We start from the raw sequence: 72,089 nt of genomic DNA, 5'->3' as shown, positions 1-72,089 counted from the left end.
CAAAATTGGAGAAAGAATTACAACAAAAACAAACGCAGGAAGACCAACTCAACATTATCATCGAACAAAACAACCAAAAGGACGATAGGATCAGCGAACTTCTGGAAATAATCCGAGATAGAGACACGAGAATAGCAAAACTCGAAGCACAGCACAAGAACATGCGGAAATTCATCGAAAGCGCGCAAAACAGGGTACGAACGGAGTCACAAACCAGTGAACCAGAACCACAAGGAAGCAAGAAAAAAACAAAACGAGGAACCAACCAGTCCTACACTCAACAGCAACAACCTTCAGGCATGTCAAGACAAGAATATTTCGAATCACCTAATCCACCACCTGATGGACCATCACAACCACAATAATCCCATGTCACAGCCCAAACCCAACATCAGCACCTACACCGATAATCACCATAACATCAAAAATCCCCGGTTTGAGGAATGGGAAAGTGTAGTACCACCCTCACTTCCAAGGGAAGCGCAGCAGGAGGGTACATCTATCCGGGACGTCTTACCCCAACCCGTTGACAGTGACCCCTTCTCTGCGGCCGGCCGACGTACGTCGCAATACAGATCACAACCTAAATTATCTAATCTAGATCGTTTTCCTTCCATGTTCCTCACAACACCAATTGAACCTACGCAATCCTCTAACAACCCAAATCCTAACACTAGTAAACAACAGTCAACAGCTGAAAATTATAACCCAACGAAGGCACTCACTATCCCAACGTCTAAGTCCACCCAAGTGCCTGCCACAGGCGAGGAAGATTTCTCTACGGACGAAATACTTCCGCTGCAGCCTTGTCAAGAACCGTTCATACTCAGAGAAGCACCCACAGCCAACCACCAATTAAGTGAAAACTCGACCAGCACTCTCCGCAACATCGGAATGGGGTCCGTAAACCCCATGCAAGCTCCTGCACTGGCCCCGACCATAAACGTTCCCATTCCTATGGCGGCTGCTGGTGCGGGGAACTTGCAATCCCAGGCAAGTAACCAAATGTTGTTAATAGAACAAACAATGTACGCATCGTCGTCCTCTCCTACAGTGTGCAATCAGCCGGTGGATCCAACCCGCTCAGATTAGATGTCCATACTCTCCATCGATAACAACAACGAAACATTCGTACTTCAATGGAATGTGCGCAGCGTATGGCGAAATTACAACGAGTTCCGCAGCATCGTCGATGAGAGGCATCCTATAGCAATCTGCCTTCAAGAGATGATGACCAGTAAAACGGAGAATCTTCTGAAGAATAATTACCAGTGGGTCACCTGCAGTCGGCCCGAAAGCTTGGGTAATGGTATAACCAGCCTTGGCATTCGTAAAGATGTTGCTTTCCATCTTCTTCCAAACAACTCTGGCTTGCACGCCTGCATTGCTAGAGTCGGAAAGCCATGGAATATCACAGTTATCTCCATCTACGTACCACACACTCTTAATAGTCAGGAGCTTGTCGGTAAGTAACACGATCTCTTACTAACTCTCGACCCACCGATATCTACTCTGTGGTGACTTCAACGCATCCCACGAAGCCTGGGGTAGCAGTAAATATAACTTTCGGGGTCGACTACTACTCGAATGGGCAATCGAAAATAATCTCCTTGCATTGAACGATGGATCACCTACTCATTACTATCGCACCTCGGGCTCGTTCACTGCAATCGACGTTTCTTTCATCTCCAGTTCTCTTGCATCCAAGTTCAATTGGTACTGCGAAGAAGACTTGCATGGTAGCGATCACTTTCCAATACACATTAGAACTTACAACCCACTCTCTGCTACCCTCTCAAAAAAAAAAGATGGTTATACAAGGATGCCGATTGGACCAAATTCGAAAATGTTGTCGCACAGAAAATTCCGGCAGACTCTGATGCCAATATCCAAGATATCACTCGTAGTATATTTGAAGCAGCATCAGTGTCTATCCCGAGAAGTAACGGTGTGCCTGGAAAGAAGAAGCAGATATGGTGGAACGAAGAAGTAGGTGAATTGATACGGAAACGAAGAAAAGCTCTGCGGAAGCTAAGGAAGATGAGCGATGACAACCCAAGCAAGAGTGAGGCAAAGCAGCAGTTCAACGCATCAAAAGCAGAAGCTAGGAAAGCTGTGGAGGAAGCGAAAAGAAAATCTTGGGCTGAGTTTCAACAAATATTCACAAGCAGTACACCCACGTCCGAACTATGGCAACGCTTTAATAGACTGAATGGAAAGAAGAGTGCTAGGGGAATCGGACTTATCATCGACGGAGAACATGTAAACGACCCTACAGCAATCGCCGATCACTTTGCTGATTTTTTTGCAGCCTCTTCCGCCACAGAAAGTTATCCAGAAGCGTTTCTGCGATGTAAACAGCAAAGGGAAGATATCGAACTTGAGCTTGACACAGATGAAGATACTGTGTTGAATAGAAACTTTTCGATTCAAGAGCTCTTTCGAGCACTAGAAAGCGCAGCAGGAACATCAGTTGGACCGGATGAAATAGGCTATCCTATGCTAAAACGACTTCCTTTCCATTGTAAGGCTAACCTCCTAAAACCCTTCAATCGAATCTGGTCCAGTGGAGATCTCCCTACTGAATGGAAAGAAACTATAATCATCCCGATCCCCAAAGGTGTAGGAAACAGCAACGAAGCTGGTAACTTCCGCCCAATCTCTCTAACGAGTTGTGTGGCCAAAACCATGGAACAAATGGTGAACCATCGGCTCATGGGCACTTAGAGGAAACTGGTAATTTGCACCACAGGCAATATGCATTAGAGTGATGCAAATTTTGAAATTTTTGCTCCACAATACTTAAACGATTCCAAATCGGATCCTGACTAACCTCTCAAAATTTGAACCCATTTGGTGAGAAACTGAGATGGCACAAACCATTTGAAGTTTGTATGGGAATTACTATGGTAAAACCAAGATTTTTGTTCATGTCTATCTAATAATTCACCATATTAGTCTGCTTCAAAAATTTTCAACTGTACTTGTAGGAAATTTTCCCAGCTTCAACTTTGCTGAAGACCACATTTCGATTAAATGCAAGGATCGAAAGTTATCAATGGTTCAATGCGCTGATGTCTTATGATCATGCTCAATCAACTGCTCAGCAGGCAACATTGGTGTTTCTGGGGCGTTGAATAGGACACAAAAATCATGGCTACTATGTCACACTGCAAAATACAGTATTGCCTACAGAGCAGCTGCTTGATCATGTCATAAGTTTACCAACCTCTTAAATAATTAATAACTTTTTCCTGTCTCGTTTTACATAGAAACGATCTTGAGCAAAGTTGTAGCTGAGAAAATTGTTTATAAGAATGGCTATCGAACTGTTTCGTAGCTCAATATGGAAAAAGACTAGAAGGCAATGAACACAAAGTTGAGATTTCCCATAGTAATTTACATGTAAACTTCAAATGGCTTGTGCGAAGTCTGTTTCTAACCAAATGAGTTGTAACTTTGGGAGGCTAATCAGGACCCGCTTTGAAACCATTTAAGCACTGTGGAGTGAAAAAGTCTAATTTTGCATCAGTCTAATATGCATTCCGGAAGGGAAAGGGATCAACCTGTTACCTGGCAGAATTTGATGACGTTATTTCAGAGGCTGCGAGAAAAGGAGAACACTGTGAGATCGTAACCCTGGATATTAAAAAAGCATACGACAGAGTCTGGCATCGAAACATTATGGAAGCGGTAGTGAAAAATCATCTGGGAATTAAAATGAACAACTTCATTTCCAACTTCTTGCAGCAGCGTTCAGCTAAAGTCAGTTTTGCTGGACACTTGTCCAAAAGTACCCATCAAGAAAATGGAGTCCCTCAAGGCTCGGTTCTTTCAGTATCTCTTTTTCTCCTTGCTATAAACTCTATATTCAAAATCATACCAAAAAATGTCCAGGTCTTCCTATACGCTGATGACATCATTATCATCGCCACCGGTAAACGAGTAGGATTCCTTCGTCGTAGACTTCAAAAAGCAGTTACAGCAATCGAAAATTGGGGTACTAGCATTGGCTTCGAGATGTTTCATACAAAGTCTTCAACCATGCACTGTTGCAAGGTTATCCGTCATACAAACTGGCATTTAGAAGGGGCTAAGATATTGTTGGGGGACTCCGTTATCCCTAAGACCAAGTCTACAAGAATCTTGGGCGTTCTTTTTGACAGGAAATGTAAATTTAATATACATACGAAGCAACTTAAAGAGGATTGCAAAAGCCGTCTGAATTTGTTAAGAGCTATTTCGAAAAAAGCAGACCGTAAGACCCTTCCCAAGTAACAATTCTGCAATCATTTGGCATCCACTCTGATTTATGATGGTTTTATAATGGCAATGAATAATCCATTTAGTTTAAATCCAGCATTTCGCAGTGTAACACGTTCCTGCTTAGTAGTTCACCTTTTCGCTGTTTTAAAAACCTTTTACAGTCTGTCGAGAAGTCAAAAACTGTCTTGTTTTAAAATTAAATTTAAAGTTGTTCTCAATCTCACCATAAAACTGTTCTATAAATCAATCATAAACTTCATTAGCAATTTTTTATTAATGTCTTGATAAAATACTCTATAAACCTGTTCTATCATTATAAAAGCAATCATATAACCATTAAGTTTTAAATGAGAGCAAATAGTATATATTGTTGCCTTTTAGGCTTTTAAAAGTGTATCATAAAATCTCCTCTGTTAACAAATTGAATTTTAAGGATGGATCCTCACAGTGAATAAAAACCAAATTTATGATAAGGATGTATCGAAGGATAAACGAAGTTGGAAGAAAAATTCAAGCGATGCTAACGACCGAAGTAAAATTTAGTTCTTTAGAAGAACCAGCACGTCCGGCGGAACGGTTACAATCAACGACTGAGCATCTGGTGGAGAAGAGAGAAGTGAGCGTGTTCCTCAAATTCATAAAACATTGTCAAAACAGCCTGAAAACAAACCAGCCTTCTCCAGACCTTGCGAATTGATGAAGATCGGAATAACTTGTGTCAGTACCGACAGCAAACCACTGAAACTGTCAGTTAGCGGACACTAGTTGGTTTCCGATCCATAGCTGCGATTTTATTCGGTGAAAGGGTCATCACTTGGAAAAAAAATAATTCAACTGTACATTTCTGCATCGTTTGATGGTGCACTTCCAGAACCATCCGGAAGAAGGGGATCTTTTCGGGAATTATCGAGGTTACAGCTGTGCGAAATGCGAAATATTGTGAACACTTTCTTAGTAACTGCTTCCAAGCCATCGGGAGATAATCGCCTGGAAGAACGCTGAATCTCACAGCGCAACTATCGAAAGATAAACAAACTTTGACGTTTAACTTTTGCAAGCAACTTTGCCTCCATAAATGCTGCCATAAATCTGAACGGGTTAAGATCAAGCAAAATGGCTTTAGATAAATACAATTCAGCCTGCAAGTTTTCTTCATAAGAGCCATTTTACAACATAAGGATTTTGTTATGGATTTCTTAAAAGCAAAACAACTTTTTCACATATGTCCCATGACAATCAACTTTTATGCCACCGCCATGTTATGATTAGTTTGCTTGGTTTTGTACAATCTTCGATTTTCAATCAATATTTCCTTAGATATAACTATATTTTGGAAAATTTAGCAATAAGCAAACATTTAAATGCGAAAATAATAAAAAAAAATCTCGGCCAAGCTCGATCTGAAGAATATATTTTTTTTTTCAATGTTAAATAATTAGTTAAATCGACGTTTTACGACAGTGGACTTAATTTTTTCGATGTTTTCACGTACATTTCACATTAAAGTTAATATGGCACTTAAAACTAGGCCACTTAATGAGAAATATTGTAATAAATTTGGATATTCAACAAGATTTTTATACCATCAGTTTCTATTTTACTAATTTTGATAAGATCGGATTCATAAATCCTTTTCTATCTTGATTGATGCTTTCCTAGTGGATTCAGCATGCGGCTAGGGGAAATGGCTCGGAAAGGGTTTTTATTGTTGCTAAATAGCTTTTATTGTAGCTTTCAAATTGTTCTCAATGCGTTCGTCATACAACCTTTTGCAGCAAATCAATCTTGAAGAGCTTCGAGAATACACCCTTCAGAACTTTCTCCAGGGTGGGCCAACTAGACATATTCTAGTCTAAATGAGGTTTTGGCGGATGCATTAATGGCAAAATAGCCTTGACCAGGGTTTTATGAGTGTTGTTTTATAGTTGCTTTGTAGTATTTCATAAAACTTAAAATGTTACTTGGTTTCTTTACATAGGAAATGCAACAATAACATCAAAACTTTTCTATGGTATGGAAATTCTCAGGAAAGAGAATCTCAAAAACCTTGCCCCGATCTACAACCAAATTCTAAGAATCGCTTCAGGTGCCCTTCGTATCAGCCCTATCTTGCCTCTGGCCGTGGAATCGGGATGTTTACCTTTCCAGTACAAGGTTACCCTCTCACTAATTAGAAAATCATGTTCCGTGCTAGAAAAACTACCTAACGAGTGCAACGGTTTATGGAAAAAAGCCAACACTGCCTTCCAACACCTTACGGGAAAATCGCTTCCGCCATTGAAAAAACTCATAACTATTCAGCATACACCTTGGCACAAACGGAAACCACCAATCGATTGGACAATCAAAGCGAAAGTCAAAGCAGGACAGACGCCTCAGCTAGCAAGGGAAGCTTTCCGTGAGTTAGTAGATCACAAATACCAAGAGCACAACCGATGGTTTACAGACGGATCTTTGGCTGATGGTAAAGTTGGTTTCGGTGTAATTGGTCCTACAACTAGAATTGAAGCTAGTCTTCCTGAACAATGCTCAGTTTTCACTGATGAAGCTGCAGCTTTGTGATGGGCAACTCGTGAAGCAAATGGCAAGTCCGTTATATTTAGCGACTCTGCTAGTTGCCTACAAGCACTAGAAGCAGGAAAGTCCAAGAACCCGTACGTTCATGCTATTGAGAGGGAAGCAGAAGATAAGGATATTTGCTACTGCTGGATTCCCGGTCACTCGAAAATAACCGGAAATGAAGAGGCTGACAGAGCAGCAAATAAAGGTCGACAGCGAGAGAAAGCTACAAACAATGTTCCAGCACACGATATTATCGAATGGAGTAAAAGTGAAATATGGAAAATACATCAGTCAACTTGGGATGGATCAGCAAGGAATATAACAAGAATTGTTAAACCAACAGTTTTTGGATGGATGGACCAGAAGGACAGAAGAGACCCAATAGTTCTTACGAGGCTTCGACTCGGACACACCTGGCTAACAAAACACCATTTGTTCGAAAGGAAACCGCAAGAAGTTTGCAATACCTGTAACAGGAACCAAACTGTTCATCATATCCTCATCGGCTGTCAGCAGTTCAACTCACAGCGTCACGAAGTGGGTTTTCCCGAAGACGTAGAATTTGTATTAAGAAACAATAAGGATGCGGAAGTGAAAGTAATAAGTTTTTTGAAAAAAATTGGAATGTATAAGAAAATTTGAAATGTATATATTTTGTGAATACTAATTATTAAATTTTCAGAGACGAATGACCTTGAAGGTTAAAGGCTCTATAAACAAAAAAAAAAAAACTAATCATAATTTCAAGGAGGAGGGATAAAGGGACTTTGTATATATTAAAGGAACATTAAAGAGATTTTCTGCCCCTCGGGTTTTGTTGTGTAGCAAATGCCACCTTCGCCAACTGTAGAGTACGGTTTGGCTCAATAAAGTGCAAATGTTTTACAACGTACCATATAAGCTAGATAATACACTATTTGAAACCACGTCATCAACGTCGGGGCGGACGCATCGTTATTTAAGGCAGATTTATATTTTAAGAGCACAGGTCAATATTGGGTGCGACTACTTAGCTCAAATTTTGGGAACACAGCATTGTTACTAACACCATAATAATACAGAAGTTATACAGATTCTTTAACAGATTTTTTTCAGCCAGATACAGATTAACAGAATTTTTTGTGATGAAAATACATATTGAAATTCGAAAAATTGTGGCATCACTGGTTTATCCTTCATTCCTTTTACTGCTGTCAGTTCCGACTCTTGTAGCTGAGGATGACTATTTGGTTTCTATTCTGCTCGCACGAGTGAATGAATTTTGCCATGATTGGTGTAATCAACTTTCTGAATAGTTCATGCATAATAAACATGAAATTAAACACAGAGAACATTGTTTTAAAAGGATCCACGTTTACGCATATACAACGTATGGGTATTATTGGACACCATTTTTTCCAATAAATTTCCCAATAGTCATCTGTTGACTATGAAAACATTATTGATTACTTCTACTAGAATTTACTGAATGAATAGATTATTAAACGCGTTTAAATTAAAATATTTAATATACGGGAGCATGGGGAAAAATAATCCCCAAACCCGTATTTACCGTAGCGTGCGCAAGGGATTCGATTTCTAGGGCTTTTTTGGGATGGGACGGATCAAACATTCTCTTGAATAAGTAAAGATGTTCTTGCGAGCCATTAACATTACTCAACCAGTTAGTCACACTCCACTATAATTTCCCGAATCCAAACAACCAACATAAAATTCACAAGCCCGGATCAACTGGTATTATGTTCTCTCTCTCTCTCTCTCTCTCTCTCTCTCTCTCTCTCTCTCTCTCAGCCATAAATCATCGCTCATGTTGAGCCCGTTGTGTTATTGATTGTATATGGGTGGTTAAAATCAATCAGTGCGCTTTAGCGCCATCACGCTGCTCACTATTTTAATTCGAGGCAGGACTTACGACAGCGGAACACGGTGGAGAGGTAAGCCTAAATAATCACCGAGATAAAAAAAAAAATCTCGTGCTGCTGAACTCAAATCAATTCACACAACGCAATAATTCAATTAACTTTAAAACGGCTATTTGCCAATATCTGCCAACATTTTAATGCTCAATGATCGAAAACATAATCTGGCCGTCAACATCCAAATGAAGCTCAATTAACTTATTATCAACCAGCTGTTCAAACTAAAAACCGTGGGTAGAAGCAGCTTATAACGTAAAGTTTTTTTTTCCTTGATTTGTTTTCCGTCGATCTTGTTTTCCGTGCTGAGCACCAATGCTACCGACGCCAGGGATGCAGCTCCTTCAACACCTGGACCATACCTAACGACCCATCAGACTCATGAACCGAGGATCAACGGCTTTACTTCCCTTACCATTGCACCACCGGCGCCGCTATTAACGCAAAGTTGATCATAAATATGATATTGATTGAAATATGATTAAAACGGGAAATGACGTCTTCATCTGCAGCTGTGCCTATTATTGTCTACGAGAGCTAACTGTTTGTACAGTGATTTCCCGATTTTGTCAGCTCTTTTTCCCCTGCATATTTTGCTAAACTTTTCGGTTTTTAAGCATGAATTCTCAATCATTTCGCTCCAAATGATGCTTATCTGTTTTGTCACACCATTATACACGAATCCCCTGATTTACGCGGTGGTGGTTCACTGGCCACCCACCGCAATTTATCAGCTGTGCTTTATCCGATTAAACGGATTTTTTGTTTGAGATTAGGGTCAACCATTGTCACACCCGAAGCAGCTCAATCGGATGAAGCACAGCTGAAAATTGCGGTAAGTGGCTGGCGATAATCTTGGGATAACTGCAACATTATAAATCAAGGAGAGGGTTATAAGAGGGAGGTGGTGGAGGTTAAGGAACTAGCTAAAAAAGGGGAGAGGGGTCTTAAGTTGTTTAAAAATGCTACGTTATTTAAGTCTGCTCCCTTAGTGTTTTGTTTGAAATATGAATTGATGTTTTGGATTGCTATCTGCTGGAAAGGCTTTTATATCGCTTGGACTTGTTTTCTTAACTGTTGTAATAAAAGAACATTGTTATATTTTTATCAACATGATAATGTATTCTTTGAAAAGAAATATTAAGGCGCAGTAACAAATCGTAAAAAAAAATACATCAATTTTGGTTAGACCTCAGTTTCCAATTCTCGAATACGACGCAGATAGATGATGTCATCAATTTTTGTTTTCCTTGGTTTGCTTTCCGTCGATCTTGTTTTCCGTGCTGAGCATCAATGCACACCAGGAAGGCAGCTCCCACACCTGGACCCTACCTATCGACCCATCAACTCATGAACCGGGGACCAACGGCTTTACTTCCCTTGATGATCAGAGATGTTATGCCTCAGAACATCCCGGCGGCGCTGACTGGGATTGAACCCAGGCCTGCTGGGGTGAGAGATAATCACGCTTACCACTACACCACCGGCGCCGCTATTTTGATGTCATCAATTGAAATGGCTAATGCTTCAGCCCAATCAATTTTTTTTTTTTTTTTTTTTTTTTCCGTCGATCTTGTTTTCCGTGCTGAGCACCAATGCTACCGACGTGCCAGGAAGGCAGCTCCCACACCTGGACCCTACCTATCGACCCATCAACTCATGAACCGGGGACCAACGGCTTTACTTCCCATCCGAAGGAAGGCGTGATCAGAGATGTTATGCCTCAGAACATCCCGGCGGCGCCGGCTGGGATTGAACCCAGGCCTGCTGGGGTGAGAGGTAATCACGCTTACCACTACACCACCGGCGCCGTTATGCAGCCCAATCAATGGTTTTATCAAACATTTGTATTGCTTTCGCATTACTGGTAGCTCCCGTATGGTTCACCCAGTTCGGGAAGCTGAGATTCACTTTGATCTGATTCTTCAAGCTGCTCTGATTCGTCGTTGATCGCTGACGGGTCATGGTCATCTAGCACAAGTTTAACGATATCTTCATCCGTGTATGCTTTGCTAGCATACCGTTCTTCCATATTGTGGGCAATCATGGTGTCGTTACGATCATTATCCCTGCCCATTAGTTGCACTAACGGAATATCATCTTCGTGTATGAATTTTCCAACAATTGCTTGTCCGATTTTCAAATAACAACGTCATGTAATTCAGCCCAGGCTTCGTGTATCCAAAAACATACTTCCTTGAACGACATCTGCTTCAAACATTCTTCTGTATTGTCTTCGTTGTCGCGGACCATCACATGAAGCAGGAGCTTCTCTCGATATCGCAGCTTGATATTCTGTATCACGTTTTGGTCCATCGGCTGGATGATTGCAGTCACGTTGGCAGACAGAAAGTATAATGTGATTAACCCGTCATCACTCTGAAGTTCATTCTTCATATGATGGGCTGAACGGTTATCCAAAAGCAACGTGGCCTTAGGTGGTAACATTTTTTTTCAGCTGCAAACTGTCGTACTCCATGAGTCCATTAGTCATTAAAAAACCAAGTTTGTAATAAAACACGCGTCACCCAGGCATTTTTGGACGCAAGATACGTAACGGGAATATTGACATTCTTAAGTGCTCGGGGGTTACGTGATTTCCCAATAACCACCATGCTTAATTTGTGATCTGCCGTAGCATTGGATAAACGTAATCCGCTGCTGAATAATTTTACGCCCTGGAGCGTTTTTCTCGACTTTTCACAACTAGTGATTCCGAAGGCAACATTTTGAAAATTAATCCCGGTTCGTCTGCATTGTAAACCATCAACACTTCCAGTGTCACTGGACAATACCTCTCCACATATTTTGAGCTTTCTTATACCATACCGCACCTTGAACATATGTGCCCAATGTTGAGAAAACTTAAATGTTTCAAGAACATTGCAACTTTCAGCGAATGATTGGCCTTTCATAGTTAGCATTGTCGTGGATACTGTTTTGTTCAGGCATCTTTGATTCAGAAACCAGAGAAATAAAGCATCTTCAAGGTTTTTATACGTACCTGTTGAAACGTACTTGAAAGTTTTGCTCCGTCGACGATTCTTGTTTGATGTAGCACGAAGTATACACTCAGCATTTCTTTGAATTTTTCTGACGGTTGTAGGATCAATGTTATACTGCTTCGCGATATCTTCCCATGAAACATAGGGTCGGAAATGAGTGCTAAGTGAGTTATTCAACATTTTATGTTTTTTTGTATTGCCAAATTTGGTTAGCTATATTTTTTTAATCTTAATGTGGTTTTCTGATTTCAACATACCAAATGAAAGATTAAAGTCTTAGCAATCAATGTTTTTAGAAGAGAACTCGATTAAAGTTAATTATCTTAAATTAAAATTGAAAAGTATGTTGAAAGTACCAAAAAAACTGGTGAAATTTCATACATTTTAGTGTTTTTAAGTTGAAAATTTTGATTACTGTTAATTTAGTTGTTCTACAAAATATTTTCCAAGCAGTTCCCTAGATTTGTGCCTTTGATAGTAACCATGTAGGCTGTATGGTTTTTCGTAATTATTGATTTAAAACAGCCATAAAAACCTGTGACGTTTACTTAAAATGCGCTATGGTCACCCTTTTTTAGTCGATCGATCGTCAATCGGTTTAGACGCGTTTTTTAATCGTTCCTAGCCACGTGCGCTCTGTGCTTTTTTTTGCGTACGTTTTGTTCTCGCTGTAGTAATTTCGCGCGATAGCTGTTGGTTCCGCTCGTTTCAATATGAATTGTGAAATTTGTTCATTTGACTCTTCCGTTGATTCGCTGATGTGGAAATGCACTGGCTGCATACGCACATTTCATGCAGCCTGCGTAGGAGTGACCGTGCAGAGGAATTCACTACGCAGGAAGGACAATAAATAAGGAAAAGGGGATTTTAATTCTTATCTTCTACCATGCTGCGACTCGTGTCAAGAGTATCTGCAAGCAAAGTTAGAATCAAATCAATTAGCGGCTCAACAAAAACTTCTAACGGAGCAACTGCATGCCAACACAGAAGTGACGCATCGTTTCGCGATGCAGCAAGAAAATCCTCGAATTGTTCACGAAGCTGTCGAAGGCCTGGAGGTACTGCTGGTAGGCATAAAAAATGAACTGTCTGCAATTAACAGAAACAGCACCTTAGCTGGCAGTGTCGTTGCCCTCAAAAATCACACTACATCGCTTTTCGATACAGCTATGATGGCAACAAAAGACAGTGTGTCTACGTCATTGAGAACTGTGACGTCAGATATATCAACCGAGCTCCGAAATATCAGTAATGAAATAAATCAACTGAACCAGCTGTCGCTCGACATTGCGGCAAGTTGTACCATGAGTTCTGACTCTGTGCTGGAACTCGATATTCTTGACGAGCTGAAGTCACTGTCAGCAAATATAGCCTCAACACGGAGCGCTGCACCTTTGCAATCGCCATCTGACTCGTGCCCCAGCTTGGAGGTGGAATTAAATAACAACAACGATGACTCAAGGTGGCGTCTACTTGGTACCAGGAAGGTATGGAAGGCAGACTGGACCGAGTACGATGCCCGAAAATCACGCCTTTTGATACAGCAAAAAATAGCTGGAAAGGCTAGAAGGCGAAGGAAACAAAACTTGCTCAACAACAACAACAAAAACAACAATAACAACAACCACAACAACAACAACAACAACAACCACAACAACAACAACAACAGCAAAAATAACAACAACCACAACAACAACAATAACATATCTAACAATCATCGAAACAACAACACTAACCGTAACAGTTTCCGCAGCAGTGTTAGTCAGAATAGAAACAACCTACTGCCACCTGATCGAGAGCTTCTTGCGGCAGCGAAAGATCGGTTTTCCAGACCGCCGCAGGCTAACTATCGACCCACGATGCAATTCCAACGAGGGGAAATCTTAAACCCCTACCCGGCGTGCGATGTATACCCACGTACCGTTCCAGCGCACTTGCATAACGGGATGGCTGCAACTGCATCATGCGAGGCGTGTGTATGCAGGAATTCGTGTTTTGTACGAAATTGACGCACCCCTTGGAGGAAGACAATGATCCGGTAGACCCCAACATTATCCAGGACTTGACGACTTCTCTACATCAAGGAGAGGCACTCGTGTTTTCTACAAAACTGACACGCTCCATAGAGGAAGAAAATAACGAAGATCACGACACTTTACAGAACGAAACAAATTCGGAACATGGATCAGGAGTAAATAATTTTGATAATAGTTTTATGAATGACAGGTTACCATCAACTTCTTCACCTAATCTTCAGACCACTACAGAAATTTTGGTATATTGCCAAAATGTTAACCGCATGAGAACGGTAAAATGAATGAAATTAACAAAAATATATTAAGTTCTACTTACTCTGTCATAATGGCTAATGAAATAAGTTGGGATGATAGTGTGAGAAGTGAAGAAGTTTTTGGTAACAATTATAACGTTTATAGAGACGACCGCAATTTTCAATGATCTTGAAAAAAATCGGGTGGTGGAGTATTAATAGCGATTTCGATCCAATTGAATTCAGAAATCATTATGGCTACTAAATTTAAAGAATTCGAACATGTATGGGTAAAAGCGCAAGTAGCAGATGAAACTCATGTCTTTGCTTCGGTATACTTTCCTCCGAACAATGCTCATAAGGACACGTATGATAAGTTTTTTGGAAAAGCGGAAGAAATTTTGTCTAGTTTACCCCGTGAAGTAAAAGTATATATATATGGGGACTTTAACCAACGCAATGTTAACTTTATTTCTGATATGGACAATGAAAGCATCTTTCTTCCAGTCGTTGGGGAAAAAGAAACACTCCATTTCATTTTTGACAAAATTGCAAATTTAGGACTTAATCAAATTGACCATGTGAAAAATCAACAACATTGTTATTTAGACCTTTTATTAACAAATACTTATGAAGATTTCTGTGTGACTGAATCGTTAAGTCCCATATGGAGAAATGAAATGTTTCACACAGCAATAGAATATTCTCTATTCGTTCACGTAAATGAAAGAACCAACGACTGCGAATTTGATGAAATCTTTGATTACAATTCAGCAAATTAAAGGGTGATACGGTCAAAATTTGGTCAATATCAACTTGACGTATTTCTTTCAATTTTGCATTTAAAAAACCCGAACACCCCTCATTTTGAAGGTGTGTGTGTGTAGAATGTTGCTCCTATTTTGATTTTGGAATTCACTCTTCAGTTGTCAAAATGCCGTCCAAGCAAGAAGAGCAGCGTATCAAAATTTTGCTCGCGCATCGCGAAAATCCGAGCTACTCGCACGCAAAGTTGGCAAAATCGCTAAAAGTTGCCAAATCAACCGTTACAAATGTAATTAAAGTGTTTAGGGAACGTTTGTCGACAGCCAGGAAGTCTGGATCGGAGGGAAATCGAAAACCGGAAGCCGCTGAGACGACAAAGAGAATTGCCGGTAGTTTCAAGCGAAACCCTAACCTCTCTCTCCGAGATGCCGCAAATAAGCTGGGTGTATCGTCTACAACCGTGCATCGAGCCAAAAAACGAGCCGGACTATCGACTTACAAGAAGGTAGTGACTCCAAATCGCGATGATAAACAAAATACGACGGCCAAAGCGCGATCCCGGAGGCTGTACACGACGATGCTGACGAAGTTTGACTGCGTGGTAATGGACGACGAAACCTACGTCAAAGCCGACTACAAGCAGCTTCCGGGACAGGAGTTTTATACGGCAAAAGGAAGGGGAAAGGTAGCAGATGTTTTCAAGCACATGAAACTGTCAAAGTTCGCAAAGAAATATCTGGTTTGGCAAGCCATCTGTACCTGTGGCTTGAAAAGCAGCATTTTCATAGCTTCCGGGACTGTCAACCAAGAAATTTACGTGAAAGAGTGTTTGAATAAACGTCTGCTGCCTTTCCTGAAGAAACACGGTTGTTCCGTACTGTTTTGGCCGGATTTGGCATCTTGCCATTACGGTAAAAAGGCCATGGAGTGGTACGCCGCCAACAACGTGCAGGTGGTTCCCAAGGACAAGAACCCTCCCAACACGCCAGAGCTCCGCCCAATTGAGAAATACTGAGCTATTGTCAAGCGGAACCTAAAGAAGACCAAAAAAACTGCTAAGGGCGAGCAGCAGTTCAAGGCAAACTGGCTTTCTGCGGCGAAGAAGGTGGACAAGGTGGCTGTACAAAATCTGATGGCAGGGGTCAAGCGTAAGGCCCGGCAATTCGGATTTGGAAAAGCGGAAGCCTAACTGAATATTTTTCCTGAATTTTATACTAATTGAACTTGAAAAAGAAATTTAATTTGATTTTTTAAATAAACGATTTCACCGATTTACACGCGTTTTCCCTTGACCAAATTTTGACCGTATCACCCTTTATGATAACATTAGAAATAGATTGAACATTGTCGATTGGCAAGCAATATTAAGAACTGCAGGAAATGTTGAATGTGCAGTTGACGTATTCTACAATGTGTTGCTTGAAATAATACTTGAAGAAGTGCCAACTAAAAGAAGAAGACGTCAGAGTTATGCAAAACATCCAGTTTGGTACAACAGGGAACTGAAAAATTTAAAAAATCGAAAACAAAAAGCGCACAAATTTTATAAAAAATATAATAGTGAAGAAACTTTGGCATACTATTAAGACATTTGCGATCAGTTAATTTGGCCGTGAATATGGCATTTGAGGAGTATAATTTAAAAACTGAACTTGAAATAAAATCTTGTCGTAGGAACTTCTTCAATTATGTGAAAACCAAATTAAAATCTGATAATTTTCCCTCAAAGATGCATTTGGACGATAGGATAGGTGAGAACTCGGATGATATATGCAATTTGTTTGCAAATTTCTTCCAAGAAATATATACTACGTTTTCAGAAGAGGACCGTGACCGTGAATATTTTGAATCTCATCCAGAATTTTCAAGTGACATCAGCGTAAGTCAAATCAAGGTTCATGATATCTTAAAGGGTTTAAACAATTTAGATGCATCTAAAGGTCCTGGCCCTTACGGTGTTCCGGCAGTTTTTATGAAAACTTTAGCAATTGAACTTACTGCTCCATTATTTTGGATTTTCAATATGTCACTGGAATCCGGAAACATCCCTAAAATATGGAAAAACTCGTTTTTAGTGCCTATCTTTAAATCGGGCAAAAAATCCGACATACGTAATTATCGTGGTATAGCTATTATCTCTTGCATTCCGAAACTTTTCGAGGCGATTGTGAATGAAAAACTCTTTCTTTAAATTAAAAACAGAATAACTACTATGCAACATGGCTTCTTTAAAAGCCGTTCAACAACTACGAATTTGCTCGAATTAATTTATTATTCCTTGAATGCAATGGATAACGGAAACCATGTAGAAGTGTTGTATACAGATTTCAGCAAAGCGTTTGATCGAATTGACATACCCATGCTTCTTTTTAAACTTCAAAAAATGGGAATTCATTACGCACTCCTCAAGTGGCTTAAATCATATTTAACTGGCCGCCATCAAATAGTAAAATACAAAGGAAAGATATCAAATCCCGTTGTTGTCACTTCAGGAGTTCCTCAAGGCTCCCATTTAGGACCACTTTTATTTATTCTCTTCGTCAATGACATATCTCTCATTATTAAAAAATTGAAAGTTTTAATATATGCTGGCGACATTAAACTTTTTTTGGTAATAAAAGATGCCAAAGACATCATCACATTCAAAGAGGAAATTCAGATATTCCATACTTGGTGTCAAAAAAGCCTGCTACAATTAAATATAAAAAAATGTAACTCAATTACCATTAGTAGAAAACAAATCCTACCCGATATAACAATCACTGTAGGAAACCAGATCGTAGAAAAGTGTGATAGAGTCAGAGATCTAGGTGTTATATTGGACTCAAAACTTACTTTCACCGATCATTATAACACAATTATTAACAGAGTTAACAACATGCTTGGTTTCATAAAACGTTTCTGCTATAACTTTCACGATCCGTATACGATAAAAACATTGTACATTGCTTATGTAAGGTCGATATTAAAATATTGCAGCATAGCTTGGTCGCCTTTTTCAATCACACACGAAGAAAGAATAGAGTCCGTTCAGAAGCAGTTTCTATTGTATGCACTCCGCAAGTTAGGTTAGACTGTATTTCCTCTGCCATCTTACACAGCTCGGTGTAAGCTCATAAATATCCAAACATTAAACGAACGTCGTGAATTTGCTATGATTTCTTTCGTAAACGATATCGTATCACATCGAATTGATTCAATAGAACTATTGTCATCCTTAAATTTATATACACCATCTAGGCATTTACGAAATAGAAATATATTTGCTACAAATCGTCATCGTACGAATTATGCCAAATTTGGACCCTTGAACCAAATAATGGATACATATAATAAGCACTGCGATAACATTGACTTTACAATGACAAAAACCAAATTAAAGCAATATTTTAATTCCTCGCATTACGTCAACTAAAAATAATGTTTGAACTTGTTCTTAAGACATATTATAAAAAAATATAAACAAAGACAAAATTGAAAAAATAGCACTTAAGACAGCAATTGTAAAACGGTCTACACTGATTGACGACAAATAAATAAATAAATAAATAAATAAATAAATAAATAAATAAATAAATAAATAAATAAATAAATAAATAAATAAATAAATAAATAAATAAATAAATAAATAAATAAATAAATAAATAAATAAATAAATAAATAAATAAATAAATAAATAAATAAATAAATAAATAAATAAATTTATAAATAAATTAATAAATAAATTAATAAATAAATAAATATTCGTTCGTACGTTCAGCTGTTGCAGTGGACTACGCACATGAAAATTTGGTAGAATGTTATTGTAAATGCTGAGCAACATTCTAAACTTTTGATTACCGCACATCTCCTGCGCCAAAATATAACATAACTGTGGAGATGTTTCGCGGTATCGAATATTGCTCAGTCTCAGCAGAAAGCACAACGAGAGACACCGAATCGACGAATTCTCGCGTCATTTTTCAAAAGGTCTTAAGTAACAAATGTAAACAAATCGAGTTAAGCGATACAAACTATTGCTCTTCTATCATTGTTTGTGATTCAAAAACATCCATCCAAATTTACTTTCATTTATTTAAGATAATCATTTATCAAAAATTGTCCAATGTACAGTTTGAAATGATGGGTACATGATTGTTACTTTGGTCATGCAGACTGCCTAACATGATTGGTGCTCATTTTCCAAAGGCGGGGCCAATCTAAAGTTAGGTACTATAATCTGAAATCTGTGAAAGGGAATCTAGTAGCATGTAGACAAAACGTCCAATGTAATAGAATGTTCAGACTACAGAGTTAGAACATGTTATAGTGCTATCTTGATGGTGGTTTCTGTGTTGCAATTATTTGACAACCGTTATAACATCTTATAACTCTCCAGTCTGTACAGCGTTTAACTCTCATTGATTTTGTCATTGAGAAAAATCGTCCAATGTAACATGTCCGATGTACAACTCGACTTGTCAAAAAGTCCTAAGAGATTTTTTCTATGTTTTAGCATGAAATTCAAAGTAAAATTGTGGTTTTACCGTTTCTTCTAAATTTTCAACGTTATTGTACACTGACTACATTAAAAATAGTATTGCAAAATTTATTGTTTTTAAACAGTTAAAATAATAATATGTCAACTTCGATTTTCTCAAAATGGTGGATATGTTACACTGGTCTATTTGAAAAGTGACGCGAGAATTCTGTGAGCGGAAGGAAGGAAGAGAAGTTTGGAGGGGGGACGTGCTGTCAAATCAGCCTACTGATCATTGTTGTATGAAACTGGTTCCAAACGTAAACAAACCCTGTAGGTTTCTTATGGCTTGCTTACGTTTGGAACCAGTTATGCGAGGTAGGCGAAGATTGTTCGTATTTGACAGCCACCTCCCCCCCTTGAGAGAAGTAGGTAGTGGTAATCACCCTTATTATTGTTTTCGTTTGAATTGAAAACGTTCGAAAGTATCCTACATTCGTATTCCTGTTTTCGTTCGAACCAATTCGAACCATTAAAGTTTTCGAACATCGTTCGTTCGAACGAATTTTTCAATTCCCATTTTCGTTCGAACGTGTTTTTCTGTCAACCAGAGAAACGTCACTTGGAACTCGCGAATCGCAAAATTGAAAGTGGTTATTGGGTGTGTTTTACGTTTCAGGTAAGAAGAAAGTTTCCAAAATTTCGGTTAATGCTGCAGTCGGAATCACCAGATTTGCACCGGACTATACGAAGTAGCCTGAAAATAGTGAGAATTCAGTTACCGTCATTCGTCGTGACCATCTTCGTCGCTGCACCTGTAAAAAAGGAAAAAGCAGAGAAACTAGCTCCATTTTGTGATTCACATTCCGTGAATTTCCCTGTGCGTAACCGCAAGTTTGCAACGATGTAAGTACAAAAAATGCAATAGAAAATAGATTCATTCCCTAATTCCATTCTCAACCAAATTTCTTTTTTTTCATTTAGGGTAAAGCAGTCAAAAAGTAAAAGCACTAATAAGGAGCAGTTTAATACACTTCTTGAGCTATTGGAAGAACAACCGGATATTGCTAAAGGCTTCACCAAGTTTAATACTACACCGTTTTGGGGGGCCATGGCCTCAGAACTCAACAGTCTTGGACCACCGACTAGGGATTCAACGGCTTGGAAAAAGGTATTCACTGATTAATTTCATTAAGTATCGATACATATGAAATAGTGCTTCTTATGTTTTTACTCTAGGTTTGGTTCGATTTCAAGTCGAATACCAAGCGCAAGCTAGCTCACAACCGCCGTGAGCAGCTAGCTACAGGAGGAGGTCCTAGTAAGCTAATTCAGCTTAGTGGACTAGAGGAGCGTGTTGTCGCACTGGCGGGGCTGGTACCAGCAGTTGAGGGCATCGACGATTCTATTAGCTTTGGGCTCGGGTCTGCTTCGGAGCAGCAAAATCGGGATGCATCCTCCAACAGCAATGTCGAAAATGAAGAAAACGAAATCCCGGATGAGGATAACGACCCCAACGAAGATTCTACACCACATAAGAAACAGAAGATTTCCATTCACAGTTTGCTGGACGCGCAGGTGGACAATCAAAGAAAATTTCATGATTCTGTTACAGATGCATTGAAATCGTACAGCAAAAGGTCGGGTGATTTAGTACACTACAACCGGCAGATCTCTAAGCAATTGACTGACATTCACAAAGTATTGAGTGAAAATGTCAAAGAACAAAGAAGACACAACTTGGCCTTGGAAAAAATCACGCTGGATAAACTTAAAGTCAAACAGAGAATCCTGGAACTTGAATTAAGTCGTTTGCAGTAAGATGTATGTCCTTTGTATTTGATCAGACTCTGAAGCAATACATTAAATAAGAACCTGTTATGCCCTGAATGCTTACAGTAGTTTATCTCATACCTATTCTCATACATGTTGCAGATATCTATAAAATCTTGGGACTCCGAATTCCTGTGGAGACGCCGCTTAAAGGCCTAACCTGTTATGTGGAGTAACTCTTTAAGGTCTGAGGTCACGTGTCGGCCAGTTTTGTTGATTCATTAAAAACACCTAAAACGTTGAATTTATTCAATTCTTCATTCATTGAAAAACTAAAACGGTACTATAGTAGTACCACAGACAAACAGACATAACACATTGAATATTTATCACTGTAAAACATCGTCGCTAAAACATAATCGCCATCTGTTGAGTACACTATAGTGGGTAGTACCACAAACGAAGTGACAGACGACTAACTGGCAAAAAACAACTAAACTAATGTGGTTCTCTATAATAGAATTTTCTTAAAAGCTTATGCCATCAGCCAACAGATGGGCTAGTATTTTTGTTTGATTTGAACAAAGGTGATTTTGTGTGCAATCAAACTTTGACAGTGTGCAAAGAGTGTATCATTTTGTCATTTTGATTATGCATTTCAGTTTTGAGTAGAGTGAAAGAGATAGAACCAAAACATTCTAGTACATTTGGTAAAAATGCTAGTACAATCCAGTAGTAGTAGTACCGCTTATATGACCGGATTAAAGCTTAACACTTTTAAGCTTTAGAAATTCCGATAATGGTCTGATTTAAACTCAGATTAAAATTAACTGCATGATTAGATTAGATTAGTTTTATTCAATCAGTCATTTTTGTTTTTTAAACTCAAGCAAATGTTGTGTAGGGCACAGCAAACGTTAACTATTTCCGATGCTTTTTTAGGTTAGTAATGAAGTTGCCTGGCACCAAGAATACAACGGTACCGATTTTTCAGGACACCAATTCTCTCAACTATTCCCCTTGCCAAACTATGTTTACTGTTAAATTCACATTCAGGACTTCCTGGCTCTGGAGCTCGATAAGGCGTAATCAGCCACGGCTCAGAGGGGTAACCGGCGTCACCTGCGAAAAAAATGCGTAGATTAAGTACATCATACAAGGTCATAAACAAAATTTTGGTATTGGTATCACCGTTTCTATGCATGTCTTGCAAACGTGCTCGGGCTATGATATGCCAAATATGAGAATCATGATTAGAGCCCTGATAGCTGGCATCGATGAATCTGATACGCTCTGTATGATCACACATCTTTGTCAAGATTCCCGTTTTTAATAAATTAAACATAAATTTTCCATGTTTTTTACTTACGATCATGGCGTTAAGGCTATAAAATCCTTTTCTGTTGTAGTACAAGTTTCGGTTTAAAGTTGGGGGGATAATTCTGATATGTGTCTATCTACACACCTTATGATTCCTGGTATTTCCGATTTATCGTAAACATTTCGTTTTGCTTTCCTCATTTCTTGATCCGTCATAGCAAATGTTATCCACTTAGGGCAAATCTTTCTTTCCAGGATAACCAGCATTTCACTGAGCACTTTAGAGAATGTTGATTGAGCTATGGCTACATCGTAGTCCTTGCCATCTCCATGTTGGTAGGTCCCTTCTGCAAAAAATCTCAAGCATGCAGCAAGTTTGTCCTCTTTCGATAGTCCGCCATGCCTTTGAGCAGGAAATTCGTCTCGAATCTCCTGAATAACGTACTGAAATGCTGATTTATTTAAACGAAAGTTCTTTGTAAATCTGAAATTGAGCGTTACAAAGCAATCTCAAGCTATTTCTATGAAATAAATGTCAAAATTTACTCTGTTTCTGATAAACTCATGATATCGGTTTTCTTTCTAAGATTACTTCTTTGTATTCTTAGTGATTGACGATTGTCCGTCAATGCAATATAACCCAGCATTACGGTATCCATCTTTCGGTGTTAGAAAGGAAATCACAACCTCACTAGTCATTCTCTGAATATTTTAGAGAATGAATCGACGCTGACGCGTTTTCAAAAATAACCAACAGAAATTAACAAAACAAAACTCTAACAAACAATCTGTACACTGTAACTGGAAAGTACCCAAATCTTGTACGTCAAATCATGGGTATTTTTTACACATTAAAAAATGGGTACAAAGTACTCACTTTTAGAAACCGTCAAGCTAGGATTTTTCTTTAAGAATTTTTTTATGATTTATGGATTATGTAATAAAAGAGACACAATGAAGAATCAAGAAGACAAACTTTATTTAAATATTTTATCGAGTCTAACATGATGAAACATCACGGCTAAAAATTACGATAATAAAGAAAAAAAAAAATAAAAAAAATAACCAGTCCAAAGTACCACTTTCCGTCCTGTGGTCTTTCCATTGAGTTCTCGCAGGTATCACGACTACAAGCATGTCATTTCAGCCGTGTAAAATTGATTTATTTATTATTTTTAACCACAAACCCAGCTGTCAAGGTGTTCGGCCTGACAGTGGTTGTTTATTTTTTTTTATATTCAACCAGTAAAACGCATATACCCTATTAATATAACCGCTCACTAATAATCGAGCTAATAATAACGGTGGAAGAGAAGTCTATTCTCACATAACATTTGAAAACGGCACAACAGATTTGTAAACACAAATTGTAAGGCAGTTAACACGCGAACAGAAGTATGCCTACGCAAACCAACAACATCATTGGTTAGGAGAAATTCTCCTCTTTCCGATAGTGGTATTGGTTTGCGTAGGTATTCTTTGGTTCGCGTGGAGAGGACCTTACAACTTTAGTTTTCAAAAGCTTTTGAGCCGTTTTCAAATGTTACATCTGTATTGTTCGTGAAACAAACGGTGCTCGGCCAGCTCTAACGAACGACGCTGTGCGCAGATTGAACGTGAAAACTCTGTTGAGAAATACAAAACATCATTGTTGACACCAATTTGACAATTAGATTAACCGAGAAATGTCAAATCCGTGCTAGCTCTATGTTTCGAATTGTTCAGAAACATCTAAGTACATCTGGTAGCACCAACACTGTTTACGGTCGAAAAAGATCTCGTTCGAACAGATTCGAACGAAAATAAGAATGTCGTTTTCGAACTCGTTCGAATCGTGTCGTTCGAACGAAAGTCGGATACGGCCGTAAGCAAGAATAAGGGTGAATAAGTCGATGTCCCTTTTATTTCATAGCACTCGCAGCTCAGCCATAGAGGTAACTCTAAGACCAGAAGGTCCCGAAATAACGGGCTCAACTTTTTGGCTCAGCTCTGGTACTCTCTTCGGTCCCAAGCTAATCGATTCACCCCTCGAAACATAGGAAAAACCAATAACCCCTCATTGTATCTGTCAAACTTGCATAGCGAATCAAAACAAACATTGCGTAGTACTAGAATTTCGACTAGAATAGGGTACGTTAATCGTTTGCTTGGGACCAATAGGCTACTAAAGTGGTGAGCCAATTTAAAATCGTTAGTTTCGTATTGATTGTTGGCTCAGCTGCGGTGCTGTTTTGATGGAGGAGTATGGAGCTCCGCTGCTTCTGTATACGCACTTAGATTTTTTTTACAGGAGTCAGTATTTTTACTGGATTTTTGGATTACTGACTCGGTTAAAATTCAAATGACTGTTATTCGTAAAGATGGGCTTAAATCGACAAATTTTAAGAAGTTAGTCTGTTAATTTTCGTAACACATTTTCTCAACTTTGAATTTTTCATAGATTTTTTAAATTTTACCAAAGAGTTCCGCAATTCAAAAACTCGGTAAAAATTACTGACTCGATAAGTGTGTACTGATGTATGGTTGGTGAAGAGGCCAGCATCTGGAGGGTATTCTCGGGCATTTTTGTTTCTTTATTAATTTATTTGATAAGGCTCAATTAAATTAACTTTACAGTGCCGAGGATTTTTGTTCACTATACACAATATCGTAAAACTTTAGTCAAAAGATACAGCACAATAAACACTTTATCTTTCGCTTTAGTCTCCTCCATCCGAACGGGATCCACTCACAAACTTATTTCAAAACGGTTGGTTTGGTGGGGCCTCATAGCCTAGTCAGTAAAGGCACGGTATTACCAAGCCGGAGGCGGCAGGTTCAATTCCCGATTCGGTCGAGGGAATCTTTCGGGCTGGAAATTTTCTCGACTTCCCTGGGCATAGAGTATATCATTGTGCTTGCCACACAATATACAAATTCATGCATTGGTATTGGCATCGAAAGCTCTCATTTAATAACTATGGAAGTGCATTTAGAACACTAAAGTTGAGAGCACGCAATAAGCTAAAATGCGCTAAGCAATAAGCTTGAAATGCGAACAAGAAGAAGTAGAATGGTTTCCAAAGTCGACGATGCAACAACCAAAAGAACTGCTGATGAATACAAATTGGGAGGACCACACTATGGTTACTGCCGAGTAAACAGACGATTGCGTGACACACATCGATAGTGGCCTGCCGAGTGAACACTCCTAAAAAAAACTTACTAGCCCAAATTCAAATTGCCATATCTAAGCGATGTGATGATAGATTTTGTTTTATTATTAATTAATGTTTTGCAAAGTAGACTAAGTGGACTTACAGTTGAAACTATTGAAAAATGGGAGGATGTGTAAAAAATTTCCCAGGAAATGAGATAATTCGATGAAAGAGATTTTTATACCATGAGATCCTGATAAGGGTGCTTCATTTTGAAAAAAAAGGATAAATTTCTTACAGGCCATCAACTAGTTCAATTCAATTACCCAATATATGAGTCTATGCCAAAAACGGTAAAGATTGATGAAGCTTTAGAGGTCGCACCAATGGATTGAAGTTTCTTTGGAGATTTCGGTGAATTACTATGGGAAATTATTAAGTTTCACTTATATTGCTCTACATTTGGTTGTAGTTATCCAAACCATGAACAAATTGGATATGTGGTTGGCTTGATAATGAAATGATTAGCGTGTTATTGCTGTGGTAAAATTGCTAATGATGCCTTTCACATTTCCATCTGTTAATCGTACCCGGTTTAGTATTTATTTTCGCATTTCTATCATTCTTGATATTCTGTAAAACTGATCGCAACAACACGTTTTTTGATCATTGTCATAGCAACAATATATTCAATTTACTTAACAATTAATATTAAAAAAAGTAGGCCAATATAAGTGATTTTTCAAATTCTACCATAATAATTCCCATACAAATTTCAAATCATTGGCGTGACCTCAAAACCTTCATCAATCTTTACCATTTTTTGTACAGGCTCATATTCTGGGGTTTGTAATCGAACTCGAGGATGAGGATAAGATATTTAATACTTTTTTTAGTTGAAGATGCTTATTTCAAATAACAGCCTAAAGTGGTAATTTTTATACGATAGATGAGGAGATGGAAGTATAGAATTGATAGTTCCATTAGAGTACGGCAGTGTGAAAGTTGCATATGGAGAGTAGAAAGTGAGTAAGGAAAACTTTAGGAAAGTGCAAATCGGTTTGATCATCTCTCTTTACCAAACTCCCCCGTTGGAGAGGGACGGTGAGGGGTATTCCCCCCCGCCACCAGTGGCAAAAAGAGACGATCGCCGACTCGCTCATGTACCGACAATGTGTTTGAAACAGTTCTATCGATTTTTACCGCACTCAAGTTGTCCTTACAGTATTAAGATTGACTTATCTAGCGGTGCCGGTAGTGTAGTGGTATGCGTGATTACCTCTCACCTCAGCAGGCATGGGTTTAATCCCAATCGGCGCCGCCGGGATGTTCTGAGGATGTTGCTTTGCTTTTATATTTCTAAATTGAAAGATAGTTACGCGTTTTCCATTGAACGGCAGCTGTAATTTCCATCACATTATAAACAAGCGCAATGAACAACTTCTATCATCTATTGTCCCAGCAATCCTAGAAGCGTCACATAGATGCATCAATTGCGCAAATCCACAGCCCCAATCTCGCTTCTAATTAAAAACCAACACAAATCGCAGTCCTTATCGAATCGCTTGTATCCTATACGTCCAATTTCGGAACTAGCGTGCGAAATCTAATCCCGATACCCAATAGCGAAATCCCAACAACAACAACAACAACAATGCCCCATCACACATTAGTGGAATTGAATGCCTCCGCTCTGCCAAACAGCACAGAAGAGCAGCGCATCAGCATCTAGTCTTATATCCCACGTTGCGTAAATCGGTACAATTTAGGAGTGATTCGTTTCGCTCGTCACAAGATAATATGTAAATATTTTGAAATTCTCATCATTCTCCATCGACCAAACCGACCGTCCGACAGAATCCGACGATACCGGATCGTGGGGGAGAGGGATACCGGAATGATTCCCCAATCACGTACCAAACCGGCCAACATGCTGCAAGAGCCTCGCTCATCCCGGTTCTATACGGTTCCGTGTTTAGTTCTTTTAGACTGCCTACCAGAGCCCAGAACGCTATAACGAAGATTGAGTCTCGGTTACCTACCTACTTGCAGCGGTGCCAGTATTCCAGGTGTTCAGTCGTCTTGCCAGCTATACCGACAGAGCAGATTTTTTGGATTTTGATTTAGTATTTGATTTTGTTTAATATAATTAGTATTGATTTATTCTTAATCTCCTCTTGGAAAAATTACTGCAATGACTCGATTGTGTCAGCCCTTTTTTTTGAAATTATGTTCTAATGTTCTACGTAACGAATGCGCTTTTTCAGTGGTCTCATTACACCAAAGTATACGTTAAACATCCATCTTGAAGCTGAATGAGAATGATTTGGAATTACGTTTATGTGAAATTATTGAAAGATATAGGGTGTCCCAGAAAGTATAAGCACAGTTTATTATTGGAATAAAACAACGTTAATTTAATGAACTCAAATGGTCAATTTGATGAAAATAATCCCCAGTTTCTTTAATCGTATGCCAAGGAGCGAACTTTTGATCCGACGCTATCCATAAGCTTCAGCACAGATGCAGCCGCATCGAGAAGAAGCGACCGAAGGAGGTCTCTATTTATGACCAGGGTTGCTTCCACTCACTTGCTATAAAAAAATGTTTTTCGGAGTTTTGAAATCATTAGATGTTATAATGATACTTGGTACTTGTAAGTTACAGGAATAGGTTGTAAAGTGTGTGTTTGACACATAAGATCTGCCAAAGTTGCTTTCAGAGCGCCACAATTAGCGATTTTACGTTTCGTGAGCGCTCACTCAGAGTGAACGTAGTAAACATTGGGAATGACACTGATATAGACAGCAAATTTATGTCAAAATATGTGTACAAAATTCTACGTTGAATTCATCATGTCCATGCAAATTCATGGATTCTTTTCGCATCATTTACGATTAATTTCGATAAGGAGTACTTCCAGCAAAATGAAATGAATTTCAGACTCGTCCTTCTCCGATATAAATGAATCTTTGCATGATTCTTTGTTTTGTGTGTTATCGATTTTTGTACATCATTTGAAAGAGCTTTATTTTCGTTCCAATTTGATTCTTTAAGGTGGAAGTGACCTAGCGAGTAAATCAAAATTCCAAAAATGATTTTCTCTGAGTGATGACTATCGGATCGGATAGGAAAAAGCTTTTGTCATTTTGTACAAAATTATAAAAAGAAAATGTTTGATAAGGAACGATTTTTAAAGTTCAGAGAACACTGTATGTGTCAAATTTTCAAAAAACAAATTACATTACGTTCTTAAATTTGTCCAAAATCTGTTGTTAATTTTTGTTAATTTTACATGTTCATATTGAAAACTTCACAGAAGGTAGCATTTGTAATAAACTGCTTTATAATAAAAAATATTGCCAAATGGCGAATCTTAAAAAAAAAAATCGAGCTTCTCCGTTTTGCATGATACTTTGCAAAATTGTTTGTTGAGGGCAATTGTTCGTATTTTTGATAAAAACGGCCATTATAGAGCTGAAGAAATGTAGTCTTTAAAAACTTATCAAAATATTTTAGCATGGAAACGGCACTTCTGATCAAAATGGTGTCTGAGGAAAACTTGTAGAGCAAAATAATTGTTTTCTAAGAAAATATAAAACAGACATTTTAAATAATTTCATGAACAAATTCCAAACAAAAAAAAGTTGGGCCGAATACTCGAGGCCAGGGTTATTTCCACTCACTTGCTATAAAAAAATGTTTTTCGGAATTATGAAATCATGAAATAGTATAATGCTAATTAGTACTTGTAAGCTACAAGTAGAGGTCATTGAGTATATGTTTGACACATAAAATCTGTCAATATTGCTTTCAGTGTCAGCGAATTTACGACTCGTGAGCGCTCACTCTGAGTGAACGCTCACGAATCATAAGATCGTTGATTGTGACGCTCTGAAAGCGAAATTGACAGGTTTTATGAGTCAAACACATACTTTACACCCTCTTCTTGCTACTTACTAGTACAACATATTATTTTAACATCTAATGATTGCATAATTCCGAAAAATATTTTTTTATAGCAAGTGAGTGGAAGCAACCCTGCTCGAGGCTTACCCGAGGTTAGAAGGGTACATTGTCGTAGGATAGGATCAGGGGAGGAGCTTGGGGCATGAAGTAGTTCGCCTCCTCGTGGTGTACCCTGGAAACGTTAATTATCGAACCCAAGGGAGAGATATTGCGGCTAAACGAACTACAGCAAAGTAAGGATGCTGGAGCCCCATCCAGCTCGTCCCAGGAGGTCGATAAGCCCTGCACAAACCCTCGTTGTGCAAAGGCAGGAGTGACACCGGGTTCTTAGAGTGTAGACGACTCTGACCAAGTCGCAGCACACGCAGCTGGTAAGCGGTCACATCTGTCCTGTCCTGCCGTGGACAGTTGTCTGGCTATCACGTCTGCTCTAGAACTCAGGCGAACAATTAACAGCGAACGATAAGAGGAAGGCTCTGTACAGAAGTAGCGAGTGTCACGTCTGTGACACACCACTAGTGTGATGCGCCATAGCGCAACCGGCCCCCTCCCATGATGTAATGCTTTCGGGCGGTTCCGGGGAGGGCAAGGGCCAAGAGCACAGGGTAAGGTTTAGTGGGTCGGGAGCGCTACTTCTCCCATCCCCACACCCTGAGTTATCTTCTCAGGTGTCTGGGAGCAGATTCCTCCCTAAAAAAAAAGAAGTAGCTTGGGAGTGGGTTTTTGTTGTCACATCAGAGCATTGTTGCCAGTATGAACGGTAATACAGTTCTAGATTCGTCTGGAGTTCAACCGGCTATTGTGACCAGTGGATGACGATGAGACTCATCGAGACTGGAGGACAAGACAAACAAAAAACTAATAAAGAGAAGATACAATACGTCAATGATAGGAATATAGGGTTGTCTTCCGTGTACCTTGAGGGTATTCAAAAATTGCTATCTGGTGGCGGCATTATCCGTACCTTGCAAACTGGGAGATTGATGTCATCGTAACCGTTTCCACACCGACAGATGTTGCTTCCCACGAGATTTATTCTCGCATCTAGCGAGTAGTGGTTGGATAAAAGTCTACTAATCACGCGAATTAAGTCGCGACTTCAGTCCAAACCTTTGAACAACGCTCTAGAAGAAACATTTTGAATAATTAAATGTAAACAGCGTCCAAGATTTCGAGTGTTCCTATCGGTTTGGTAATCTGACACACTAAATGATAAAATTCGTCGTGTGAACTTTGCCTGTCATAAAATTTGAATTCCTACGCGCCCACCTTAGCGTGAGATTCCACCTTCTCATTGCCTGGGATTGAGCAATGTGAAAGGACCCATACAAAGGTAATCATATATGATCTTTCGATCAACACACCAGCTCCCTTACCTTTGAAAGGAAATAAGATGAGTGCTTACCTGGTTTCATCGACCGAATAGCCTTAATCGAACTGAGACTATCCGAAGATGAAGGAATGGGACAAACAAATGTTAAAAACCTAAATATCTCAAAATGTCTTCGCCTTAGGTTTTAATGCTTTTTTTTAAAGGCTGATGAAAACAAAAATGAAACACGAAATGGCTTTAAATAAATACAATTCAGTCAGCAAGTTCTTCATAAAAGCCATTTTAAAACCTGATGAATTTGTTAGTGATTTAATTCAAACAAATCAAATTTTTCACAAGTGGCCCATGAAAACCAACTTTTAAGCCACCGCCACATTAGAATTATTTTGTTTGATATTTAAGGCCTGTACTCGAAAAAAATGCACCAGACAAAAGTATTCGCCAAAAACTTATTTTAAGTCGGATTTTCTTGAAACTTTCAGGGAATGAACTAATACATATAGATTATGTTTCGGCATAATTACTTTATTCAATTTCCTTTCCATCGCACCTTTCCCTTAAGACCCCTTATTACATTTTGTGCAATCGTGGAGCCGACCTTTTGGTCACTTTCATCCATTCTTTCTTCAACTCCAGCTCGTTCTTAAACACCTTGGACGATTTTCGAACTTTGGCCTTCATTATGGCCCAAAATCTTTCCACCGGACGAAACTCTGGTGAGTTTGGAGGGTTGGCGATTTTTGGTACAAAAACAACGCTATTGTCTCTGTACCAATCCAACGTCGATCGCGCGTAATTGCATGATGCCAGGCCAAAATAATGTCTCGCCTCCGTGCGACCACAGGAAGGGCAACAGACGCTTCTGAAGGCACTCGGTGCGGTAAATTTCGCTGTTGATGGTACCCATTGTGATGTATGGTTTACTCAGTTTACCGCATTGGCATATGGCCTGCCAGAGCAAGTATTTTTTGGCGAATTTGTCCACTTTCTTCTTCCTAATGTCTTCCGGAACATCAAACCGTGATTTGGCAACGTAGAACTTCAGCCCCGGTATCTGCTTTGCGTCTGCCTTGATGTAGGTTTCGTCATCCATAACCACACACATCGGTTTCGTTAACCACTCTCGATACAGCTTCCTTGCGCGGGATTTGGCCGCCGTGTTTTGTTGATCACGCCGGTTCGGTGCCTTCCGGATCTTGAATACACGAAGCCCAGCTCGTTTCATGGTTTGCTGAACGAACCAGGCGGAACACTTTGCCTTCAGAGCCGCGTCGCGAATCGAAAGGTTCGGATTACGCTTTAAATAATCCAACACCTTCCGGGCCTTCACAGGGTCAGCTGTCTTCGATTTTCTTCCACTTCCAGCCCGCCACTCGGTCGTCTGGGGCTCCTTAAACGATTTTACCACCCGAGACACAGTTGTATGGGTGATTCCCAGTTGTCTTCCGATCCATCCCATGGTCGCAGTCGGATTTTCCATGACGGCACGCAAAATTCTCCGGCGATTCTCTTTTTGTTTCGATGACATCTCAATAACCACTGAACCGATTGTTATGAAATGTTGCACATGTAAACAATTCACTCCAAACTAATTATACCCAGATTTTCATCAATTTTTACCCACGGATGAAAATGTTACACGCGGATAAAAATGGTGCATTCTTTTCGAGTACAAGCCTTATTATCTTCGTTTTCTTTCCTTTATTTTGGTCAATTTAGCGATGAGTAGATACTTGTAAAACGATTATTATAAAAAATATCTTGGATAAGCTTAATGATCAAACTGAAGAATTTTTTTTTTCTCAATTAAAAATAATAAGTTAAATCGACGTTTTCAGAGGGCAGACTTATTTTTATTTATTTTAACTTAGTACATTTCACATAATATTTGATATGGCACCTACGACTTGGTCACTTTATAAGAACAATTTGAATAATTTTGGAAATTGAATAGGATTTTCGTATGAGCTGTAACGATGAGCAACGCGATGAGCGAGCAATCAGCGATCATAAAATTGCTAGTTGTGACCTTCTGAAAGCAAAATTGATAAATTTTATATGTCATATACAAACTTTGCCACTTCTTCTTGCATCTTACAAATAAAAATTATCATTGTAGTATCCCATAGCTGTAATGAGCAATTGCAAGCCTGATTCCTAGTCCTGACTAATTCAAACTAGAGGAACAGGATTTTCCTTGTTACTTTGTATGCCTTGTCGTTAGTGACAAGACTCAGCTTTGTTCACCGAGGATGATCTTGGAACAAGGAAAAAAGGAGTTAGTTAGTCTTCATCTATGTGATTTCTAATCTTCTATTCGTTGTTCTCCAGTTTAAAGTGGTTAAGACTAGGGTTCTGATGCATGGTCATTATCGGTGTCATTCCTTTTTTTTTGCACGTATCGGCCGCTTAAAAAACAACTCCAGTGAATGTTAAATTGATTTTGAGAATATACAGCACTGCAGTGCACTGCTCCGGATTCCAGATTTTTCCAAATTTTATATTTTAACCGATCTAGATTTTCTCAAAACTGAGCTGGCAACGCTGCGCTACGTACATCTCTATTGAATATTTATCGGAATTTCATGCATACATTTTCTCCTTTTATGCGTTTTCACCCTTTCCCAAGCGAAGCGAAACGAGAGGCTCTGCTGATGATACTGCAGAAGCCGAACGGCATCGGCATTTGGCCAGCCAGAACCAGAAGTTCATTAACATGAGCCCCGGAATGATGTGTGCTTGGCCCTCCGATGATGATGGTGATTGGTATGGTCGCTCGCTGGTTCGTTGGTGCGGGGGGCTGGTGCGAGGTTATTTTTCATTCGCTCGGGAAGCATGTACCTACCTATTGTACGGGGGTGACTGAAATCCCCAAAGCCCGAGCCGCAACAAAGAGCGTGTTAGAGCATCATTACCGAGATTGACACATTTAAAAAGAGCCAACAGCATCAGCAGAGTGTGGGGGCTGACCACGGGGATTTGTACTTGGATGGTATAGTGAAGGCGGCAGCTTCGTCCCTCGGGAGAGAAAGATGAGCGATGTGTTTGGACTAGACACGTCTATTGAAGGCAAATCAAACATCCATTCAGCGTGCGGACACCTCCCGATGACGACGACGACGACGGCGGAGAGTGAGGATAATTTATCTTGCAGCTTAAATTGAACGAAAATATTTTGTATGAAGGTTAGCTAATCTGAACTGATTGGAATTGCGGTTTAGATTGTCGAAATCGAATCGTTCAAAATAACAAACAGTATTGTTCATCATTCCGCGAGATGTCAGTGTTGGGACGATTTCGGAGTTCGTTGCATCGCTCGGAATTTTGATTGTGTGGCGAGCTGAAAGCTGTAAGTTGCTTAATAAGCGATAACTAATCCAGTAGTCTTAATCATTTTCAAGTGCTAACAGTTGATCTCTGTAATCACTGCTGTATACCAATGGTTGAAAACGGTAATGACAGCCCGACCAGCAGGAAATAATAAAATTATTGTGCCTTGTGGTTTCTTCTTCCACATATTTTTGTAACAACGGTTGATACAATTTTAATCATGGATGTAGGTAAAATAACATTTTTTTTTAAATTTACTTGTAGAGATTTTTAGCCGAAAGCTAGTTCATCTCTTGGTAAAATTAGCTCAAACAAAAAGTTTGAAAAAATTATTAAAAAATATTATAGCAGTAAAACGCATATGCTAACATAATAGAGTTTTAACCCTCCGTTACTCGCGCTGTTGTACTTTGTACAACACACATGAGTTTTCCATTGCCATTTTGTTGCTGAGTTACCAATCGATCTGAAACCAACGAGTATTCATCAAAAAACTTGTTTTGGTCTAAACAAGCTAAACTTTGATTACAGTAAACACCTAAAAAATGCGGATTATAGGGAAAATGTAAATGGAAACCGCGTAAACTGTGACAATACTACGTGGGATTTTACTTCATTGATTACAACATGGAATATATCGAGATCCTGACCAGATAAAAAGTTACTGTATCCGACAAAGTTGTTCAGGAGCTCGAAGCCTTGTCGCTGGCGGACAGTACTTCAGAATTTTCTCACTACGTAGCGCTAGTATACATGTGAAATTCTTGTATGTGATATATCTCGAGATCCTGACCAGATAGAAAGTTACTGTCTTTTACAAAGTTTTTCAGGAGGTCAAAGCCTATTGTTTGGTGCTCAATAGTTCAGAATTTGCTCACTACGCGACGATACTATACACGTGAAATTCTCATATAAAATATCTCGAGTTCCCAACCAGATAGAAAGGTACTGTCTTGAGCATAGTTGTTCAGAAGGTCAAGGTTTTTTCGCAGATGGACAGTAGTTCAGAGTTTTCTCACTTTGCGGCGCTACTATACAGGTGAAACTCTTGCATATAAAATATCTCTAGATCCTTACCAGATAGAAAGTAAATGCATTTGGCAAAGTTTTTCAGGAAGTCAAGATCTTTTTATCGAGTAACAATAGTTCAGAATTTTCTCACTATGCGGCGCTAGTATATATGTTCCTTTCTAGTTTATTCAATAGCTCAAGATCTTGATCAGCTAGAAAGTTGTGTCTTCGGCAAATTTGTTTAGGGGGTCAAGAATTTTTGGCTGGTAAACAGTAGTTCAGAATTTTCTCACCACGTGGCGTTAGTATACATGTACACTTCTCGCATATGCTATATCTCGAGATGCTGATCAGATAAAAAGTTAATGTCTACGACAAAGTTGTTCAGGAGGTCAAAGTCTTTTGGCTGGTGGACAGTAGTTCAGAATTTTCTCACTTCATGGTGCTAGTATACATGTGAAATTCTCGCATACAAAATATCTCAAGTTCTTAACCAGATAGAAAATAACTGTCGTCGGCAAAGTTGTTCAGGAGATCACAAAATTTTTGCACGTGGACAGTTGTTCAAAATTTTCTCACTACGTAGCGCTAGTGAAATGTGAAATTCTCGCCTGTGATATATCTCGAGATCCTGACCAGGTAGAAATATATTGTCTTGAACAAAGTTGTTCAGGAGGTTAAAGCCTATTTTTTGGTGCACAATGTTTCAGAATTTTCTCATTACGCGGCGCTAGTGTACACGTAAAATTTCCACGTATAAAATATCTCGAGATCCTGACCAAATAGAAAGTTACTGTCTTCGGCAAAGTTGTTCAGGAGGTCAAGGTCTTTTGGCCGGTGAACAGTAGTTCAGAATTTTCACACTGCGCTGCGCTAGTATACACGTTCAATCCTCATATAAGCTACAGCTCGAGATCCCGAACAAATTCTGAAAAAATCAATCATGATTCTTCAGAGTAACTTTTGAAAAATATTTTAACTTTGGGTGAACTTTTGGTATACAAAATTTGAAAATGATATTGAGAAATTTGCCTCTTCGTATTTCCATTCAAAATCTTTCAAATTTCTAAAAAGAACGAAAATTTGACGTTTTTAGGGGGTGTCCTTAAACTTATGATCGGGAGTGTACGGTTTTATAAATTTCTCTATTCAACTGAGCAAAAGTGCCTCACTCTCTGAGCTAGTCTCGTTGTCCGTGCACACTAGAGTGATGCGAAATTTGAAATTTTCGCTCCACAATACTTAAACGATTTCAAATCGGATCCTGAATAGCCTGTCAAAATTTGAACCCATTTGGTGAGAAACTGAGATGGCACAAGCCATTTGAAGTTTGTATGGTAAAACCAAGATTTTTGTTCATGTCTATCTTATAATGCACCATATCGGTCTGCTTCAAAAACTTTCAATTCTACTTGTAGGAAATTTTCCCAGCTACAACTTTGCTGAAAATCACTTTTTGATTAAATGCAAGGATCGAAAGTTATCAATGGTTCAATGCGCTGATGTCTTATGATCATGCTCAATCAACTGCTCAGCAGGCAACATTGGTGTTTCTGGGGCGTTGAATAGGACACACAAATCATGGCTACTATGTCACACTGCAAAATACAGTGTTGCCTACAGAGCAGCTGCTTGATCATGTCATAAGTTAACCAATCTATTAAATAATTAATAACTTTTTCCTGTCTCGTTTTATATAGAAACGATCTTGAGCAAAGTTGTAGCTGAGAAAATTTTCTGTAAGAATGGTTATTGAACTGTTTCGCAGCTCAATATGGAAAAAGAATAGAAGGCAATGAACAAAAAGTTGAGATTTCCCATAGTAATTTACGTGTAAACTTCAAATGGCTTGTGCGAAATCTGCTTCTACCCAAATGAGTTGTAACTTTGGGAGGCTAATCAGGACTCGATTTGAAACCATTTCAGCACTGTGGAGCGAAGAAGTCAAATTGTGCATCAGTCTAGTTCACACGTAAATACAGGCCTTTTTTTTTATTCTAGACCCCTTGATAAATCATTTTGAAATTAGTCTAAAACGAAAGGGAGACTCTAAACATTAATTTGGTGGAAGTTTCAGCTATATTGATCTTTTAAGATAATGTTTTCCATCTGAGATACGTGTTACCACTAATTTATCATAGGTATACAAGTGAAACGACTCACCCCAATTTATGTATCTACAAATCTGCATGAAAATCTTCACCAGAAAAAGAAATCCAGAATATTTGTCTTATCCGGATCTTAAGGCGGATGTAAATTGTGATTTTTATTTTATGATATTAGATTTGCGAGAATTGCCCACCAAATTTTGAGAAATTTATGAACTACTGTTCATCAGCCAAAATATCTTTATCTCTGTTTAGGATCTCGAGATATTATGTATGCGAAGATTTCACGTATATTTTAGCGCCGCGTAGTGAGAAAATCATGTACTGTCGACCAACGAAAAAGTTTTGATCTCTTGGACAACTTTGCCGATGACTGTTTAGCAGGTCTCGAAATTTATCTAATGTGAGAATTGCACGTGTATGCAAGCGCAATCATGTGAAAAAAAATTAATTTCTGTCCACCAGCCAAAAGGCCTTGGCCTCCTGAACAACTGTGCTGAAAATAGTAACTTTCAATCTGTTTAGGATCTCGAGCGGTTGTATATGCGAGAATTGCATGTGTATACTAGCACCGAGTAGTGAGAAAATTCTGATCAACTGATCCAACTGTCCACAGTGGAAATTGCACGCATAAACTAGCGCCACGTTGTGAGAATTTTTTAAACTACTCCATCAACAAAAAGTTCTTGACTTCCTTAAAAACTTTGCCGAAGACAGTAACTTTTTATCTGGTAAGGATCTAGAGATATTTCATATATACTAGCGCCGCGAAGTGAGAAAGCTCTAAACTACTGTCCATCAACGAAAAGGTCTTGACCTTCTGAACAACTTTGCCCAATACAGTAACTTTCTATCTGGTCAGATTCTCGAGATATTTTATATGAGAATTTCACGTGTATACTAGCGCCGCGTATTGAGACAATTTTGAACTATTGTGCACCAAGAAATAGGCTTTGATCTCATCAACAACTTTTTCGACGACAGTAACTTTCTATCTAGTCATGATCTCGAGATATATCACATGCGATAATTTCACATATATTCTAGAGCTATGTAGTGAGAAAATTCCGAACTACTCTCCACCAGCGAAAAGGTTATGATCTCTAAAACAACTTTGCCGAAAACAGCAACAGCAACAACAACAGCAATACACCAAGACGATTAGATGAAAACTCGCATTTTTATTACACTTTTTAGTAAGTGAATACTGTGTAAAGGGAGAGAAGGATTAGTCATTTCTATTTAAATCCACTACCTTATTTGCTTATCCTTGACAGATAGGCGTATTTAGTCTACAATGTACAGACTTCTTCAGTGTCGTGAACTAATAGTCGAGTTTTAGTACAAGACACTGAAGAAGTCTGAACATTGTAGACAAAATACGCATATCGGTCAAGGATAAGGAAATAAGGCAGTGGAATTAAACGGAAATTACTAATCCTTCTCTCTCTCTCGTTATACAGGTATTCCACTAATAGTACGTTCAGACTATAGTTGATATCATGTTATATAGGCTATCTTGCAATCAGCGCTGAAAACTAGATGTATGATACATGATATAAGCCATAGTCTGTACGGGGTACAGACGCGCACATTATCCGGATAATGAAATCTGACTCTTTTGTCCAGTTTCGTGTGAAATGCGTGATATTTCTGCTTTATCCGTGCAATATTTCTGGATTGTTCAGCAAAATTCGATTGCATGTGCTTGAAGTGGTACTGGAAGTAGTATTCAATTTTAACTGGAACCATGGTTATCATTGGAACATATATGACGATGATGATAGTGGTTTACCACCCATTGTAGCACGGAAACTAAGTCCGACAGCAGTGAGCTCTCTTCTCTGTTTGTCTTGATCAAGCTTAATAACCGCTGATTGTCGTCAACATGTCACTGTATGAAGGGCCAAAAACGGATTGGGTAGATCGATAGGCAAAGTCGCCTATACGCTTCTACGGAACAATAAAGAATCTCCTTCCAGCAAACAGGAAGATGCCCCAATGAGTGGGGAGAAGAGCCCGCCTTTTATCCACGAAATGTTATCAACAGGGAGTTGGCATTTCCACTCTCCCCGTCCAAATCACTTCAATTGGGGGACCGTCCCTTACCTTTTTTATATGTATTTCAATATATATACGAGTTGATTGTTATGATTATTGTCAATAATCATATTTTTTTTGTGATACTAATCATCACAGAATCCAACCTTGAATCGTAAACCAGGCGAGGCATTCCACGAAGGTTCGCAAATCGATCCTGACCGATCATTTCCAATTACGCTGAAACTTTGCAGAGTTGTTCCTTTTTAGTAAAGGCGCCATTTTGTGCTCTCAGTTTTTCATATTGAATCACGACTACTTTTGGAAAAGGGCTTGTGTAAAAATAGTACTAATGAGTTTAAAAATATATAGTGCCGAAACGCTTTGATCGATTGATTTGGTGTCTTGAGCAAAGTAGTAGATATTATTTTGGCAATTGTGTTAAAAATATACACTGTAAAAAAATTCGTTTGTATCAATGAAAAAAATTATATTTATTATTAAAAAAGTTAATTTCTCAAAAAGTGCATTTTTGAAAATTTTCGTTTTAAGCCTCATTGAAGCTCATAATGTTTGCTACTGGCAAAGTTTGGTAATGGTTAACTCAAAAACAAAAAAGTTATGGTTTTTTGAAAATTTCACGATTTTTACATTTTTATTAAAAACACATGTTTTTTAACCGTGTTTATTTTTTCAAGAATCGCATTTTAATATTGCACAACTTTCCCGAAGACACCATAGCAATCAAGCAAGCCGTTTTTGCAATGTATTAAAATGTTTATTTTATAAGCGCTTTTCTACACAGGCCCTATTGGAAAAGTAGTCGTTATTACAATTTGTAATAGCGAATCCCTATCCGTGGTAACCCACTGTTCAAATGAAAGCTGATCAATGCATTTTTCCTCTAATTGTTTTAATAAAATGTTTTCTAATGCGGAAGAGTCTGGACAATCTTCACAACACCGTAGATAGCAATATGTTGTCTTGTTTTCACAAAGTAGGCTGTCAGTGAACGTTTTTACATCATTTAATTGGTTATGTTTTTTCAAACTGTGTAAAATTAGATTGATGTTTTCATGCGTTGTACACACGCAAACATTGTGGGTTCCAGAGCTGGTTAAAAGTTTACATTGCTTAGGGCGGAGTTTTGCAAATGAAGAGAATCCAATTTTTACAATGGAAGTGAATTTCATTGAATCGTTTATAAGCTTCTCTCAAAGTCATAATTAGTAATCTTTTTTGAATGGCTTGTCGTTTTCCTTCTTTCTGCACAGACACATAATCTTTTTGACCAGGCATTGCCCGGCTTATATCATCATCTTCAAAAAAATTTATTACTGCAAATTTTGTTTCATCACTTAAGCCTGTGCCATATTTTGCGGTTTTTGACGAATGACCTTCCTTTATCAACTTAGCCTTTGTTGCAATATATTTACTAGCATTAAATTGATCCATAACTTTTTGTGTTGATCATGAATAAGGCAATAACGGTAAAATTAATAATTTTTCACTTCTTGCAGTGGATGCATTGGAAAACTTTTCCTTCATGTTTTCTAAAAGTTCTTTGAGTTCATTCACTTCGTCCGCCTCAGGCTCGAAGTTGAAAAGATTCTTTCTAATACCTTCGTTGATTTCACGGTGCTTCTTTTCGGGGTAGTGGATGTAGTCCCACGTCTATCGTTGATACCTGGATTCCTGCAATGCCTTGGTTGAATATCTCGATGTTGACTGGTTGAGTGAATTCTTGGTACGATTGAACTGAAGTAACTGATGTCATTGGTGGTACAGTTGTAAGGCTTTCATAGCTCGGTACGACAGGTACTATCACTGTAGTTGGCATCTTTGAGCTTCCGGCAACATGCTGTTCCTCGTTTGAGATGAAAAGAGCTTGTTTATCAACACGAAGAAGGCGAAAACCAGTATTCAATCCTGATGCTTCAGAATATCCAATCGATTTTAATTTCTGGATATAATATTCGAAATATTCCTCAGCCCTTTCGAGCACTTGACTTCCTCGAACATCACTGGCGTGCACAGGGTGGGGCAAGGTGGGGCAATTGCTCCACCTTTTATAAATAAGATTTTTATTTCCACATGATAAAAAATATCTAGATTTCTTGATAACTTGATTTGAAGGTAAAATTGAAACTCTTTTATTGCGTCAATTCCTTTGAGATGGTGCCTGAAAATTGCACCACAAAGGTGCATGAAGGGACAAACTTCAAAGAAATTTTTTGGTCCAAAGATTGCACCACATTGGTGATTACAAGAAATTTATGGTGTAATTTTTTTTTTTGAAGTTTGTTCATGGAGGGTTAAAAGAAAAGGGTAAATTTAAGGTTAAAAATTCGTCTATTTCTGGTTCTAGTTCAAAAATTGAATCGCGCTAAAAATTTGGAGGTGCACATTTAACTGAAAATTTCTGGTGGAAAGTTCACAACACTGTGGTGAATGTAAAAGCATGGTTTAATAATTTGTCTGGTGCATAATTTGCATCGTTCTGATGAATGCAAACTTCACTGAACATTTATGGTGGAAAATTTGCACCATTCTGCATGAAGAGGCAAAGCCTGAAAATTTCACAAAGGTGCATGGTGAAACAAACTTCACTGACAATTTTTGGTGCACCGTTCTGGTGAATGGAGGAGCATGCTCTATCGAAAATCTCTGGTGCGAAATTTGCATCACTTTGATAAATGAAATGAACAGAAAATTGCTGGTGGAAAACTTGCACTAGTCTGGTAAATGAAGGCACCAGCTTTATTTAAAATTAATCTGAATTTTTAATTTCTGGTGGAAAATCTGCACCATTCTGGTGAACCGATGGGCAAGCGTTTCGGAAAATTTTTGGTCTTAAATTTGTTGAATAAAGAAACAAATTTTAATAATAATTTCTGGTGTAAAATTTGCACCATTCTGATGATTGGAGGGAAGCTACTTTAGTGAAAAATTTTTGGTGAAAAATATGAAAATAGGGGCAAGCTTTATTTGAAAATGTCTGGTGGAAAATGGAAAAAGGAAATCGGTATCAATCAGAAGATTGGAGAAGCAATTTAATTGAACATTAATGGTGGAAAATTTGCATCGTTCTGGTCAATTCAAACTTTCTGGTGTTAAGTTTTCTGGGGGCAAGTTTGTATTGAAAATTTCTGGTGTATGATTTGCAACATTCTGCTGCATGGAGGGGCAAGCTGAATTGAAAATTCCTGATCTAAAAATAGCACAGTTCTGGTGAATGGAGGGGCAAGTTTTATTGAACATTTCTGGTAGAAAAACTAAAACGTTTTGATGAATGGACAGACAAATTAAACTTGATTTCCAAGAAGAACGTAAAGGATATTGAATTCTGAGGACAGTTCCAAAAGAAAATATTTCTAGGAATGATTTCATGAAATTTCTGCGAATAATTTCTAATGAATCCTGCAGATAGTTCCAAGATAATTTCGAAAAGAATACCGAGAGAATCAAATTTTGAATGAAATTCCAAAGGGATGTTGAGGAAAATTTCAAGGGAATTCCGAGGATAATTTCAAGCTAATTCTGGGAACAATTCTGAAGAATACAGAGGAAATTCTTCTGAAACCCCAAGGGAATTTTAGTTCCAAGGTGTTCTGAGTAAAAGTCAAGAAGGGTTCTAAAAATAATTCCAGAGGTCTTCTGAGAAGAATTTCAAAAAAGCTCATATAGTTCTAAAAATTTCGAAAAGAACCTCAAGGAATTCTGAGGATGGACTTTTTTGCAACTGTACAAAGTCTAAAGACAGTTTTTGGATTCCCTAATTGAAAAGCGGGTATTAGTTTGCCATTACATTTTGATCTATTGTTGTGTTACTAAAAATTCGTCTAAGAATTTTCTCTGAAAATTTAAAGTCATTTTTTACGGTGGTTAAAAAGTTACAGCTGTTTATGTGCGTTGCAATAAATTCGGGTTTGTCCTTTATATCATCTTTAAAACATGTTGAATGTTCGGCATTATTTTCTGTCACTCCGACTGGCGGTACTTTGGGATAGGGTGGACATGCTCAATCCTTCGCACAAGTCGTCATTCCGTTAACAATCATGTACTCGCTTGTCAAAATAGTTTTGTGCGCGTTTGTTCCAGTCGTTACATATTTGTTAAACCTCTTTAATGATCGTATTAGTCTTGGTATTTAGGTCAAAATTTGAAAAAAATAGAACTACAATTTTCGCTAAAAATGACCAAGTTCAACGTACTCGCAACGGTAATAGTTAAGTGTAACTACAACAGCATATAAGGGCTTACAAAACCTTGAAATAGTCAAAAATAAACTGTAACGATACCTTCAGAATATATAAAACGTACTGCACAAAATTTCAGAAAGGTAACTGTATAAAAGATGACACCAGTACCTTGAAGAATTTATTTTCTTTGGTTTATATTTTTAACCTGTAAAGAAGAGCATGCCGCAAAACATTATTACAACGATTTCTACAGGGTTCAGAAATTGGAAGAAAGCGACCAATATGCTGGGCAAACACAATCGCAGTGATACCCATGTTGGTAGTATGGACGCGTGGAAGAATTTCAAAATCAGGAAGGGTATCGACGAAAAACTGGACCACCAAAAAAAGAGGTATGATTGCTGCTAGTAAGGCAAAGCGGCTACAAAATCGCTATATAATGGAACGTTTCATCAATACTATGCGCATACTTTGTAAAGGTGGCCGACCACTTCGTGAACATTCGGAAGCTAACTACGATCCTGTGCTGGAAAAAACACTTGGCGGAAGGTGCCAAAAATTGCCAGTACACAAGTAACCGAAAATTCGTTGCACAATGTAATGTTACGGAACATTGCGAAATCCTTGCGAGGAAAACCAGTGGTAATCATTGCAGATTAGACGAGCGATTGTGGCCACCACGAGCAGTTGGCGATTGTCATCAGGTATATTGATAATGATCGGCCGACGGAAACATTCGTGGGTGTGAGACGGGTGTTGAAAACAGACGCGATGATCGTCTTCAATACTATTTCTGAGGTCCTGACAGCGATGCAGATTTCTTGGGAGCAGGTGTTGGCAGTATATTTTGACGGTGCCAGCCCAATGGCTGGCAGCACTGCTGGAGTACAAGCCAAGGGCAAGGACGAAAACAGCAATATACTTTTATGAAGAACTTTGAATGTGTTGGTTTATTTTCTTTTGACAGATACGCGTATTTCGTCTACTACTTGCAGACTTCATCAGGGCCAGTACTCAACACCACTGATCCAGATTGGATTGATCAAGAGCAATATACTGTTTGTTCACTGCTATGCGCACTGTTTGAACCTTGTACTTGTCGACGCAGTGTGCATGCGAAAGGAAGATGCGATTCTTATTGGTCATTCATATCGGTTTGGCGGTGCTATCACCACCATCTAAAGTGACTGCAGCTGAATCCAACCACCAAGGCAACAACATTGCAGCAAATGTATCATTTCGGTTAAAGCCCTACTATTGCAACCATTTGACGAACTGATCATGATTAAATTGTCAATTCCATTGGCTGTCTGAAAGCAGTTTCCATTGAAGAAGATGAACCACCACCGGAGTAAAAAATAAATAAAATTAGCTAAATTGAACAGTAGGGAAACAGTGGTGGTTGGACATTACCATCTCTAACGCACTTTGGAGTACTCCCATCCCCAGATTAAATGCACCATAGAAAAAACAATTGCCCCTCCTTCACAAGATTCTTGTTCACGCTAGTGTAAAACATGCTCGTTCACTCATGTTGCTTCCTGTATTAAAAAAAATTTAAAAATAATAATCTTTAATAATGACTTCATTGAAATACAACTGAAGATTTTGCTTACCTTTTAACCAAATGGTGTTACACTTATTTCCTATGATAACTTTTTAAGATGTATGCGGTAAAAAGCAATCTTTGTGATTAACTGCTTGTTTTCACCATTCAAACTCATTTAGTATCAGATAGATAGGTACAATTTCTACATTAGGTACAGACAGATGTTTTTGGTGTTCACTACTACAGTGTTGAGTATTTGACTTACTACCGTTAAGATCTCTGATACAACTATGCAAAATTGAAGACAATGAATAAAACCCTGGCGAATTGCTGTCTATTTTTTCACTCAGTTTATATTGTGTGGTAATGCAAAATTATTTTCTTTGTCTTTGTCTTTGAATCAGAAAAAAACAATCCATAATGTTCTTGAATCTTGGTAATCAAACCATGGTTTGCCGCACCTTTACTGACTAAGTTGATGAGATTTCGCATGTATTCTGCACGATGATTGCTAATGATGTATGCTTTTGAAACATAAATAGGGGAATTTACGTATTCTCGGCAACCTAAGCAGCGACGTTCTTTCTATAGCCTTTTTCTCTAAGAAACGCACACATATGCAGTATTGGTTTGTTTACAATCTTTTGCTGCCAGCTGCTCTAACAATTTCAGTCGAAAGAATTGTTAAAAACTGTTTTGAAACGCTTTTACAAAGCTCCAATCTTCTCTAGTGAGAGCGAATATTGTCGGCAACCAGTTTTTCTTCGGCAACCGTTCCATTTGAACTGCATGTAAATATGCTGTTCTATTATCGGCAACTCGAAATCAGCTACAATTTGTAGTGCGTGTGTTGCATTTCAAGAAAACCTTGCTAAATTGCTTTTTCTCAGTGGTAAAAATCTAGTCAAATTGAAGCTGAAAGCATAAAGAATCGTTTGTATGCATTCAGCGAAGTGTTTTCGTAAGAAAATCCAGTGAAAATAGTGTTTCAATTTGGGTTGCCGAAAATAGTCTGGCATGCCGAAGCCGTCATTTCCCCTAACTACACACTACTAAAAAGTCTAGTAAATTTTAGTGTCCTGAAACTGACATTAAAATTAGTTGAATGAAACGAGAAATTCTATTCAATCAGTGCACTTTACGTCGACTTGTTTATATTTAGGTTTTAGAACACTTTATTTTTATTGATTGACATGATCACAATTGAAGTAGGCGGAACAACCAAACGTAAATAATGGCTTTTAATGCAAATTTCTGGAGAATAAAATCATACCCACGCAAACTAACAATGCCATTCGATAAAAAAAAACCCGAATTTATCCACCTATGATGTGATCAGACCCTTCTTACTTATTCAAGTTTATTTATTTTATTGTCATTATCAGTGACCAAGCCCCCCACCCCCGTGTAATCCAGTGACGCTACGCCACTGCCTGGGGGTACCCGGAATATATCCGGGTGTAGTCTATTTGGTGGGGCTACCAATCACCTTATCATCGTATTTTAATGTGATTTAATGGGTTTTAATTCAATTCATATTCAAGCAACTTCTCCGGGGTACCCGGAACATGTCCAAGTGTGTCCAATGTGGTCTGGAACACTTAACACGACTTGCATTGATCTTAGTTTTGAATTCTGTAGTAATTTGATGTGTCGCATGATGGTTTTAATACGTTTTCCGTTAAATCCAGCGTGAATGCCCATATTCACCGGATCTTATTCCGGCCATATCTCCGGAACCGGTTCACCGATTCCAAAATTCAATAGCGTTCAATGGGACCCTAAGACCTATCATTTGGCGCCGAGTTTGTCCAAATCGGTTGAGCGGTTGCTGAGAAACGTGAGCGCATTCATTTCGTTACATACACACACACACACATACACACATACACACATAAACACATACACACATACACACACACACACACACACACACACACAGACATGTTCCGATCTCGTCGAGCTGAGTCGAATGGTATATGACACTCGGCCTCGGATCGATAGTCGGTTTTTCAAGTGATATCTATACCCTTCTTTGTAAGAAGGGTAAAAAAGAAAATTAAAAAATCGTCAATTTGAATGGAATTGCTCCTTCAGTAAGGGTCGCTAGTTTCAACATCATATATATATATTTTTTTTTTTTTTTTTTATTCATTTAGTTCTAGCTCAATATTCATCAAATGAATTTTTTAGTTTTGTTAGTAACGATACCTTTTCATGGTATCAGATGTAATGAATCCTAACTTTTCAATAGGGCCTGTGTAGAAAAACACTAATGAAATAAACATACCTATATTGCAAAAACGGCTTGCTTTCTTGCTATGGTGTTTTCCAATCAATCCAACAAACCATTTCAGCAATATATATTTTTAGCTCATTAGTGCTATTTTTACACAGGCCCTGTTAGAAAAGTAGTCGTGATTCAATTTGAAGAACAGATAGCACAAATTGGCATCTTTACTAAAAAAGAAAAACTGTGCAAATTTTCTTCAAAATCGGAGCCGACAAATTAAAAAAAAGTAGAGAATTGCTCAGGTCCATCAACAAAACACTCGTTCGGAGAAGGGGCTCATGGTCATCTTCTTCTTTTTATTCAGGTTTGCTCACCACCCAGAATGAAGGCTCGGTGCGGTTAGTAATACCAAACAGTGTTACATGCAAACGAAAAAAAGATACAACCAGAATTAGCTTTTTTTAAAGTACCGTATGCGTGATAATGTTTGCATCATCGTACAAATAAGGTTCCCGTTTCACCTGTGCATACAATGCCTTGGTTTTCTTTGCATGCACGTAACCTATAGCTCATACCGTAGTAGGCTGTGTATAAAAGAAAATGATTTACTTAGTTTGACAGTTGCGCCATGACGAAGTGGCAGCGTATTCGTGATTTGTCCCACGCGCAATTGTCGCAAAAAGACATTTCAATCGCCGTGGGAGTGTCCCGGTGGACCGTCAAAAGGGTTTTAGACCGAGAAAAAAAAGGACAACTATCCACAAAGGTGGCCACAGGTCGTCCGAGGTCAGCTCGGGTTCCGAGGGTTATCGCTGCTATCAAAAGAAAGATTCGGGTGAATCCAGTGCGTTAAAGGGTGTCCACGATGAAATTGCCACACTATGAAATTGCTCTAACTTTTTAACCGTTGGGTAGAATTTAATGAAAATTTGGGTGGATTTAGTTCATAGTGCATTATTTACATCCTGCAAGTTTTAAAGTCCTGTGATCAAAACTCGCGGAAATGGAGTCGAAAGAACAGCTCGTGCGTGATAAAATCTTGCGCATTCATCACGAGAACAAGGATCTCTCGCATCGTTCCATCGCTAAAACGTTGGGAATCGCGAATTCCACGGTGTCGCGAGTGATTAAGCGGTTCGAGGAACGGTTGACCACCGATCGGAAACCCAGAAGTGAAGGAAAAAGTATTCCGTACAACACCAAAAATCACAACCGCGTAGTTGGGGCCTTCAACCGAAATCCGAACGCCTCCGTTAGGGATGTGGCTAAGAAGCTGCACCTAAGCCGAAGTTTTGTCCAGAAGGCCAAAACTAAGGCTGGGCTTCGAACGTTCAAGGTACAAAAGGCCCCTAATCGCGACGAGAAGCAGAACAAGTCCGCCAAAACCCGTGCCAGGAAGTTGTACCTCAACATGCTGACGAAAGTTGAATGCTGCATCATGGACGACGAAACATATGTGAAGGCCGACTTCAAACAGATCCCCGGCAACCTGTTTTTCACGGCCAAGGATAAGTTCAGCGTTCCGGAGCATGTCCGCACTCAGAAGATATCCAAATTTGCGAAGAAATTCCTGGTTTGCCAAGCCATCTGCACGTGCGGGAAGCGGAGTGCACCTTTCGTGACCCAGGACACGATGAACGGACAGGTGTACATAAAAGAGTGCCTCCAGAAGCGGCTGCTTCCTCTCCTGAAGGCCCACAACGTCCCAACAATCTTCTGGCCGGATTTGGTCTCATGCCACTACTCCAAGGACGTGCTGAAGTGGTATGCGGACAATAAGGTCAATTTCGTGCCGAAAATGTTCAACCCTCCCAACACTCCGGAGCTCCGCCCCATCGAGAAGTACTGGGCGATTATGAAGCAGCACCTTCTTAAACGACCTAAGGTAGTGAAGACAGTCGAGGAACTGAAGAAAGTATGGGTTTACATGCAAAAAACGGTTGATTCACAGGTTGTGCAGAATCTTATGGCCGGGGTTAAGGCCAAGGTGCGGGCATTTGCGTATGGACTGTAAATAAAATACGAGTAAATTGGTAAAATGAAGTTTAATAGTTATTTCTCAATCCCTGAAAATTTGATGGCAATCGGATGAAAACTCGAATTTTGCGAATCAATTTTGTGTGTGGCAATTTCATCGTGGACACCCTTTAAATAAGGAAAATGGCAAAGGAACACGGGATCAGTGACTTTACGGCACGGAACATCAGAAAGGAAGATTGCGGGGCGAAGTTGAGGGCACGGAAAAAAAAACTCACAAGATTACCAACCGCATCCGGGACCTACGAGTCGAACGATGCAAGAAAATCTTGACCTTTTATAAGCGAAAAAATCCGGTAATCCTGTTCACCGACGAGAGCATGTTTACCGTCGATCCCGTATCAAATTCCAGAACCGACCGGTATATTAGTTCCCTTCCGGTAAAAGACGTGGCTGACGAGCACAAGAATTTGTATCTGACCAAGCATCCTGCTAGCGTTATGGTGTTTGGATTGGTGGCTTCCGATGGCAAAAAATGGACCCGGTGTTTATTCCAGAAGGCGATAAGATCAACACGGAGGTCTACATCGGGATTTTAAGTAAGTATGTTCTTCCGTGGATCAAAGAACAGTACGGTCCGAAGCCAAATGTTGTATTTCACCAAGATGGGGCTCCGTACCACACCTCGAACCGCAGCACTCAGAAGTGGTTGCAGGAACATCTTCCGTTCTGGACGAAGGGTATGTGGCCGCCATCTAGCCCCGATTACTCAATATGGCGCGTCATGAAGCCCAAGGCCTGTTCTAAACGGAACCTGAGTACAGAAAGCCTCAGACAAAAATTGACCCGTACCTGGAGAGAAGTGGATCCAGACTACATTATTAGAATTTGCCGTGCATTCCGGAAGCGTGTGGAGGCCGTAATTGCAGCAAGTGGAAACTCGATCGATGAATAACATAGTTTAAGACTCTGAGAAACATCCTCCCTTTAAATAAATAAAAAACAAACTCGAAAACGAAATTTTTGAGATTTTTTTTTTAATTTTAACATTGCTCAATGATGCAAACATTATCACGCATACGGTAATAGTCATCTGAATACCCAACTAACCATATCTCAGTGACATTGTCTCACTCTGAACCTTAATTAAAAGTTATTTTGTGATTATATGGTTACTTTGGTACTCACATGAAATGTTGTGCAAGTACCACAAGTTCAACATCGCCCAACTATGGACTGCTCAATGTTAATACAATTTACTCTTTCAATCAGCGTACACCAACATGATAATCTTCTAAGGAACACCTAAGAATGTATAGAGATCAAGCTCAAAATACAGTACCATCAGTTAACTTCATAAACATCAAACTGTCCAATATTGGACCCTGCCAACCAGGGCTCTACATTTTCGAAGCTCTAAAATGAACTCGAGTTTTATTTCTCTCATACACACGTGTTCAACGCTTCATTTCTATAACGCCTAGCTAGACTATCAGCAAGAAATGATAATGAAAAAGAAGCACGCTTAGAAGGAAACGCTGGCTGTGGATCTTCTCGTCGTTGCTTTGCTCATCGCTTTCAATGTAATAGCGAATTCGTTTATTATCGGGGTTAACACCAGTTCCAACCCAGTGCGAAACCGAACTTTTTGTCAGTGCGAACCTCAACCTGAGCTGGGTTTTAAAAACAAACGATCAAACTGACGTTTGTCAGAAAACAAGCAGACCCAATCTTGATACCCGATCCAGGTTGGAACTGAATAATAAACGAATTCGCTATAAGTAACGTCTATTTTCTAGTTAAACGCAACCTCATTATGGCTTTCAATCCCCTTTCACGAACACTCTATCACCGCTCTTTCAATTTGTTTAAAATGCGTTATGTCCCGTTTTCGTTAATTTTTTTTTTGATAAATATGTGGATGGAAGATAAATTAAACATATAACGTGTTATCTTCAAGTGTTTTCAGGTGAGAAATGCTTTAAATTTGTAATTTCATTTTCCGTCATATACGTCATGAAACCTCTGTTGATGTGTTTCATGAAAGAGAAAACTATCAAAGTCGAGCGCTCTGTCGCTCATCCATTTCACCGAAGCTTGAAAGGAAGACCAATGGAGCGACGGGAGAAAGAGAGACAAGGGATTGAATATTTCTCGCGTCACTTTTCAAATAGACCAATGTAACATATCCACCATTTTGAGAAAATCGAAGTTGAAGTTCGACAGATTATTATTTTAACTGTTTAAAAACAATACATTTTGCAATACTATTTTTAATGTAGTCAGTGTATAATAACGTTGAAAATTCAGAAGAAACGGTAAAATCACAATTTTACTTTGAATTTCATGCTACAATATAGAAAAAACCACATAGGACGTTTTGACAAGTCGAGTTGTACATCGGACATGTTACATTGGACGATTTTTCTCAATGACATAATCAATGAGTGTTACATTGGACGTTTTGTCTACATGATACTAGATTCCCTTTCACAGATTTCAGAGTGTAGTACCTAACTTTAGATTGGCCCCGCCTTTGGAAAATGAGCACCAATCATGTTAGGCAGTCCGAATGACCGAAGTAACAATCAAGTGACCATCATTTCAAACTGTACATTGGACAATGTTTGCTCAATGATTATCTTAAATAAATGAAAGTAAATTTGGATGGATGTTTTTGTATCACATACAATGATAGAAGAGCAATAGTTTGTATCGCTTAACTCGATTTGTTTACATTTGTTACATTGGTCTATTTGAAAAGTGACGCGAGATTTGTTTGTGCACGCCGACTGAGGTTCTAAAATGCTGCGAAGCTGTTTGACTTTAACAGAAAAAGAAAGGCAGCAGTCTCTTCGTCGCATCAATTTGGTCGATTGAAACTGATATTGTGATGCCCTGCTGCCAACACACGGCGCGTGCACGGAAAAGTGGGCCGTCAGAATGGTTCATCGGTTGCGAAGTGAAGTGTTTCTCAAACTGAAGCGATACATTTCTCAATTTTTCAACGTTATCCTAACGTAAACTTAAGATTATCACCCATATGCCCGTCCACGCCCGAAACCCATCCACCACACAAAATCAAATAAAAATGTTTCTGTATGACAAATAAGTCAAGACATAAACGAGAATATGGGTGTATAATGTATATCTTCACTACAACAACTACAGGTAATCATCGAAAGAACTTGCATTTTACTCAGGCACTTTTGAGCCAACTGCAATAACTCTCTCATATTTGAAATATACCACGACCAAATTGGCACAACGACGCTCTATACGCTATCTGACCAAAGCGCAGGGCTTCAGAACATAACTGTTGTACTATGAATCCAAATCCTATAGTATTTTTGCCTGTATCCAAAGAGATGTAACTAGTTTTCCTTGAATTGGGAATCGTTATTTTTGATTAAATTAGAATGTCACTGATATTTTTATTAACAAATATTGGAGAGGAGGGCACATCCACACTCTCCGATGTCGATAGGGTACTCTATTTTAAATTGTAGCGCTTTGTTACATTCAAAATGGAAAATTATAAATTTTACTAGGGACTACTTTTTAGCGAAGAGGCCTGTTTTGATCCAAAATGTGCAATATTTTCCTGTGACAGCAAATTATCGCTACATTTTTACTGCCAGATTGAAAGCTTTATCAAATGAAACATAACTCAATTATCTCCGAAATTCCACTTCCTAGAAGCAACAAAACACACATCAAGGTGTTAACTTTACTCCGATGATTCTATTGTTCGATCCAACCCAGCCAGCCAGCGGTTCCACCTTTGATGACCCACTTCAAACACGGTTTGAAACAAGGCAAAATACAAAACGTATCCTTTTCCTTTGCTACCTTTGGCAATATATCTCAATTCCAAAGACACGTTGGTACCCCCATAGGTGTCCGCTTGTACCTCTAAGGCCAACATTGTAACATAAATAATGCTATTGCATCACCCGAACCAAATAACAGCCGCTTGAGAAGGGTACGAAATTCACAGCAGGGATCTTCGCCGACTGCTGCATCCCAACTACGACCGAGGAAAATAGCTGACAGTTCACCTTTCCTTTCGGTTTGTGTAAAATATCCTAGCATTTTCGGACGAACAATCTAATTATAGGATTGATGGCGGCGACCGGAGAATAGGATAGTGTTGCCGGAGAAGCTAAAAATTGAAATCTCCGAATGCAAACTGACAGGTAGCTAGGCTACCCGTGAAATGCAATCAAAGTGCTGCTCCTCTCAATGGAGTAGTGTGTCCAGGTCAGACGAAACGGAACAAAACAATCAAGATCGACAAATGCACCTCCACCACCGCGGAGCAGCGAAAACTGATAACGTGGAAATTAATAATAATGATAAATGCTCGGAATTAATAAAACCGATACCCCGCGACGGTTCAGCGTTTCGTGGGCAAACATGTTCACGCCCTTTGTGGTTGCGAAGCTGAGTTGGAGGTACAGGGAGAGAAAGATACACAGTGATTACGACCGAGTGATAAGACGCGCGCTTTTTATTATTTATTCACGATTTTGCCGATCCCAGCTGAAGCTGCCTGGCCTTCGTGGAAAAGGGCGTTTTACTTTGTTAGTGTAGTTTTGTTGCGAGTTAAAACGAGAAATGGATTGAAAATTGCTCTCCTTGGCAGTGCCGGTCCACCATGGATGGTGCTACTTGTACAGGCTTAGGCAAGGACGACGAGGCACCACTGCCACCGGCCCTCGAAGGTCTCATTTGAGGGATTTGCTTTGAAGGTTGTTGCGCTTAAATGGAGGGCTTACAGAAGAAACGCTCACAAACCGACGTTGGTGCTTCTCCATGGGTTCATGGTGGAAGAGATTATCTAAATTATATAATTGCAGGTTCGGGTGGATCTGCTTCCTTTTGAAGACTTTGTTTCGCTTGGGATAGAGCCGTTATGCAATGGACGGGGCTGCACGAGCGCAGAAGCCGGTAGGAGTAGTTTCTACACGAGATGATCGAAGCTTGAAGACGGTTCGCGTTTTATGGGCTTTGGGGATTTATTAAATTGGCTAGTTGATGTCTTACTCAGCATCACAGGAGTGCGATTCGGCTCGCCGTGAACGTTATGTGTTTCTAGAGTATCGAAAGGAATGCCGGAGGTAGCTGAAGAATGGCACAAGATGATCAAGTGATGAATGCAATAATGTTGAAATTAACACAGTGAAAAGGTGGCACCATCGAGAGGAAAGAATCGGTTATTTGTATTCAGCGGTGTTTTTGACGAAGGAATACGTCTTTTTTCACTATACTGGGGGTTGAAAATGGGGTATGTAACGCATATTTCTCCAAAGCATTAATGTGAAATGTGCCATGCAATATGCCATTCGGCGGGGAATTTATCTAGCAATAAGCTTGGAATATGGGATAAATAGTGATGCTAGTTAAACAACTTAAGAAATTTAACGAAAATTTTATCCATCGAAATTTACCATACTTAGACTTTAGAGGTGTCTTTCCTAACAGAAACAACACATAGTTGGTACCAAACGAAAATTGCCGAAGCCGCATTTCCATTCGAACTTCGAACGTGTTCATATCGTTCATCACTATGATCCGATTTATGTGGGTGATCTTCTTCTTCTGCTTCTTCTTCGCATTTCAAGGTTATTGATTATCGCATATTAGCTTATTGCGTGCTCTCAACTTAGTGTTCTAGATGCACACCCACAGTTTTTAATTGAGAGCTTTCGATGCCTGGTACCATTTCTGCATTAGTATAATTGTGTGGCAAATACAATCATACTCTATGCCCAGAAAAGGCGAGAAATTGTCCAACCCAGAAAATTCCTAGACTGGATCGGGAATTGAACCCAGTCACCTTCAGCATGGTCTTGCTTTGTAGCAGCGTCTTTACCGACTGAACTAAGGGAGGCCCCCAAATGTGGGTGATGTTCCCAGCAATTTCAAGTTTGTTTTTGGCGATAAATTTACACAGAAACTGATGATCTGGCAAAGAATTCGCAGTTGCAGACTCAAAACCAAGCTTTTCAGCACCAAAAAAATGGTGAGCAGGATCAGTTTTCATTTCTCGTCTTTCATATAGTACAACTTTTTTAATACTGCACGTATCACGACGAAACTTTCATCACTGAAACACGTGTACTTTTAAAACGAATCGCTGTGAAAACCTTCCAAATTCGACTACTAGAGGTGCTGCTATACATATAATAAATGAAGTGTCCGGATTCTAAGTGGACCAGACTTTTGTCCAACAAAAATCCCAAAGTGTGTGGGCAAATGCCTCCAATAAATTTACAGTACATCTACTATGTATCGATTACGAGATGAACTAGCCAAAGAGCTAAAAAGCTTGCTAATAAAGTATAAAAATATTTTCAACGATTGGGCGTAATTAGGAGTAACATTGCGTTTATTTGTATTGACTTTGATTTTTAAGATTTATCGTATAGTGCAGTTGATTTACCAAATGGGCTCGAAATCTTTGTTTGAACGGTTGATTCTGTGTAAATGGGGGGTGACTCCGGCGTAGTGGTTAGCATCCATACCTCTCACGCCGGAGTCACGAGTTCAAATCTCACCCCCGGACAAGTCACGAATGACCCAAGAGTGTTAAAGTGACTATAAAAAAAAAAAAAAAAAAAAAAAAAAAAAAAAAAAAAAAAAAAAATCTGTGTAAATGTTTTATTTTTCAAATATTTTACATTACCTACAAATTTTAGGGTGAATTTTCATTGCTTTGAGTAATTTTATATCCTACCGTGTAGAAAAAAATATATCTGTCTCACAAACATATGAACATGATACCAGAAAATGATATGGAGGAGCATTTCATAAGAGGTAAAATATCACAAAATATTTTCGATAAACTGTTCCTGCAATTCCGTTTCAATATCTAGCTGAGCAATTACTATATCATATCAATTATAATATATGTACTATAAATTTGATACCGTAATTTCTACGTAACTGCTTCCAATAGATGAATTGCTCTTATCAAGGAAGTAACGCAGCTTGTTGATCCACCGCTGCAGTAGAACATCGTTGCAATGATTTTTTTTTTTTTTTTTGTAAAATTGTATCGTTTATTTCAATGTTCTTAAAAGATTATTTACAAAATAATTTAGCTTTCACATATGAAGTAGAATTCAAGTGCACTAACATCGATTCTAACGTTAACTTTATTAACATAGGTGATGTATAATATAAGCATCTTCAATATTTGACTTCGTTTTGTTGGTCCTATGTTTAATAGTGCTGGGCGCAGCAGTTCTTCGAAAGACAGTCGTTGCCAGCCTCCAAGTATCATCGTCATCTTCTGTTGTACAAAAGCCCATGCGTGTGCTACTCGAGGACAAACACTGAATTTGTGTTGCAGCGTTTCAACCACAGCATTGCAATGCAAACAATTCTCACCGTCCGCACGTTGGATGGTTCTCATTAATTTTCGGTGCTCCGTCTTCTCATTTATGAGCAAGTATAAGCTGCTTCGATGGCTCGATAACAGCTGTTTCGTTGCGATGTTTAACCATATACGCTTCCAGTTCGTGCCAGGATTTTTCCTTTCGACCCGTGGTGTTTCCGTCCGCTCCAAAAACAGGCGATGTATTAGTTCACTAGAGGGCTGCTCTTGAACAAATGGTGGGAGAATGGAAATTTGCTGGGAAATTAACTTGAGGCAGGGAAGGTCTGCGGGGGGAGAAATTCCTTGGTTGAGAAGGGATTGATAGAACGGAAGGGAATCCCGTGCCTGTATGTGACGATTCACTAGCAGCGCTTTGCACTTCAATGCCGGTAGCTGCAGCTTCATTCCGCCAGATGCTCTGTCACGCGCCATTTGTTCCATTGGAACCCGCGCTGGTAGTCCGCGCCACAAAAATGAGCCCATAGCTGCCGTTATTTTCGCCGTGTGGACACAATACGGCGGGACGATGGATGCTACATACCAGATCTTTGCCGTTATGAAGGTGTTCAATAGTGTCACTTTTTGTTGAAGATTGAGATTCCTCAGCGAGTGCAACCACAACTGCTGTGCGAATTTGGATACAAGCACATCCCAATTAATTTTAATCATTGCGCGAATTGAATTGGTAAAAAACACGCCCAGGATCTTTACCTTTTCTGCAGTTTGCAACCACGGCACATTCAGTGGATCTCCATCAATGAGCCCGACGTCGATTGCAACCGTTTTCAGTCTGTTTAGTTTTGCACCGGCGGCTCGTTCAAAATCGTCAAAGAGTCCATTGATGCGTTCAATCACATTTATATTGGTGACTATCACAGATACATCATCTGCATACGCCACCACTAGGTCAGTACCGAGTTGTCGCTCGGTACTGACCTAGAAGATAAATGACAAAAAGTAACATCGACAACGGGTCTCCCTGTCGGACCGACCGTTCGATGGGGAAACGCTGCGAAAGATGTCCATTAACTAGCAAACGAGAAAAGGATTGATCGGCAATTCGTGCAAGTAAACTGACGAAGGTTGTGTTTATTCCCAGCTGCCGCATTGTTTCGTGAAGGAAAGAAAGGGATACCCGATCGAAAGCATGGTCGAGATCGTAGCTAATCAGCTTCCCTTTTTGCTTCCTCGCTATCAGTTGAGCAATTCGATCTTTCAGAGAAACAGTGGCTTCGAAAATTGAATGCCCATCGTTGGAACATTTTTGTGCACCACTCAGCACGTGGTGAGTCCTCATCACGAGCTCGAGACGTGCTTTCAGAATCCTACTGAGAATTTTAAAGTCCGCATTCAGAAGACTGATCGGGCGGTATCCTCGAGCGGTGTTTGCCGTTCCTCTCTTTCGCACTAACACAATTACTCCGTTGGCGAACTCAGGGGGTAGCTCATTTGTCAGAGCCTCATTTAATACGAGGTTCAGTTCTCGGTGGATGACATCGAATGTACGTTGGTAAAATTCGACGGGTAACCCGTCGCTTCCCGCAGCCTTCCTTTTAGCCGATGTACGAATAGACGACAAAATCTCGGATGTTGTAATTTCTGCCACGCAAGCTTCGTTGCACTCGTCATTTTCGGGTACCACTCTCTCGCATTGGAAAGGGTGCCGTGCTCCATCATTTTCTTCTGTCGCTGTGTATAATTCCTTGAAGTAACGAAACAGATGGTTTTCGATTGCTTCGGAGGTGTTTAGAGTTTCGTTGTTTTCGCCACGCAGCTCTGTGATAACGGTTTTTTTCCTCCGTCGGTCTCCTAGCTGAAACGTACTAATGTTTTCACCTGCAATGAAGGTATCGTTGATGCGCATGAAGTTCTGCGAGAAGCTGCGCTGGTGTGCGAGCATCTGTGCTTTCACGCGGTTAATCGTAGTTATCATCGCTGGATTCTGGAAATAACCATCATACGCTTGCTGAAGCTGCGAGTACAGTCGTTGGTGTTCTGCATTAAACTCGCCGTATGCCGCGCGAGATTTCCATCGGAAGAAGGACTGGATTTTCGGCTTAGCGTATGACAGCCACCACGTGATCCAATTTGGAAAGTTCCGTCTCTGTCGGGTTACATATTGCCATGTAATCTGGAACTCGCCGACGTTTTCTGCATTCAGAAGGTGAGGACGCAATGACCAATAACCGCGACCAGGTTCGCGGCCAAGGCTGGGAAGACATATTCGAGCAGTAAGCGCTTTGTGATTCGTGAACGAACACACATGTGTGGCTGCATTTCGCAGTTTTGTGCAGAGTCCATTGCTGACGTACATGCGATCGAGCCGAGAGACGAAGCTGTTGAAGCTGCTGTATGGTGGATTGGAGAGCGGGGCTGTTATTGTAGCCCGACGAGTCACATGGTCGCAGTACACAGTTGAAGTCGCCGGCGAAGAGTATATTTTCTGTATTGTGCCGCAGATAGTAAGCAATGGTATTATTGAAAAAACTCTCTCGTTCGGCGCGCATGGCTGTGCCCGACGGTGCATATATGTTGGCTAGAGTCGTGTTTTCGATGCGGAGAGCAACAAGTCGTCCATCTAAGCTCTTCTCGACATGAGAGAAACGTATGTACTCCTTCAGCGCTATCGCCGTTCCTCTCCTTGTGTGATCAACGTTTGCGACGAGGTTGTAGCCAGGAATGGAGAGCTGCTCGTTCTCCACTTCTTGCAGAAAAACGATGTCGAGTTCCATCGTTCTACAAAAAGTTCGGAGGGCGTTGAGTTTCGTTTCGTTGGTGATCGTGTTTATATTTATGGTGGCAACGTTGTAACTGGCGAACTGATCCATTTTCAAAAGTCCTGATCTCGCTCGTCGTCGCTGCCGTCTCGCCGTTTCCTAGTTTGGCGGCGCCCTCTCGAACGTGTGCTGTTGGTTGACATTGCTGATTCGTCTGTCTCGTTGCCATCGGCTTTGCCAGTAACAGGAGTTTGTTGACCAGAAGTACTAGACAACGACCTGCTATCCGATGGTTGCTTCGAACCCGATATGGGTATGATCGGGGTTGTAAGCGGTGGAAAATGTAGTTCCGATTGTGTGTCGATCGGTTTTGTTGCAGGTACCGGCATCAGCTGCTGCTGCTGCTGCTTCTGCTTCTTCGGTGGCGGGTATCTCAGTCCCGACGTAGATTGACTCGGCAACGCTGGTTTTGAGGCTGGCGGCTTCGCAATTGTTTTTGTTGACATTGCTGCTGGCTGTTTCGTGGCATCGGCATACGATTTTTGAACAAGCAGCTTTTTGTTCTGTACGCAGGACGCGCCGATGTGGATGAATTCCCGACAGTGTCGGCAGGTTTGACGTTGGCCAAAATAAGATAGGAACGTCGATTCACCATCTACAAAGACCCACGACTCAATGTTGTGCTTTACAATCATTTTCGCAATCCGAACACCAGTGGAGATATTCGGAAATTGATATTGTTGATCGCTACCGCACATCTGTTCACGCACTGAGATGACGTCACCGTAAGCGGATAGGAATTTTGTGATCGCATCGTCCGACACGTCCTCAGACAGATCGAATATCTTCACCTCCACTGCTCCGTCCTCCATCGTTATTCGCAGGGGGATCTTCTTCTCTCCCTCCACTATCACTTCGTGTTTTCCGTCGTGTTCTTCGCACACTTTTTGTGCCAACGCCAGGTCGACGACCTTCACGAAAGCACATCCGAGACTTCGGCTACACTGAATTCGTATCACTTCACCTGGCTTTAAACCCAGAACAGTTCCAACGAAATTTTGCACCTTCGCATAGTCCGGTTTTTTTGGCAAAGCCGCATAATCTATGCGGAATGTGTTCTCGCGGCGCACCATCGCAGAGTCGTAGTACGCAGAAACACACAACGGCTCGGCGATGAGATAACGCAGCGAAACGAAAAGAATTTAAGCTTGGGATCGACTTCCAGAATTAGCTGTAGCGTAAAAGCGTCTGCTTGACTCTGAAGTTGAGCGGTAACTATGATCGCACAACCAAACTATCGATGGATAAACAAATTTTGACGTTTAACTTTTTTCAGGCAACGGAATAGGGTTAAGCAAAATTGCTTCAGATAAAAACAATTCTGTCTGTAAATTATCTTCACCAAAGCCGCATTAAAGTGTTTTGATTTGTTAGCGATTACATGAAAGCAAAACAGATTTTTCGCGAATGGCTTATGGAAATTAATGTTTATGCTATCGCCATATTCTATTTGCTTTTTTTTTACAATATTCGTTTTTCAAGATGTTTTTCTTTTAAAATAACTTTATTCTCATCAATTCATCCATGAGCAGTAATAGAGATAACGAAAATCATAATTTTGTCTCGGCTAGTAGCAATGAATAACATAACAAGTAACTATATTTTGTTTACTTTTAAATTAAAAATAATAAGCTATATTCCTAAGCACATTTTACATTAGATTTAATCTGTCACCTAAAAATAGACCACAATATGAGTTTCGATAATTTTAGTACAGTCAGGCATCCTTATTGCCGGATTCCTTATTGCCGGTATCCCTTATTGCCGGATCCTTATTGCCGGGCTATCCGCGAATAAGCCCAAGTAACCAAAAGTTCCACATTCAACACTTCCAAGTTCCATAAAGTTCAAATAAAGTTCCGACAGAACATTCAAGTTCAATAAAGTTCAAATAAAGTTCCGACAGAACTTTCAAGCCACATTTAAGCAATCCGCACAAATCTTTTTTTGTAACAAAATTTAATGTACGTAAATATGAAATAATCAGTAGGCCGAATAAATCATAATTCTTATATTTATGCAACATTCTATATATAAAAAAAGTAATTTTTTGGATTCGAACCCGTGTATTCGGCATGTGATCTACGATTGCTAACCACTGCGCCACAAGTGTGATGGAATACCATGGGGGCAAACACCAATTTAAATTCAACAAGGTGTTGTGTTTCGTATTCAAGTCAGTCAGCTGGCTCAGAAAACTCCAACAATAGGCGGGACAACAGCTCACTTTAATATATTTCAGATGACGTAGTGGTTCGTGCTGAGACTCTCACGCAGAAGCACTGGGTTTAATTCTTCAAACAGCTCCATTACTACTACCAATGCTGATATATCAATACACATTAATACCTGCCTTTAGAAATACCTTTCATAAAAGTGCGAACTTAAATATAAAATTTGATGTAAGAGGATAAAGACCTTTTTTAATTTATTTTCTAAAAGTTCCGCCAGAGGCTGCTTAGAATGCTCTTCAATTATGGTGCCGGAACTTTCAAGTTCTTATAACTACTTAAAAATGAGGCTGCTTAGAATTCTATAGACCACCTTCAACCAAGGTGCTTAAGCCATAAATAGCCTTTTATCAGAACTTTTGGTTACTTGGGAGGATACCCACAGCTTATGGGATTTTCACTAATGGGGGCTGTAGTGGATTATCTCATTTGTTTCAATTCATAAAGCTATACTGTCTTCGACATACTTGCTGTACTGGGCTAGACCAACAAGCCTGTTCCATTGGATTCAGGATAAATTAGGAACTACGCCGCTAGAGGCGCTTCACTTTTGTGTTATTTATGACGGGCGCTATTATATATGGATCATCAATAATGTATAACAAAAATGATAACTCGGCTCTGTAAAGTTTATTCGATTGAGCCTGTACAAATAAATTAATTAAAAAAAAAAAAAAAAATATATATGGATCATATTTCCAACATAGAATATTTCGTGATCCTGGCCATATAGAAAGTTACTGTCTTCAGCAAAGTTGTTAAGGTGACAAAGTCCATATCAGTTCAGAACTCTCTCACTACGCAGCGCTAGTGTGCATGTACAATTCCTATACAAACTGTATCACGAGAGCCTGGCCATATAGAAAGTTGCTGTTTTCAGCAAAGTTGTGCTGGTGATCAAGTCTTTTTGTATGATGGTCATATTAGTTCAGAACTCTCTCACTACGCAGCGCTAGTATGCATGTGCAATTCCTATATAAACTGTATCTCGAGCGCCTGGCCATATAGAAAGTTGCTGTTTTCAGCAAAGTTGTGCAGGTGATCAAGTCCTTTCGGATGATGGTCATATTAGTTCAGAACACGCTCACTACGCGGCACTACTGTGCAAGTGAATTTCCTGTATAAGCTGTATCTCGAGAACCTAGCCATATAGAAGGTTACTGTCTTCAGCAAAGTTGTTCAGGTGACTAAGTCCTTTCGGATGATGGTCATATTATTTCAGAACTCTCACGCTATGCGGCGCTAGTGTGCACATGAACTTCCTTAATATGTTATGTCTCGGAAGCTTGTCCATATAAGATGTTGCTGTGCAATGTGAGAACAGGAACCGGAAAAGAGATGACGTGTAGAGGCCGGAAATCGATGTCAGATGCCATTTTGGAATCCAAGATGGCGGCCATCGGTTCATGAAAAACTGTCAAATACCATACAATATGGATATTTTTGGAAGGAGACGACGTGTAGAGGCCGGAAACCGATGCCAGACGCCATGTTAAAAACCAAGATGGCGGCCATCGGTTCAAGAAAAACTGTCAAATATCCTACAATATGGGAATTTCCGAAAAGCGACGACGTGTAGAGGCCAGATATAGATTCCAGACGCTATTTTGGAATCCAATATTGCGGCAACATGTTTTCCACAAATAAGGCTTACCAAGAATATTGCGTATAATTTATTGTGTATAGCGTATCACTGAGCAAGATCGCAACGTTACGTGGAAAATTCCTCAAAACAATAAAACGCTTTGATTTGTTTTGTTTTTCTATCGGAAACTACAGATTTATTCCTTGACCCCTCTACAGTGAATATGGATGATATTTTTATCCACCACCTGGTGCGGCAGAAATCGAGTTAAAACTAAATCAACTCTCCGAGGTCAAAAGTTTCTTCACATTGGACAGCAATGTTGAACGGAGTGCAAAAATGCAAGATTTGCTAAGGGAAGTCGAAACCCTTCTCACGGAGTGGAAGAACGAGAGTGACTAGAATGCATAAAACATGACAGCGCAGGTTGGTTCTTTGTTATCGAAAGAGAAAATAAAATGTGGAATAAATCTGTAGTTTACGATAGAAAAAACAAAACAAATCAAAGCGTTTTGAGGAATTTTCCACGTTACGTTGCGATCTTGCTCAATGATATGCTATACACAATAAATTATACGCAATATGCTTGGTAAGCCTTATTTATGGAAAACAGGTTTTCGCCATATTGGATTCCAAAATAGCGTCTGGAATCTATATCTGGCCTCTACACGTCGTCCCTTTTTGGAAATTCCCACATTGCAGGATATTTGACAGTTTTTCTTGACCCGATGGCCACCATCTTGGATTCCAAAATGGCATCTGACATCGATTTCTGGCCTCTACACGTCGTCCCCTTTTAAAAAATATCCATATTGTTTGTTTTTTGACAGTTTTTCTTGAACCGATTCCCGCCATCTTGGATTCCAAAATGGCATCTGACATCGATTTCCGGCCTCTACACGTCATCCCTTTTTCGGTTCCTGTTCTCACATTGCACAGCAACATCTTATATGGACAAACTTCCGAGACATAACATATTAAGGAAGTTCATGTGCACACTAGCGCCGCGTAGTGTGAGAGTTCTGAACTAATATGACCATCATCCGAAAGGACTTGATCATCTGCACAACTTTGCTGAAAACAGCAACTTTCTATATGTACAGGCTCTCGAGATACAGCTTATTTAGGAATTGCACATGCACACTAGCGCTGCGTAGTGAGAGCATTTTGAACTAATATGGCCACCATCCGAAAGGACTTGGTCACCTGAACAACTTTGCCGAAGATAGTAACTTTCTATATGGCCAGGATCACGAAATATTCTATGTTGGAAATATGATCCATATATTATAGCACCCGTCATAAATAACATAAAAGTGAAGCGCCTCTAGCGGCGTAGTTCCCAATTTAACCTGAATCCAATGGAACAGGCTTGTTGGTCTAACCTAGTACAGCAAGTTTGTCGAAGACAGTATAGCTTTATGAATTGAAACAAATGAGATAATCCACTACAGTCCCCATTAGTGAAAATCCCATAAGCTGTGGGTATCCTTATTCGCGGTTCCTTATTCACGCCCCCGTTACCCCGGCAATAATTATTCCTGACTGTAATTCTTTCACTCTAATAATGAGGACAATTATGAGGATTTTTGACAGATTCATTTTTGAAAAATGAATTTGGCAAGATCCGACGATAGTACATAACTTTTTTTTATCTTGGTTTATACTTTACTATTAGTGCGCTTAGCAAGCGTCGAAGGCTTATAGCACAAGTATTAATGCCAAAAGGCTTTTATTGTACTTTAATGCATTTCAATGCATTCGTCAAATAACCTTTTTACAGCTAGTCATTCTTGAAATGTCTCGATAATACACTCTTTATAACCTCAAGGTGGACCAATTAGGCAGATTCTAGCCTTAATGAGGTTTTGGTGGATGTAATAAAGGCAAAGCTATCTTGACCAGGGTTTTATCAATGTTGTTTTATAGAAGCCTTGTAGTACTAAATGTTGTTAGGGTATTCTTTATGCCACAAAGGGGATTACTGTAAGCTAGTAGACATTCGAAAACTTAAAACAAAATACTAAACCATTAATAAATGATGAATAGACCATCAGGCTAAATCAATTGAAATGTATTAACAAATGTAACATGTTAATGGTGGGAATAAAAGTAATTAAACTACTACAACTACGTGGAACATTCCAGCTGAAACTAGAAATTCCAATCACAACTGACCTACTACCGAACCGACGCTCGTCTGCGGCACGCTACTTAAATCTTCCCTGTAGGATTAAACTCGAAAAATCATCAAAGCAACGTACACCGTGGAAAGCAGTCATCTGTTGCTACTTTTCGTCGCAGGATATCTCCCCATCTATTGTCCTTCTCCGCTGTACACAAAATAACCGTTGCGGGATTTGCTTCAATTTTCCAATTTCAGCTCCCTTCGTCTCTAGCGTTGCGTTCCAACCGATCAGGGTCTCTCGAGTGCCAGATGATGCTTTCCACGTTGTTGTCTTGCTGCCAACTCCAACCAGGTACAGGAATGCTTCAATGATGACGACGACCACGAGACCTCAAAGGCGAAACGAGATATAATCGCTTAATTTTCGTTTAATCCAAAACAATGAATGCCTTTCCTCCTTTCCGTTTGCCTTCCGCCTTGATCCCTGTATCCAATATCTCACTTTGAAGGAATTTTGCGCTCGAAAGCACGGAAAGATTACACCCAGCGTAAAACCGAACGGATCGGACACGGTTTCCCGATTGATGTGGCTGCCCGCTGAGGGAAAAGTTTCCCAAAGTCAGTTCTGTTGACGTGAAACTATCATCGATTCTTTGCGCACCTCATGATGAAGTTTTTTTTTTTCATTTTGCAGGGTAGGATTCAACTTCTTGAGATACTTAATAGGACTGACACTAGTGTCTGATTTCGGCTCTGATTTCCAAATACCACAACTTCGATTCTTTTCCTCCACTTCTCATCAACAAAGGCCAAAAAAGCAAACATCTTCATTCCCCCTGTGCATTCTTCTGGTTGAGTTTGGAAAATGTATTTGTTTCTTTTAATGTTGTTTTCAATTAGGTTCCGCCCTTCCCTTGGCCACCGAGATTGGCAGGATTGGTTGCGGAACGTCCATGACCTTGGTTTCGATTTCCCGAGAAGGACCTTTCTGCAGATCAAAGTATTAGCGAACACCACACGATAATGAAGGATAAGCAGGCAGCAGTTGGCCTTCTTCTCTTTGCGGTTCGTTAGTTTTCTTACGATTTCGTTCGTTCCAGAGGATCTCGGTTCACCCATAGAAGGGAGTAGAACAGAAATCTGAAAACAAAAAAGGACCCAATCGACTGGTGGGATTTGGAAAGAGGAAAGCTGTACCGCATCGGTTACATGTTATGCTACTTTTTTTTAATATTATTTGCAGCAAGGATTTGCTTTTGGGTTTGACTCGTCTCGCTTCGTTAGAAGACAAAACAATTATCCAACAAAGCAGGGACAGAAGGTTGGATGCGATTGTTAAGGTTCGGTAGTGGAAGATTGCGTAAAACGATAGATCCCTGTGCATCAGGGATTGTACCTCATTAAATTATTCATGTGCGTCAGCTGGTTTGAGAAAAAATCGCTGGTGGAATACTTCGGTTTGACAGCGTTATTTGCAATCATGCCTGTTATATCACAGTTTTGAAACATAATTGAATGTATGATGACTTAGGGGCTGCGTAAAAGGATTAAAGTTGATATGGAGATGTTGGCGAATAAGATTACTACTTCTATAGAAGATTTATAGATTGCACTTTGATTGATTTAAACCACTGCCCTTTCAGCATAGTCCCATTCGGGTTCTGAAAAAAACTTTCTATTTGAAGAAATGAGTCATTTTGAAAGATACTGGCGTCGAGCATGAAATTGCTAAGGTAATTTACAATTTCAGGCTGACCCGTGAACCCGTGAAAATCGGGCAATCCAGGAAAAGCCAGGAATCCGAAATTACCGAAAAAAAAATTGAAGAAGCCCGTGAATTTCAATGACAAATCGGGCAAAAATATTCTTCAGCCTCTCTCTAGAATAAAATCGTATTTTTTACCTAGAAAATATTTCAAGACCCTTAGTCAAGGGTTTTCTGGATGCAGTTCCTTTGAAAACTTATAGGAATATTTTGAATTCCTAATAGAAATTTGAGGAGATTATAGAATAAATTCTAGGGATAACACGAAAGTAATTCATAAAAAATTCCAACGGATGTTTGGAAAAAAAATTCTAAGAGAGTTTTGACAAAAACTCTAACTCATATCGTCCCCTTAATGCTACAACTAGGTATCTCGAAAATCGAAGTTTTGAGAAAAACGCATTTCAAAATTTGACCTATTTTAAAGAAGATGGCTCACGTGTCAAAAAAGCGTAAAAAGGTTATTTCTACGCAGTATACATGAATTATACTATTCCCCATTCTAGCCAGGTGAACATTACGGTGCCTTTGTGGATGTATGGGAAAAATATAGATATTTAAAAAAAATACCGAGTTACCTAGTTGTAGCATGCACAGCTAAACATTTTCTAGAGCATTTGCTCTGAGATAGCGGTTTTTCTGATGAATGAGAAAGAAGTTGTTAAACGCAAAATCGAAATATTCATTTATTTGGCAACTTTTAATGTATGTATTAACACGTTTAAACGTTTTATTCGCACTTTAAAGATCTTCTTCATTCTCCTTAGAGCTGTTATCTTCGTCGTTGACTTGATTATCGTATGGCAGATTCATGTAGAACGATTTGTAGCAATCTTTAAGGGCAGGTGGTTTCAAATTGAAGAGAGACTTAAGGTCATTGTATTTTGCTGTCGAGATTGGTATCGGTGAACGGTAAAGCTGCTGTAGTGGCTTATGTAATTTTCTTTTGCTCCGCTTGTTGAAATCAATGTAGTGAAATTCCTCTTCATACGATGTTTTGATGGCCATTTTGTATGGCTCTGATTTCAAGAAACGCATCCAAATCATTTTAGGCCACGAAATGATGTCTCCACTGGTGTCCTTCTAGTGCGAAGTCATGTTGTGCTTGAAGAAGGTTTTGTAGTCCTTGATCTGCTCTTGGTTCAAATCATGAACCAAGTAGGGTTCATCGTTCGCCCTCCGTGCGCTACGAGCTATTTGTTTCATGTCCTCAGGCCATGAGGCTTGACCAACGCGCTTGAGTTCGGTACTGATGGCCGAATGCATGGAATCGCACTCCATTTCACTGTGGCCAGATACGAGAAATTTGTGATCTATTTTCTCAATATGTTCCAACTTCTGCACTGCCTGCATGAACTTATTCAAATTCTGTCCTCCGCATCTATCACTGTAGAATGTTACTTCCTTAGTTTCTGAAGGAAGTGACATTAAGAAGACGTTAATACAGCTGGCTATTTCACAACTGCCTCGGCCACCTTCAGTTTCATTCCGCATAAAACAATTTCCTTGCGTGTTCACCATGTCATAAATCGTAAGGTTATACGTTAAAAGCTTCCACTTGTAAAAGAGAGCACTGTTCTTCGGGTCGTAAGGTACAAGCAGAACTTGCTGCAGATCAAATGAAGCACATACTAGCTTACCGTTTGATGATTCAGCTTGTAGTTTATCGTTCCTCTTTTCATTTCTAACTCTTTCCTTTTGCGCCAAATGCAGGTTGTGTTTATCTTTCAATGAGTCCTTCAACTCATTATCGGCATTGTCATAGTAATTACAGACACGGCATTGATCTTTTTTGGGGTTGTGGAACCCCAGGTTGAAATTTTCATTGAAAATTTTGCGGTACGTGGAGGCGTTAACCTTCTGATCTCCTCCAGAGTCGCAATACTCACAATATAGACGATACATTAGGGTGATATTCAGCGAAGGATCAAGATATTTCCGATTAGTTTTCTCCCGACAATAATGCGACGGTACAACCGGAAAACTTTGTATGTGACGTTTCACATTTTGTACCACTGATGTAGGAAAACAGTATTAAATGTGTTTTCCACGTTTGTCATCTTCCATAACATTCTGCAATGACCGCTTAGTCATGGCGATATCCACAACCCCTTTTTGTATGCCCAGTGTGTTGAGGAACATGGTCTTACATACCTTAATTTTTTCGCCGATATGTGGAAGAAAATATTCGACAGAAAATGTTCTTCTTGATGCAGTAGCAGCAGTAGTCACACATTTCTTCGGTTTCCTTATGGTGTGGTTGTTGATGAACTCGCGTTGCCGGATGTAGTCAGCAAGTTCGTAGTAATTTGTGAATATCTCCAACCGTTCGGCTTCCAACATCTTCTCCTGGCACTTCCACCTGCAGTTCTTACAGGAATCTTTCATAACAGCAGCAGGAATGACGCGTTTTCGCGTAGATACATAGGCTTGTCCAGAAAGTCGCTTAATCTTACGGACATTTCGTTCCCACTTGCCTGGACACCTTGTACGTTTTCGTGGTCGATTTGTTTCTTCTGCGAAAGTCTCCATTCCCTTTAGCATAATGCTAGGCTCACCAGCTTCTGAGGTCTCGGTAGTCTCGATCTCCTCGCCAGGTATATCAGACATTTCTGAGTGTGTAACGACTTCTGTCGTAGCTTCAATGCTCACGTCACTCTCCAGTAATGCAGACTGATTGAAGCCGGACGTATCAAATGAATCAACTATCGATTCATCTGAATCGATGTTTTCAGGAACATATTCTGAATGATCCGTGGAAAAATCATCGTCACTTGATTCGAGAAAGTCTCCAAAATCCTCCTCAGACAGATCTGGTTCGGAAAACAAATGGCTTCATCAGAATCCGTAGGAATGGAGCCGATTTCTCTTTCAGAATCATCTTTATAGAAAGAAGAAGGAATGCTTTTAGATATTTTAAAAATAAAAACACTTAAAGTGAGCAGCAAGCTACCTTTCCCTGATTCCGTATCCACCAAACTTGAGCCAAATGATTCATCTGATGACATAGATTCGGTATCTTCACCATTTTCTGATTCTGACGTCGAACTAAACATCAAGGAATATTTTGGTATCATCACTGTTTACCAACATTTTTTCTGTCAATAATACTTACACGTCGGTTGTATATTCAGATGCCGATCCACTCGAGTCCATTTCTCTACAATAACAACTTGCAATTCACGAATCACAGCAATGCCAGAAGTACGAACAACGCAATGGTTAAATCGCTAATGGGTGCTGATGTTTTTTTTTGACATTTAAATGATTTTTATTTCTTGTGATTGTGTGGTTTACATGTATGAATTTTTTAAGTGACACAGATGCGTCTTTTCAACTTTAGTACATTTGAGATTTTAATTATTATTTACAGTTCCTAGTCCTATCAGGCCTATTTTAAAGTATGACCACCTTGGTGGGATTGGTTTGATTTGAATTGGAAAAAGGAGACTACTTATAACTACTATTTACAACTACAACTAACCTACAACTACTATGTACACCTAACCTACTATATACAAATTGCTTATCAAATCATGTTCTGATAAATTACATTTTTGTGCAAATTTAGTTTTAATTTCGTTAATTTTGGAATCTATTTTGGCAATGCCTGCCTCTTCATGTAAATTTGTTATTCTAGTGTCGAAAGGACGATCAAGAACCATCCTCAGCACTCTATTCTGAGCTACCTGAATTTTGTTCCTGTGAGTCTGTGCACATGATTCCCACACCGGAGCTGCGTAGAGGATCGCAGGTGCTACGATTTGTTTGTAGACGGCCAGTTTGTTCACCCTTGAGAGGCGGGATCTGCGGCAAATCAGCGGATACAGACACCTAACCAAGGCGGAACACTTGACTACGGTTTTCTCCACATGCGAGCGGAATAGAAGCTTTTCGTCAAACAACATCCCGAGATAGGTTACTTCGGCGGACCACTCAACCCTTGTGCCATCCATGATTACAGTACAAGAGGGAGCCGGTTTTAGTTTGGGTGATTGTCGATGGAGGAACATGATTGTTTGTGTTTTGGAAGCATTGATTTTGATTTTCCACGTGGTGGCATAATCAGCAAAGGCGTTAAGGCATCGTTGAAGTTTGTTCGTTATTTCGCGAGGCATCCTTCCTTTGACGGCTATTGCGGTATCATCTGCGAACAGGAAAAACACGCAACCGTCTCCAAGGGGAGGAATGTCGGAAGTGTAAATGCTGTAGAGCAAGGGGCCCAGCAGACTGCCTTGCGGGACTCCTGCAGGGATGGAAAACGTGTCTGAAAGACAACCATTCAACGATACCTTAAACGACCTTTGCTGGAGGTAGCTACGGGTGATTTTAACCAGATGTAATGGAAAGTTGAAGTTACAGAGCTTGTATACAAGCCCATTGTGCCAGACATTATCAAACGCTTTCTCAACGTCTAACAAGGCCATGGCTGTGGACTTGGATACAGCTTTGTTACTTCGGATGTTATTCATCACCCGCACTAGCTGGTGATTGGTGGAGTGCCCCTTTCTGAACCCAAACTGTTCCGGAAGGAGAATGTTATTTTCCTCGACAAACTTGAGCAAACGATTGAGAATGAGTTTCTCGAACAATTTGCTCAGCGCTGAAAGGAGGCTGATTGGTCTGTAGCTTGAAGCTAGCGTTGGGTCCTTCCCGGGTTTGCGGATAGGTATGATTTTCGCTGTCTTCCAGATGCTTGGAAAGTAGTGCAGTTCCAAGCATCTGTTGAAGACAGCAGCCAGCAGAGAGTGAACCTTCATGCTGAGATTTTTCAACACTAGGTTGAATATTCCGTCAAACCCGGGGGCCTTCATGTTTTTGGTGCATTTCAGCGCTGAGCAAATCTGTTCCACTGTGATTCTATCCTCCGGAGGGATGGCACAAGGGGAGGAATCAAAGTTGAGTACGCATTGCTCAACCTGAACTTCGAGCGGACTTTGGATGTTGGAGCCAAGCAAGTGCGATTTGGCAATATGCTCACCAATCGCATTT

General features: G+C 39.5%; 1 pseudogene; it reads right to left on the bottom strand.

The window, feature by feature from the left end:
* Window positions 1-22,104: 22,104 nt before the first annotated feature.
* Window positions 22,105-59,343, bottom strand: LOC135702315 (uncharacterized; annotated as a pseudogene).
* Between the last annotated feature and the right edge of the window lie 12,746 nt (window positions 59,344-72,089).

The sequence above is a fragment of the Ochlerotatus camptorhynchus genome, unplaced genomic scaffold, assembly GCF_037179485.1.
Source record: "Ochlerotatus camptorhynchus isolate MF236.1 unplaced genomic scaffold, CSIRO-AGI_Acam_v1.1 ptg000191l, whole genome shotgun sequence".
Lineage (NCBI taxonomy): Eukaryota > Metazoa > Arthropoda > Insecta > Diptera > Culicidae > Ochlerotatus > Ochlerotatus camptorhynchus.
This window is presented reverse-complemented; position numbering and strand designations above follow the sequence as displayed.